Consider the following 72,089-nt stretch of genomic DNA (forward strand, 5'->3'; position numbering starts at 1 on the left):
CCATCCCCGAGCTGATCACAGAGCCCAGCGCCTAGCCGAGACAAGACGATCCCAGAGCCGAACCCCGAGACAAGCCCATAGCCGAGCCCCACGAAGGCCCAAGCCGAGCCCCGAGTTGACCTGAGCCAAGTCCCGAGCCGAGCCCAGAGCTCAGCCTTGAGCCAAAACCCGAGCCGAGACCATAGCCGAGCTGAGCCAAGCACCGAGCCAAGCCCGAGTTGAGCTGAGCCAAGCCCAGAGCCGAGCCCAGAGCCAAGCCCAGAGACAAGCCAAGTCTAGCCAAAGACTGATCCGAGCCACTGGCACAGACCAGAGCCGAGACCCGAGCCTACCCCCGAGCCCAGCCCAGAGCTGAGCTGAGACAAGCCCAGAGACGAGCCCTGAGCCAAGCCTGAAGCCGAGTAGAGGTGACCGCCGAGCCAAGCCGCAAGCCGAGCTCCGAGCCGAGCCGAGCCGATCCTAGCCCTGAGCCTGGCCCGGAGCCAAGCCGAGGCAAGCCCCGAGCTGAGCCCCGAGCCAAGGCCAGCCGACCCCGAGCCTTGACCAGAGCCCAATCCCGAGACAAGCCAAGTGGTGAGCCAATCCCCGAGCCCAGTCCCCAGCCAAGCAAGTCGAACCCAGAGCTGAGACCCAAGCCCGGCCCCGTACTGATCCCCAAGCCCCGCCCCAAACTCATCCTGGAGCTCAGCTCAGAGCCGAGCCGAACCCAGAGCCTAGACCCGAGCCGAGCCCCGAGCCGAGACGCGAGTCGAGCCCAAAGCCCAGCCCCGGGTCGAGCCGAGCCCAGCCCCGAATCAAGCTCCAAGTTGACCTGAGCCAAGCTGTGAGACCAGCCCCAAGACGATCCCCGAGCCGAGCCCCAAGCGGAGGCCAGCCGAACACGAGCACAGACCAGAGCCTAGGCCCGAGACGAGATGAGCCCTGAGCCAAGTCGAGCCGGGCCCAGGGCCGAGCCAAGCCGAGCCCCGAGCTCAGACCCGAGCTGATCCCCGACACAAGCCCCGAGCTGAGCCGCAACACAAGTCCCAAGCTGAGCTCTGAGCCGAGCCCCGAGATGAGGCCAGCTGACCCCGAACCTAGACCAGAGCCCTGCCCCGAGCTGAGCTGAGAACCGAGCCAAGCCCCGAGTTGAGCTGAGCCGAGTCCAGAGCCCAGCCCCTAGCCGAGCTGAGCCTAACCCCGAGTCCAACCTCGAGCGGACCGCCAAGCCGAGACTCGAGCTGAGCCCCTAGCTGAGCCAAGCCGATCCCAGAGCCAAGCCCCTAGCCCAGCCCAGAGCCGAGACGAGCGAAGCCCAGAGTTGAGACGAGAGACTATCCCCGAGCCCAGCCCCGAGCTGATCTCAGAGCCCAGCCCCGAGCCAAGCCAAGCCGAGCAGAGCCCAGAGCCGAAACATGAGCCTAGCTTAGCCCAGTCAAGCCCAGCCCCGAGCCCAACCTTGAGCCTAGCCGAGAGGAGCCCTAGCCGAGACCCGAACCTAGCTGAGCCTAGCCCTGAGCCGATCACGGAGCCGAGCCTCGAGTCGAGCCAAGTCTAGCCCCAAGCCGAGCCAAGAGCCCAGCCCCGAGACGAGCCGAGTCCAGAACCAAGCCCCGAGCCTAGCCTCGAGCCGATACCCGAGCCGAGCCTCGAGCCGATCCAAGCCTCGAGCCAAGCCAAGCCCAGAGCCGAGCCCCGAGCCGAGCCTGGAGCTGAGACTAGAGCCGAGCAGAGCTGAGCACCGAGCCGAGCCCCGATCCAAGCCGAGCCGAGCCTAGCCCTGAGCTGATCCCTGAGCCCAGCACTGAGCCAAGCCAAGTTGAGCCCATAGCCGAACCCCAAGCCGAGCCTCGAGCCGATCCCCGAGCTCAGCCCAAAGCCAAGCCCTGAGCCAAGCCCCGAGCCGAGCCCAGAGCCGAGCCTCAAGCACCCAGCAGAGCCCAGAGCACAGCTTCTAGTCGAGCCCAGCCCTAATCTGAGCCCCGAGCCCAGCCCTGAACCGAGCCGATCCGAACTCAGAGGCAATCCCAGGGCCGAACTGAGCCAATTCCAGACCCGAAACCTGAGCTGAGCAGAAAAGAGCCCCGAACCGAGCCGAGCTCCGAGCGGACTGGAGTTGAAACCCAAGCCGAAACCTGAGCCGAACACTTAATCGAGCCAAGCCCAGAGCCGATATGAGCTGAACCCCAAGCCAAGACGAGCTGAGCCCTGAGCTAAAACCCAAGCCCAAACTCAAGCCGTGACACGAGCTGAGACCCGAGCTGAAACTCGAGCCCAGACTCAAGCCGAGCCGAGCCCCGACCTGAGCTGAGCCAAACACGGAGCCAAGCACCGAGCCGAACATAGCCCAGACCCAAACCCTTAAACGAGCCAAAACCCGAGCCCAGCCTCCAACAGAACCGAGCCGAAACCCGCGCTGACCCCGAGCTGAGCTGAACCGAACCCTGCCCCAAGCTGAGCCCCGAGCCCAGCTCAGAGCCAAGCCTCGACCACTGAGCAGAGCCCAGAGTGCAGCTTCTAGCCGAGCCACGAGCCCAGCCACGAGCCGAGCCAAGCAGAGCAACTAGCCAAGCCCCAAGCCCAGCCCAGAGCGGAGCCAAAACATGAGCCGAGGCCCGAGTCGAGCCCACCCAAATCCCGAGACGAGACGAGATGAAACCCGATCCCACACTCGAGCCAAGCCACAAGCCTGGCCCCGAGGCAAGCCGATCCCCGAGCTGAGCCCAGAGCCAAGCCGAAACCTGAGCCGAGCCTCGAGTCGAGCTATGACACGAGCCCAGCCCAGCCCCGAGCCCAGCTCTGAGCCAAGCCGAGCTGAACCCTGAGCCGAGATGAGCCGAGCAGAGCCGAGCCCTGAAACGAAACCCAAGCCCAGACTCGAGCCAAGCAATGAGCCGAGCTGAGCCCCGAGCCGAGTGCAGCTGAAACTTGACCCGACCCAGAGCCGAACCTAGCTGAATCCTGAGGAGAGACAAGCCGAGCCAAGCCCAGCCCAGAGCCCAGCCCAGAGCCGAGCCTCGAGCACTGAGCAGAGCCTGGAGCGCAGCTTCTAGATGAGCCTGAGCCCAGCTGTTGGAGAACGGCTTGCAGAGAGCAAGGCCATGGGTCTCTGCAGAAGCTGATTGCAGCCATCTGAGGTAAACAAAGGAAAAAACCCAGGGTACAGTTATGCCAAATAACAGACTGTTATGTTAACAAAGAGAGAAACTGAGGTACACAATGGCCTTGATGGTAAAACAACCTTGGGAAAGGAGGCAGGCCAGAAGAGGGAAGATGTTGTGACGTATCTGAAATGCCACAAGGGGCTGGGATATTATAATGTGGCCTTTTACATGTATCCAATAGATTTGTGAGTAGTATGCATGATTATTGTAGAGTGCTTATATAAGGTGTGATTTCTTTCAATAAAGTTGAAGCTTGCTCTATCATTCACATTGAATTGGCTGCTTGCTTCCTCCGCCCGTCGCAAGTGGCGCACTGAACAGGGTTACCCGAACCCTGCTTTTCCACCAGACAGAATCCGGGAAGCGATGGAACGGATTTTCGGAGCAGGAAGGCGAGAAGGTCACTGCCTGGTGCAGGAGATGTGTGCCGTCTCCTGAAGCGCCGGGATTTGTAAGGCTGACATTGGAGCAGCGGATCCACAATATTGCTTCAGGAGATACTGCGGACCGAGAGGGCTAATGAGGAATAGGCCGAAGTGGTATATCCAGGAAAGGCCATAATGAAGGCTGAATTTGGGGAAACCTAGGAAAAGCCAGCACTGGTTGTTAGCTACTGAAGGGATACTGCTGAAGGTCGTCAAGCTACGATACAGGAAAAGGAATCAAAACAAGTCTGCCCGGGCAGGACAATGGAACAAGAGGTAGCCCTCAAGATTTTTGCTTTTTAGAAAAGCGGGGAGTAAGTCCGATAAAAAACTTAGCCGCACTGATTGGTCTGGGCAAGGCTAAGGGACACTTTAAAGAGACAAATTTATTGTTTGAAGAAGCAGTATGGTGTGATAATCTTTTAGACTCTGATGCTGTAAATCCTGAAAAAGAATCTGAACTGTCTGGTCTGTATCCTCCCTTAATTGGGGATGATCTGTAGATAAAAGTGAGGCGAAAAAACCGTAAAAGTGAGGCGAAAAAACTTTGGTGCAAGGGAATATGGACACGGCAAGAAAAATTCTTACTCCTGTAAGCTATGAGCTGAGTCATCAGCCACGTTGGGAAGAACGGCATTTTTCTGTTATTAAAGATTTAAGCATTAATAAGAACGGGCTGCAAAAACTCAGACTACAACAGCTGTACTGGAGGCGATGGCTCAGGGATATCGATTGGCCCCATAAAAACTGGCTAACACTTTTAAGAAAAAACGGCATTCACGCTGGCACAGTACTCTATCTGAAAAACCGAGCGTGTGGATCTCCGTGCTCAGCGTTCGGAGCTGGCGGCGGCGGCCCGGGGCCTCCCTGACCCCCCCGCCGCGGAGCAGCTGCCTGCGGCTGAGCCCGGCACTGCGCGCTCGCCCCCCCCCCCCCGCCAAAAGCGGCAGGGGTATGCGGCACAGGCTTTATATGTTCTTAATGGAATCTTCGTATTTGTAATATTTGTCACTTTATGTTGTGAGTGATAAGTGTCAGGAGCTCCTTTGTGTGTGTGTGTGATTGTGTGTGTGTGTGTGTCTGTGTGTGTGTGTGTGTGAGACGCGGCCCACTGCAGCCGCGGAGTTCTCCGCCCAGGGAAGCGGCCGACCAGGAACTGCAGGGTCCTAATGCCCGCCCGCTGGGGCATCGGTGCTGCAGTTTGTTTAGGCTCAGTGTTCTCAGTGTTACAGGTGAAATACCTCCTCTAGCAGGGGGCAGTCATTCTGTGTTGATTGTTGTTTTGAATTTAGGTGCGTGCTCTGCGGGGAGAGTGCACCTCTGTACCATCTGCCTAATGAAAATACTGTTAAAAAATCATCGGCAACCTTACAGGGGTTGTTTGTTTTACCAGGGGTCATAGATGCTGATTATGAAGAGAAAAATCAAAATTATGGTCTGTACCCCTATGTTCAGTAACAAAAAAAAAGTAAAAAAATGTTCAGCTTGTTAAAGAAGCTGCAATTACTCAGGATTTGGATCAGCAGGTACCCCTTAAATATTTTTGGACTAAAACAGTAACACAAGGTTAACTTCTGGTAAAATGTACTCTCGTTAAAGCTAAAAAATCTGTCGAGCTGACATGCATTTTAGATACTGCTGCAGATGTGACCATAATATCTGTGAGCAGATTGGCTGTTAGCTCTGGTACCTCAAATGCTTTTCAGGGTTGGTGTCATGCTTTAACAATTTAAAGCAAGGATCTCATTCATGTAAGGGGCCCAGAAAGCTGGGTAGCAAATATTCATCCATTTATATTGGAAAACCCCTATTGCATTTTGGGGTCATAACTGTATAACTCAATGAAGAACTCAAATTGGATCAAATTTGTCTTAATCACCACTGTAGCACAACCCACCCTGAAACCCACCCTGACACTAACCTTGTGAACTGAATCACCTGTGTGTATTGTCCTGCAACAACTTAAAACTGTTATTAAGACTTTAAAAGATTTACAGACACTGTTAGGAACCATAAATTGCTTACAGCCATTGTGGGCCTAACTCATGATCATCTGCATAGCATTTTTGATATTTTGTGAAAAGATCCTTCACTGACATCACCCAAAGTACTTACAGAAAAAGCAAAACAAGATCTTCACCATATAGCTAATAAGCATCGCAAGTACACTGCATTCCCCCACAGGACAAACCATCGTAGAAAGAGCGCACCAGACCTTGAAAGTGCTTTTGCAAAAACAAAAGGGGGGAGAGAGCTTGGCTCCAGGTCAACCATTTGCTCTGCTGTAAAACGCATGCATTTTTTCCACCAGAATGCCAGAGCAACACAAAACCAGTCTTCTTTATCAAGGCATCCAGCTAAAAACATCACTGCAACTTGCCCTGAATACGAGAAAGACTCCATCTCTTCAAACCTTTTAAACATCTCCCCTGTGCTACAGGTGTCACCAATATTGTGTCATTTTTCATCACAGATACCAAATCAACAAGAAGTCCAGAGCAAAGCTCAAGTGTTAACAAAAACCTAGAAAGGGGTAACTGGGAAGGACCATTTCCTTTAATAACCTGGGGAAGAGGTTATGCTTTTGTCTCCACAGGTCTCATCTCCAATGGTCACCGACAAGGTGTGTGCAACCACACCTGAGGGTGAGAGGCAGCCAGCACTCAGGATCCAGCTGTGGGTGCTGTGGGTGCCCCTGTGCCAACAGTTTGCGATCACTTTGACTGATCTTTTAAGCAGAATGTCTGAGTAATGTTTGCTACTGCAACAGGACAAACTACACTACAGTTGCCAATTCTGTTAAGAGAAAATGCTAACAGTAATTGTAACTCCTTTATGAAATATATAGGCTCACTAGTCACTTGTGCAAAATGTAGTTTAGATAAAATATAGTTATTAATAAGGATAAGATGCTGTAAGAATGTGTGTATTCCACTTCCTTTGTTTAGTAATATTAAGAATTAAGAGCTCAAGTGTTTAACCTTATTTAGAAACTCCCTTGGTTTTCCCCCTGGAGTACTGGCCAGGCTCTGGGTGGAACCCAACAGGAGGATGAAATCAGATGTTTCCGCTCAAAGAAAGCTGCCAGTTATTTTGGCCTGTTGCTTTAAAGGCTGGACCTGCCTGCAGCGACTTTGGATGCCTCACCTACGGATGGACGCATCACGTAGGGTTTCCAGTTTGTGAGGAAGGGCACTCTAAATTCTCGCTGCATCCAGGGTTCCCTAGCAGTTGCGGATCTGAATGTTAGTACCGTATTTTCCTTACTGTTTATTTTTGTACTATTTAGTCATATCCCTTAAATATGGATAGTGAAATTAGTCTACTATTTTTAATTAGAACTATTCTAAGTATGCTGTGTTTTGAAGTTTGTCTAACCCTTAATTGATACAGCTCTCAAACAAGTCTTGCAGGTGCCGCAGCAAAACAAAGAAAAAGGAGGGCTGGAAGGCATCGGCCTCACACAGCTTCTAACAAACAGCTAAGCTTTAATGAAGAACAGGCCTCGTAAGATAGATAAGAAACTGCAGAGTGTGCCAAGGTGGCAGGGAAAGATCAATCAGGACAGCAGGCATTTTGCCTGGGCTTAGCAACTGCTGCCGACCCATCCCAGACCTGTTTGGTATGCCATTTGTACTGGTCATTATGGTTGGTATAATCAGACAATCTGGCTGAGATGGCAAGATGTGACTCCTTCAGCAGTACCGGTGAATAGCACTAGGTTTTGTAGTGATGTTTATACAATAAATTTACATCTTGAAGAAGGAAGAGGGTTTAATAATGATTTGACTAAAAGGTTACCAATTATTAGATGGTTAAAAAATTTTTGTTTTTACATGGAATAACAGTTTAAATTGTCATTGTAATCCTTTTAATGGTGTTAACCTGTGTGTGGAAGTGTTTTATGAGAATGATGGACTGAACAATAAAAGGGGTCTGGATCACTCAAAAACAAAAAGGGGGATTTGTGGAATGCCTGGGAAACAACGGACATGTTATGAGTGATCCAGACTGAGTGGCATCACTGTAATCAGGCTGTAGCTGTTGGGAAGAACACCGGCAAGGCCGAGAGGATGAGAAACTGCGTGAGTAGCAAAGAAATAAGGATGCTGGACTGTGGGAAATAAGATGTTTGCCTAACAGAAGAACTACGTGTGAACACCATAACGGGACCAACCATAGAGGGCGTGAAGGCTTGTGGACAGTAGTATAGAACCAATCCTAGTTTGTTTGCTTTCATGTGATTGCTCTTCGATAGTATGTGGGATGCTTTGTACTTGATAAGGTACCTTCGACAGTTTAAGGTGCGCTGTATTACAGAGTCGAGCTGCCATACACTTTCTTTTGCTTGCCCAGGGGCATGGATGTAAAGATTTTGATGGGATGTGTTGTTTTAATCTATCCGACCACAGTCAATTAATTCAAAACCAATTACAATGGATGAAGCAACGTTTACAAAAAACACAAGTGGTTGTCAATCCTTGAGACAAATGGTTACAATCTGTGTTTGGTCTGTCCCTATGGCTACAAGGTCTGTTACAAGAAGGATTGCGGTGATTAGGAATAGTACTATTGATTGTAGTAATTATTAAAATAGCATATATTTGTATAATGACAAATATTAGTAAATTTGTGCTTGTGCAGCCTGCACAAAAAGAAGAAGGGGGAATTGTTGGAGAACGGCTTGCAGAGAGCAAGGCCATGGGTCTCTGCAGAAGCTGATTGCAGCCACCTGAGGTAAACAAAGGAAAAAACCCAGGGTACAGTTATGCCAAACAACAGACTGTTATGTTAACAGAGAGAGAAACTGAGGTACACAATGGCCTTGATGGTAAAAACAACCTTGGGAAAGGAGGCAGGCCAGAAGAGGGAAGATGTTGTGACATGTCTGAGATGCCACAGGGGGCTGGGATATTATAATGTAGCCTTTTACATGTATCCAATAGATTTGTGAGTAGTATGCATGATTATTGTAGAGTGCTTATATAAGGTGTGATTTCTTTCAATAAAGTTGAAGCTTGCTCTATCATTCACATTGAATCGGCTGCTTGCTTCCTCCGCCCGTCGCACCCAGCCCCAAGTCGAGCCAGCCGAGCCGAACCTTATTTAGCATTTCTTGCAGTGTAGGTTGGTATCGTACATATAAAATACCTTATTTAGCCTTTCCTGCAGTGTAGGTTGGTATCTTACATAGATAACGCCTTATTTAGCCTTTCGTGCTCTGTAGGTTGGTATTGTACTTTTATAAAACCTCATTTAGGCTTCCGTGCAATGTAGGTTTGTATTGCAAGTATAAATTCCTTATTTAACATTTTGCATGGAATAGATTTGTATCATACGTTTATAGTGCCTTATTTAGCTTTTCGTGCAGTGCAGGTTGGTATCATACATTTATAATGCCTTACTTGGTCTTCTGTTCAGTGTAGGTTGGTATTGTAATTTTATAATGCCTTACTTAGCCTTTTGTGCAGTGCAGGTTGGTATTGTACGTATAAAATGCCTTATTTAGACTTTTGAACAATGTAGGATGGTATCGTATGTATAAAATGCCTTATTTAGCCTTCCGTGCAGTGTAGCTTTTCATCGTGAGTATAAAATGCTTTCTTTAGTCTTTTGTGCTGTGTAGGTTCGTATCGTGTTTATAATATGCATTATTTATTCTTTCGTGCAGTATATGTTGGTATCGTACGTATAAAATGCATTATTTAGCCTTTCATGCGGTGTAGATTGGTATTGTGTGTATAAAATGCCTTATTTATCTTTTTGTGTGGCATAGGTTGTTATCGTATGTTTATAATGCCTTATTTAGCCTTTTGTGCGGTGAAGGTTGGTATCTTGCGTATAAAATTACTTATTTGGTCTTTTGTGCATTGTAGGTTGATATCGTACATATAAAATGCCTTGTTTAGCATTTTCTGTGGTGTAGGTTTTTATCGTGCATATAAAATGCCTTATTTAGCCTTTCGTGATGTGTAGGTTCATATCTTGCATATAAAATGCCTTCTTTAGGCTTTTGTGCGGTGTAGGTGGTTTCTTGCGTATGAAATGCCTTTTTTAGACTTTCGTGTGCTGTAGGTTGGTATCGTACATATAAAATGCCTTATTTACCCTTCCATGCAATGTAGGTTGTTATCATACGTTTATAATGCATTATTTAGCCTTTCGTGCTGTGTAGGTTGGTATCTTGTGTAAAAAATGCCTTATTTAGCCTTTTCTGCATTGTAGGTTGCTATCATACGTATAAAATGCCGTATTTATACTTTCATGCAGTGTAGGTTGGTATTGTACCTATAAAATGCCTTATTTAGCCTTTCATGCTGTGTAGGTTGTTTTCTTATATTATGCCTTATTTAACTTTTTGTGTGGTGTAGGTAGGTATCGTGCGTATAAAATGCCTTATTTAGACTTTCCTGCATTGTAGGTTGGTATCTTGCTTATATAATGCCTTATTTAAACGTTCAAACTTTGTAGATTGGTATTGTACGTTTATAAAACCTTATTTAGCCTTTCGTGGGGTGTAGATTAGTATTGTAAATTTATAGTGCCTTATTTAGATTTTTGTGCGGTGTATTTGGGTATCGTACATATGAAATGCCTTTTTTAGCCTTTCGTGCGCTGTAGGTTGATATCTTGCATATATAATGCCTTATATAGTGTTTTGTGTGGTTTAGGTTGGTATCGTGCGTATAAAATGCCTTATTTAGTCTTTCATGTGGCGTAGGTTGTATCGTACGTATAAAATGCCTTAGTCTTTCGTGCTGTGTAGGTTGGTATCGTTTGTATAAAATGCCTTATTTAGCCTTTCGTGCGTCGTAGGTTTATAATTTACGTATGTAATGCCTTTTTTAGCTTTACGTGCGGTGTAGGCTGATATCTTGCATATAAAATGCCTTATTTAATCTTTCGTGCAGTGTAGGTTGTTATCGTGTGTATATAAGCCTTATTTAGCCTTTCGTGTGGTGTAGGCTGATATCTTGCATATAAAATGCCTTATTTATTCTCTCGTGCAGTGTAGGTTGTTATCGTGTGTATATAAGCCTTATTTAGCCTTTCGTGCGGTGTAGGTTGATATCTTGCATATAAAATGCCTTATTTAGCCTTTCATGCTGTGTAGGTTGGTATCTTGTGTATAAAAGTGACTATTTAGCCTTTCATGCTGTGTAAGTTGGTATTGTGGGTATAAAATGCGTTATTTAGCCTTTTGTGTTGCGTAGGTTGTTGTCGTACATTTATAATGCCTTATTTAGCCTCTCATGCTGTGTAGTTTGGTGTCTTGCGTATAACATTACTTATGTGGTCTTTCGTGCAGTGACGGTTGATATCGTACGTATAAAATGCCTTATTTAGCCTTTCGTAAGTTGTAGTTTGGTATCTGTCCTGGTTCAACTAGGATGGGGTTAAGTTTCCCCAGCAGAGAGGGGGAAGGGATCTCCAGCCGGGTTATTCATACCATGCTGACGTCAGGTCCAGGGGGCAGAAACCTTTTTTACTTTGTCTTTGGCTTTTTGGTGGAGGGGAGCTGTTCCGTCACCATTTTGCGGTACTTCTCTGTATATCTTTTGTCTTGTTTACTGTTAATGCTGTTTATTGTTGTTATAATTGCTACTGTTGTTGTTCAGATTGTTTATCACACTGTTGTATTAAATTTCTTCTTATTTTAGCCCGGGGTTTGTGCCTCACTTCCAGCCCGACCGGCTGCGGGTGGGGTAGGGGCAACAGCAACGTGCTCTCCGGTCCCGGCAGGGTTTAAACCGCCACAGTATCGTACATCTAAAATGCCTTATTTAGCCTTACGTGTGGTGTAGGCTGGTATCTTGCGTATAAAATGCCTTATTTATCTTTTTGTGTGGCGTAGGTTGTTATCGTATGTTTATAATGCCTTATTTAGCCTTTTGTGCTGTGTAGGTACTGGTATCTTGCGTATAAAATTACTTATTTAGTCTTTTGTGCAGCGTAGGTTGATATCGTACCTATAAAATGCCTTATTTAATGTTTCATGAGGTGTAGGTTGGTATTCTGCATATTAAATGCATTATTTAGCCTTTCGTGCCGTGTAAGTTTATATTGTACGTATAAAATGCCTTATTTAGCCTTTCATGTGGTGTAGATTGGTATTGTGCATATAAAATGCCTTATTTAGCCTTTTGTGTGGTGTAGGTTGCTATATTGGGTATGAAATGCCTTATTTAGGCTTTCCAGCAGAGTAGGTTGCTAACATGCGTATGAAATGCCTTATCTAGCTTTTCGTGCAGTTTAGTTTGATATCTTGCCTTTAAAATGCCTTATTTAGCATTTTGTGAGGTGTAGGTTGGTATCGTATGTATAAAATGTCTTATTTAGCCTTTCACCCAGTGTAGATTGTTATCTTGCATATAAAATGCCTTATTTAGCCTTTTGTGCTGTGTAGGTTGGTATCTTGCATATAAAATTATCTATTTATCCTTTCGTGCAGTGGAGGTTGGTATCGTACATATAAAATGCCTTGTTTAGCCTTGTTGTGCTGTGTTAAGGATGGTATCTTGGGTATAAAATCCCTTATTCAGGCTTTTGTTGGTGTAGGTTTGTTTCTTGCGTATTTAATGCCTTAGACTTTCGTGTGTTGTAGGTTGGTATCATATGTATAAAATGCCTTATTAAGCCTTTCCTGTTGTGTAGGTTGGTATCTTGTGTATAAAATGAATATTTAGCATTTTGTGCGTTGTAGGTTGGTACTGTATGTATAAAATGCCTTACTTAGCCTTTCGTGCAGTGTAGGTTGGTATCCTACGTAAAAATGCCTTATTTAACCTTTCATGCAGTGTAGGTTGGTATCGTGTATAAAATGCCTTATTTACCCTTTCTTGCAACGTAGGTTGGTATCGTACGTATAAAATGCCTTTTTTAGGCTTTCGTGTGGTGTAGGTTGATATCTTGCTTATAAAATGCTTAATTTAGCCTTTTGTGCATTGTAGTTTGATATTGTACATTTATAATGCCTTATTTAGCCTTTTGTGTGGTGTAGGTTGGTTTCTGAAACGCTGGGGTTTCAACCCCAAGCCCCAAATCAAGGTTGACACATGGGTGACTCCCACAGCCCTTCCCAAACGGGGGGTGAGTTTCCCTTTAGGCTTCCCCCCAGGGTGGAGCCGGCCTGGCAGACAGAGCCGTTGGGTAAAGGAGCCCCGGGTGTCTGCATTAAGTGACCAAAGGTCAGGTGTCCCACTGAGGGATAACAGCTGGGACCAGTTACTGGAATGGGGGGTGTCTGTCTGTGAGGTGTATGCACTATGCAGAGTTTCCTGTTGGGGAGGCACTTTCTGACTCTCTGGAACTGGACTCCAATTAGGTCTGGTTTTTGTAAACATGGGCTGTATAGAGGTTCAGTTTGTGGCTTCCTTGGTCTTACATGTTTGGTTTGTTGACTCGGTTGTCTCCCGTCCCTTCTATGGGAGACTGCATTTCACCATTTATTCCACCCATTGTTGGTTGTGTGGTGTCATTGTTGGGGTCAGTGGGATTGATGTCGATTGTGTATAATCTGACTTGTTTGTACCCCCAGCACTCACCCATGTACTGACCCTTTTGTGTCAAATACAATTTGATGATTGGTTCATCTTTATGCTGGCTGTGTCCTTTGTGCTAGGCCTGATAATTGACAAAACAATAGTGGGAGGGAATTCTTAGTGAAATTAAATTGGCTTTTTAAATATGTAGATGTGGCAGATTGTGACACTGGCAGACTCTTGTTTTTATGAATATGCCAACTTTTGGAATCTGGCTCCTTGCTGGATGGAGGAAGTGGGAGTGGGGAAGGTAAGGACCTGATCCAGAGAGGAGTGAGGAGGTTAAAAGGGTAGGGCTGACTAGAGGGTGGGCTTTGTTCTGTTAGAAATGGGGAGGATGATGAAGTGCTGCTGAGGGAGGAAGGGTTGAAGGTAAGAAGACGGACTGAGTATGGGTTGGCGTGGAGTTCACTGCAGGTCATGTGAAAAAGGAAGCCATAAAGCGTTGGGAAGGAAAGAAGTTTAAAGGAAATTTGGGGCTAGTGGAGCTCTGAAAGTGAAGAGGGTGGAAAGTAGGTCAGTGGAAGGAGCTGGAAAGATGGGAGAGAGATTTTTCTTTGTAAATCAGGCAGGAGTTAAGGGAGAAGCTGGGAGCTAAACAGGTCAAGAGCTGACAGAACTGATTGCCAAGAAAAATTTGTAACCTTTCTGTTACCTCAGATATTGAGATCCAGGGCTTAGTCTTATTTTCTATGGATATTGGCTCTAAGGGACAGTGTGCAGAGGACAATAAGGCAGCGTGTAAAATCTGCATTGCTGGCAACAACCTGTCAGGCATTTCAGCTGAAAGAGGGACCTAATGCAGTTTTTCTACTGTAAATGCCACAGTGTGGATGGTAGTGTTGAGTCTGTTTGCATTTTCATTAGTCAGTTTAACAGAGTTTTTCCTTTGGATGAAAACAAGAAGTTGTCATTTTTGTCTTTACTCTTTAAGAACAGAAATGCCATGGAAAGCAATTTGATCTTTTTATCAAAGCTATACCTGTTCTTTTGAAACACTTTACCTTCTCTGAGCCTGTAAAAGGGGAAAGAAAAAAAAAAGGAAAGGAGTATTTCTGCATCTAGATTCATAGAGATTGATGCCTATAACTTCTATTCATGTGAGCTCTGATCAAATGTAAATGACAAAGTATCCTTAGCACTGACATCTTCCCGAATTTGATAATTCAAGTCTTTATACAAAATCCATTTGCTCCCTTCTGATGTGACAATGATGTGCTCTTCTTGCAGTAGACGACAATACTTCTTTTTCTGTATCTTTTTCTCCTTTCACCTGGTATTTACCAGGGGCAACTATTTTCACAGCTGTTGTTCAGACATCGCTTTTGTGTTCCTTATTTTGCAAGTATATAATATGGGAAATATTTTTTACTTTGTGTTTAAGGCTTGTGTGATAAATTGTTTTCTTAAATGATTTGGCATTTTTCACATTAAAAGGAATTTATGAACAGTTTCAGAACAAGACTACGGCTGTATTAAGTAGATTTAGATGAAGGGGGGGGGGGGGGGGGAGGGGAAGCAGTCAGTAGAAACCACAGACTCTTCTATGGACAGAATTGTATTCGGGAGAGCATATACCTGCAGATAGAAAGGTAAGCTTCTGAAGTGAATTCTGTGTGTCTACTGTGTTGGTATTTCTGAGGGAATTATTAAAAGATGTGGTGTCACCCATTTATTCATACTGTACTTTCACTGTTTAGCCCTGTGCTTCAGGGGTTCTGCTGGTCAGCAAATTCTGTGGTCAAAAATAACCAAGGCACAGGTGGGTCAGTTAACCCTGGCTTGGGTCCCTGTAGTCATGACACCACGCTGCAGTGTGATGCGGGCGCGGGGGAGTTGTTGGTTGAGGGTGGCAAGCAGAGAAAATGTCTTTTTTGAAGTGGCTGATACCTTAAAGTGCATGTCAAGCTACAGCCTTGTGCTGGGGCTCAGAGACTGGCTGCTGCTGGGATGGGATGTCAGGTTGGGCCTCACAGTGGCGTAAAGATTTCTGAGGTGCTATTTAATATGCCTTGTTCACACCTACACTGATAAACTGATCACCAGAGATACATTTTCAGGACTTTTTTCCCCCCCTATGTCAGACAGAAGGTAACTTTTGGGAGATTTTTGCTTTCCCCATACCTTGGCATGTTGTTCTTTGTATTGCCCATTCCTGTGCCAGAGGAAGGTGCCTGCAATCAGTAAAGGTTGTGCAGAACAAAACATCAATTAAAGAAATGAAGAGAGAGTCATGGCTGGGCTTCAGCTGCTGCTAGCTCCCAGGCACACGTTAAGGATACGTGTTGTGTGTAACACAGTGTCTACTGAATGGAAATTAGTTCTCAGCTACAAAGTCACTTGTTTTTACACTGAATCCCTTCTAAATTTGAATCCTTTCTATTGGAAGAAGAGGTTAAAAAAAGGATTATATTCTATGATTTGATCAAGTGGGAAAATGTTTATGTCTTAAACAAGAATCATCATTGATAAGTGAGAAGTGCCTCGATTTCAGAGACAAGCTGCCAGGCTGCTCCTACTGCCTGTCAAGTTTCTAAGAGCAGAAGGGAAGCAGAAGTAAAGTTAATGCCTCAGGACAGTACGGTTTAGTAACAGGATATGATCAGAGCTGATATATTTACGTGAAATGGAGTGTTCCTGAGGTCTTGTGAATGTATATACTCATAAACATGCATATACTTTATTTTGGTATTTCTAAAGCAAGAAAATAATGAAAAAATAAAATGTCCTCCCTACTTTTCTGTGTCCAGATGCAAAATCAGGAGTGAAACAACCCATTGAGAAGTGAGTAGGAACCTACAAAGCTTATTTGTGCAAACGAAATCCTCACAGCAGACAGACTTAGGGTGGGTGTTGGTGGATGTCAGGTTCTTCATTGCCTGAATTAGGCACTGGTAAGACAAGACATGGAATTCTCAGCATGTTGGTGTCTTTGTGATGTTTTTATTTCAAAGAGGTACAGATACATGAATAAAAATCTTGGGCTTAAGGGAAAGGAATAGTCAGCCATTCAGCCATGGTTCATGAGTGGCAGCAGGATTTGTTTTAATAACTTGAGTTGTGGAACTGGATGCCAAACTATTCTGAACTCAGTGCTTCAATGGAGTCACCTGTCTGCAGGAAGGACCTAGAGGTGGAAGAGAACAGAACTGAAGCAGGGATGCTGTGCTTACTAACAGAAGAAAGGAAGGCACCATTAATGCATAGTTTTTCTCCTGGAGAGCATTCACCTTACATACAGTCTGCATAACAAAGGCATTTGGGACATTATTAAATGCTCTGAAGTGATACACTGATTTTCTGAGGCGCATTTATTGATGCACTGTAGGGGGACTGTAAGGTCTATTAACTGGAGAAGTTCAAAGATACTGTTGTTCAATATTTATTTAAAAAAATATTTCCATGCAGCAGGGTGTCTGATAAATGTTTTAGGATCTTCTGTTGTCCCTGTGATGCACACTTCAGTTTGTTTAACGAATCTCTGCTCTCTGGACCTGACACACGAAGCTGCCAAAAACTAAATTGTTCCTCAGCCTGGGTGGTGGTGGTGTGAGGAAAGAAAAGCCAATGTTCCTATGGGGGAGTAAAACTTTGTCATGATCAGCTGCTTCAATCATTATTGCATGTTTTAAGAGATGGTGAACAAACTCAGGACTTGTTATTCTGTCTCTGTGTTTTCATGGCAAACAGTATTTCTTTACCAAAACCAGAACCAACATTGCAGGTTCTGTCAAGGGCTTTGTTCAAGCTTAGAGTTGTTTGGCAAATAACAAAGGAAATTTCTGGGTTTATTCATTCTACATCTTTCAGAGGTCGAAAGATGCACCTTCAGGCAATGTTTTTGTTACAGATGTATTGCAAGTTGTTTTCACCTTCAGGGTGAGCAGAAGGGATTAGCGGATCCCAATGTGAATTAGAATTTCATTTCAGACCTGAGTTCCATTTGATGTGCTGTTGCTACCTGCTGGGTTTGCACGCTGGTGTTGCAAAAGCCACGTGCTAATAGGCACATGTAGGGAATGGTTATACTTCAGAGTTCAAACAATAGGTAATGCAGGGAAGACTGACATCATAATAGTTTTGACTCTTATGGGCGGCTTCACAGTAAAGATGAGCTTGAATAGGACTGTGTATGTAACGATATTCCTGAGTAGAAATTAGAAGAACATACATCTATGAATAGAAGAAAAACACCCCAAACTGTTACTGCCTGAGATCCCTTCTATTTTAACATTTTTTTTCTTAGACAGACTGTTGGAAACTATTTTTACTAACAGTATTTCTAGACCAAACCCAGACTATTTTGTTCTTTGCTGTATTTGTGTTTCCTAAGGTAAGAGGTGATGCTGTGTCCAAGCAGAAGGCAAGTGCCAATGCATGTGGTGTGGTTTGTCTTTGAGAGTCTGGCTCACTATTAAAGCATTCGACCCAGTTTTGTTGATCTGTTCTCTGGGATGGCAAATCATGTGTGATGTGGATCCGGCCCAATTTTTGAGTGTACCACATGGTTTCCTCTTTCAGCGGATAACGTTTGTTCCCTTGACTCTGTCCTGTTGGATCGGCTGGATTCTCAAGTATCTGCAGGGTGTGTTGGTACCTGTTAGATAAATGAGACAGGTTTTTAACTTCATCTGATCTGACCCAGTTGATACAGCTTGAGGTTCACCTTGAGATTCTGTACACAGTAGTTCCTGTTTTATTAAATGGGAATTGGTTTCATGTAGCTGTTAATGCTCTGCCCCATTTTACAGAGGTCTTTTTCCTCTACATACTGACTGGTGCTGCCAGGGATAATAGAGGTGAGCCAGTATTATTTTTATGCTGCCCTGCTTGGGATCTGTGTTTTCTCTGGAAATGTTTTTTTTATTTGCTAGGAGATTTTGCATCCTACAGTTGTCTTAGTTTTGTTGCTAAATGTTTTCAAAAAGTTAACAAAACTCCTGGCTAAAAGTATATCAGAGGGCATCACAAACAGTTGCAGCAAGCTGGTGAAAATAATTCATTTCAGGTTTTCACTTGATTTGCTGTCCTTAGAGGTCTTGTGGTAGAAGGATGGATTTGGGTGAGGAGATGGAAGACAACTGTATGAAAGAGCAGCTGTCAACACCAGCACTAGGGTGTTATTCATCATTAGCAGACATAGTAGAAGCAGTGTACCGGTTAACTACCAGCACAAATACTGTAAACTGTGGAACAAAACACCAGCTTCCAGCAGTTTTTTCTGGACAATGTTCCTCCCTTTAGTCTGTGATCCTTGAAGTCAGGAGGCCAGGACCCAAAAGTGCATTTGAATTCAGCAATCTAAAACATGTGATGTTGTTGCACACTGACATCCTGCTCATCCCAGCCTCACCCCTCTCAGCCCAGCACAAGCAGCTGCAGTCTGTTATTTATCAGACACAGCAATATTTCATTGCAGACTTGCAAGAAGAAACTATGACTGACTTCTACAACTGTTACTCTGAAATTCATAGATTAGCATTTTTAATAATACTTCAGACTGCATGTCGAGGAGCTTCAGTTGTTCATGTTATCTGAAATAAGGTTCTGTAACCTTGGAAAAAATACACCCTCCTTTTTTTCTTTTCCTTAGGGCATCATAGTATACAGAGCATATAAGTTTTTGTCTTAAGACTGTATTTTTTATTAGAACAGAAATAATGTATTGAGGAACTTCTAATAAAATTAACTGAAGTTTTGCATGAGGAAAGACAGGGTGTAAAGGACTAGATATAGGCAAGGACCATACCATTACTCTTAAGGATATTCAAATATAAGTTGCATTGTCAAATACTGGAAAACACCTACAGTTTAGAGTGCTCATTTTATGCTCCACTTAACCCTCTTTCTCAGTATGGCTTTTTATTTTAAGACCAGAAAAGAAATAGTCCAAATTTAGTCAAAGGCTTCGTTGTAATGAGTTTATCTTTTTTTCCAAGTTCTTACATGAATTGAAGTGATAATGGTGCCCTCTTATTGTATGATCCTGGAATTGAAGCCCTGAGAAATGAGTGAAAGAGCACACTCGATTTTTGTGGTCTGTAAATAGACCTTCACTGTCATCAATTTAGAAATGTCAGTCACTAAGCAAGGAGATTCATTTTGCCTGAAAAAGTAAAAAAATGCATTCAAACCAGTACTTCAAGCCACTTTTATCTCAGCATACTCTAGGAGAAAGGAGTCAGGAAAAAGCAAAAATTAGCATTGCTCTCAAAAATGCCTGCAGTAGTACAAGAATTCTCTTCTCTCATTTTTGCAAAAAGACTGACAAGAGCTTGTTACGGTAAATGCTCCTACTGCTGGAAAAAAAGTCTGATGTGAAAAATGCTTGTTGTGCCATTGGCCCCTCACAGAAGGTTGGAAAAGGGTGCAATAGGAATGTGATTCCTGCAACTGAAGCAGGTATTAAAATATTTTTTTAAGAGAGGATTAATTTTATCTCAATTTAGCCAGTAAGCTGGAAGTACAGGTGGAGGTAAAAAGAGAGTATGGCAATAACAGATAAAGAGATAACGGCTTCATATTTAGTGAGCAGGTATTACTCTTCTATTACCTGCTCCCTTTTGTTGATTTGATGAATTGGGTAATTTGGTTTGTGCTGCCTTTGAGATTTATTTCTAAATACATGTGTGTGATACAGCACTCTATCATGTATGTCCTGTTCACTGCTTCCAGGGTGAAATGTCTTTAGGCTTGGTACATGACATTTCACCCATTGCATTCTCATGGGAGACAAACGATTTTATGTCCTGTCAAGTCAACAACTCATAAACAGGACCTTTAGGAATGAGAGGCTCCTTCCTTCTCTCCTTCCTTGCAAACATATAGGCATTGTGTAAGAAGGGAAGAAGGTGCATTGTAATTACAAATAAAGGTGTTAAAAAAAGGAAAAAAAAAAAGAGCACACTGCATAGTTGGCTGCTCCAGTAATACTGATACCATTGCATACAGTTACAGTTCACCGAGCACATAATGCAGACTTTTAGCTCCTTAACACATACATTATAAATAGGAAGCTAACAAGAAAGTTATAGCCTTGTTATTACATTATTCCATTCCTTTTTGGAAAATTCTGAAATCACTGTGCTCTTAAGTTCTTTTTTTTTAAAAAAAAAATCTTAAAATTTGCATTTTTCTCACTTGAAACTCTCCATCGTGGTCATTAATGGAACGCTGTCAGTCATGCTGACATTTATTTTCCATTTCTGATTTCTGTGTCCAGGACTGATGGAGAGCTGCATTTATCTGTTTAGCTTGCAGAGTCCTTATAGTCTCAGCATTGCCTTTTTATCTGTATAGAGCTTGTGGCATGCTTGGAATGCTGCACGGATTTTTGAAATACTTGTGCTAATTTCGTCTAGATCTCTGGGTAGTACAGGTTTGTCTACCGTAATAGAAAGAAAATCGTTCATAATGACGTTAGTTACTCTCTCTGTACATGTGGTGTCACAGAGCATGAATGTTATTTCCGAGTTACTATGGTGAAGGCATAGTAATCAAACCTGGACGGATGTTTTGAGTTCACATTTCTTGGAGGACTTTGATTTGCTGTGCCTGGAGCTGCAGTTGGTGACCAGATGAGGAGCTGTTAGCTCAAGCTCTCCCTTAACCTCTCCATAGGCTTGCTGCATGAGTAGAGCTAAGTGGTTTAAATGCTGCCTTTTTTTCCCTATCTTGAAAAAAACCCCACAGTCATCTTGCTGGCTGTGAAGATGCTGATGTAACGAGGGATTATCTCCCTAGGATCATAAGGTGATAACAAGATATTCTACTGGATGGTTTTTACTCTCTCTTAATCTGTCCTTTTCAGTTTAGTGACTCAATGTCTGCAGGAGCTGAAGCCTGTACAAGCTTTGCTGTATTTGCTGCTGTAGTGAACAGAACCAGCTGAGTGTACATGCAGGACAAAGGAAAGAGAAACAAAGATTTATGCTTGTAATTCTGAGGCAGCTAATTCATATTATATTCTTCAGTTTATTATTGATCCAGTCCTACAGATTTTGGGTGGTTTTGAAATATATCTGGAAATATATTTTTAAATGTTAATTCAACAAGTAAAGTTACTATTACATTGTTCAGAATTCATTTTCCATTCATTAAAAATGTCATAGCTAATTTATAGGTATCTGTTTGTTTTATGAGGCTATTGACATTTCAGCCCAGTGGTATTTGTCAAGAGGAAAGTTGTTTTGTTTTTTTTTTTCCGTTAGCATTACAAGCAACAAACAGAAATCTCTTTTTTTTTATTTTGGTAAAACTTTATTTCAATATTTTATTAATATTCTCATGGGTGAAGGAGATACTTACGTGATTTAAGAAAAATCTTAACTTCCTTAATGTGGGAAGATAAATGTCTTTGTATATCTTTGCTGTTGCGTTTAAAATACAAACAGCTCTCTACCCAGCCAGTCCTGTTCTAGTTTTTACTGCACTGCAAACCTTCATTAACCTGACTGGCTTTAGTGTGTTGATTTTACTAGAGGTTTGTGGTGTACTGACTGGCCAAGCACTTCCAATCTTAGGTTGAAAACGAAAACTCCGACTCCAGTTACCCTGCAGGCCTGGCTGGGCTGTCACAGTGAACGCTGCGCTGCCTATCTGGAACAGACAATCCCATGGATGCAGAATAAGTTTGATAAAGCAGAGCTGTGAGAAATTTAGCAAGGTACCGGGAACATTAACTAATAATCTCATTTCTCTGGCAATTGAAGGCATTCATGCTGGTGTCAGAGGTACAGTTTGTGAGTGCACTAGTTTTTTTGTTTTAGAATTATCTGCGATCAGGTTTTGTGTTTCTTGTTCTCTGTATAAATACAGTATTAAAATTCACCATTAATCCTGCAGGTGCTCTGTTGAAGCACATGACAGTCACCTTAGAGTATACAACAATTTGCATGTAAAAAATCTCAGCATGAGCCTGAATGTTCTGTTTTGGTGAGAAAACCAAGGCCTTTGCTGGACAGTGTCTCCAGAGAAGCTGTGTGAGGGAGGCATCTGAAACCTCTTTCTTTTTATCCCTCGGGTGGGGTTTGACAGCGAGGCTTGCTGGGACATCAGGGACCAGAATGCTCAGTGCAGACATTGGGGACATTCAATCGAAGTTGTTTAAAGTGTTATCATATGAAATTTTTCTTTTTTCGAATCAGTTTTGCTTTTCTGGAAACCTTGGAGTGTTATTTCAGCTCCATATCACACACGAGTAGGGAAGCAGCTGTGCATGGCAGGGGACCAAAATCCTATGGTTTTATTAATATAACTAAAAAAACAAACACCCCCCCCACTCCCACTTTTGGACTGTTCAGTAGCCTGTGTGAAAAATGCTGGGTTTAGGTTTAATTGATTCTGTCTGATCATAGTGGCAGAGTGATTTTCTCCAGATTACTGGATCAAACTTTTTTTGCATGTGAATTGAGATCAGTAGTGGTGCTGTTGCAAGCAGTACTTCAGTGGCCAGTGCATGTGGTGAGATTGGCTTTTTTCCCTTTGCAATACTCGATTTCATTTGTTTATCTTTAGATAATTTGACCTATGGTCATGAAATAATGGTATCCAAATCGATCTAAAAGGCAGAGAGGCAGAACTGAGCATGGGAATTTCTCACTGCAGTGTATAGATCCACAGTGGTTACTTTTCTTGCTTTTCATGTATTTATAAAAAGAAAGTGAAGAGAATGTTAAAAAAAAAAAAAGGAAAACCCCCTTGAATTTCTCCATCGAGGATGGAGATCAATCTGCTGTTAATTCTGTGTATTCACTGAGAAGTGCAGGACCCGTTATAACTTGCAGTTTTATGTGGTTTTACCTGCTGTTGCGTGCTCTTACACTGTTTTTATCAATCTGGTTGCCCATACTAACAAATTTCAGGTGTGTGAGTGTCTGTGCAAGAGCTGCAACAGGCAGTGATTTAAGATTTTACTTAATGCTTTAATACCACCCTTGATCAAGTTCCTGAAACTCTGTGTCACCAGGAGAGAAATCTTCTGTGGCTGGGCTCTGCTCTCACCTGACAGATCAGCTGCAGAACTGAGATGAGAAACCCAGGTTTGGGGTTGCAGCATTGAGAAGATGTTATACTGTGAGGTAGCTGCTTTTTCACTCACCAGTAGAATAATAAAACAACTTTTATAGATTGAGATACCCATGCAGAGCTCCGCATAGCCTACTGCAGGTAAATAAAGTGCTACAAATATATTGCTGCTTCAGGTGCAAATCCTGAACTAGTGTTTTTAGAACACACTTTTTTATTAAACTTTGTCTAGCAGGAGAAAAAAACCACAGTGCTGGTGGGCAGCATGAGCCTTGGAGGCTGTTTGTTCTGTCTTCCTGCCCTTGCTTATATTTGGGAGAAGAGTGTCTAAATATGAAAAGCCAGGCCCAGTCCTGTGCTGAGAGCAGCAGGGGAAGAGAGCAGTGGCAGTGAGTTCCGCTGCTGGCACATCTTCCCACCCCCTGGTATCTGTATTCCCACACATTAGTATCTGTATGTCCAGGAGCTGCTGAACCGAAAACATTATTTTGGATCTATCTTGGTCTGAATACCCGTATCCTGATGTACAGAGTGTAGGGTATGGCAGTGCTTTAATGTGGGCTTCAAAGGTGCATAACTTGGAATAGCTGTTACTGGAAAACTCTTTGTGTTTGGGAGAGATACTCCCTAATTCTGCGACGCAGAAACATGGACTGTAGGGAGAGGCGCTTGGAGGATCTCGCGATGTATGGGAAGAACAGGGAACTAAAGATCTCGTGATGTGCAGAAAGGCGTATATAAAGCAATTGCGCAGTTAACTGAGCAAATAGCAACCACCATATTGGTGTTTGTGCTTTTGTTTTTTAACCTCCTGCAAGGGTTAGCTGTGGTCTGAGCGCCACATTTCTGTGGATTGGCAGGTAGAAAAAGACAGCCAATACCTTACCACAACAAATGGTGACTCTGGTGTACGGATGGTGGTGGTCGGTGGTAGACGGCAGGAGGTGACGGAGCTCCACGCAGGACGGGAGACTCCACGGCGCGCCATGGAGGCCGCAATCAAGGTATTTAAAATATGGGGAAGACAGCATAAGACTTCTATGAAGTCGAGCGCTTTAAGAGTTATGCTACAAAGATTATTAAAGCTCGGCATTTTAGCCAAGCCGATGGATTGCATGAAGTCAGAGCTCTGGCCTCTAATAAAAGCTGATTTAATAGAGCAGGCAAAATTGGGAAATCCAGAGCACTTGGTGACTTGGGATAAGGCAAATGCATTGATGAAAGCCACCCAAGCCGAACAACATGCATCTAAGGATGCACACAGGGGACTGCAACGCTTCTCAGAGAAAATTGCACAGAGGACCTTGCAGATATTTCCTCTAAGGATGTCCGGGTTTAGCTAAGATAGAGTCAAGGGTTTTTTTGGTTTGTTTGGTTTTGGTTTTTTTTAGCATAGAGAGAGGGGGAAGGGATCTCCAGCCGGGTTATTCATACCATGCTGACGTCAGGTCCCGGGGCGGAGCCTTTTTACTTTCACTTCTGGTTTTGGAGGTTGCGACACACGCGGCGGGCTTGCTCCTTGATCATCTACCGGTATTTCTCTGTATATCTTTTATCTTGTTCAGTGTTATTGCTGTTCATTGTTATTATCACTGCTACTGTTGTTGTTCAGATTGTTCTATCACTCTGTTGTATTAAATTCCTTGTTACTTTAGCCCGGGTCTGTGCCTAACTTCCAGCCCGACTGGCCACGGGTGGGGGAGGGGCAACAGCAACGTGCTCTCCGGTCCCGGCAGGAGCTAAACCTGCACACAGGAGGAAGCTATCAAGCTAGGGGCGGCGTGGCCCATAGAAGGCAAACCCCCTGACAAGAACAAAGCAGGGAGCGGAAATAGCACTAGCCCTTCTGGTCCACCCTCACACACACACACACACCCCGTATACACTCGGGGAACATTACAAAAAGCAGAAGCCGCAACACAACCGGCTGACTTTGAGGATGAATGGCGAAATCAAATGCAACAATGGAAAGAAGAAATGCAGGCAGTTCAAAAACAGCAGGAGAGTGAAAAGGGGCAGCCCCAGCCGGATCCCCTGCTCAACTGGCTTCCAGGTGCACCCCTTCCTTTGGAGGAGATGGCACCCTGTGTCTTGGCAGGAATTTTTGACCCTTGCTGTACAAAAGAATCGAGCAACCAGTTTGCTCATTGGCGAGATCAAAAAACTCAGGCGGAGTCAGATGATGAATCAGACGGCAGCGGTCCGAAATCCAATCAAATGGAAAAGGGAGGAGCGATGCCACAAAGGGAGGAGAAGAAACCAGAGGAGGAGATGATGGAATTGCTAGTGGAACTGGCAGCAGCGGTGCAAACACTGGCAGCCTCCACCCAACAGAACACATGCCTGATTGTGGGCAGGGCTACTTCTTGTTTACAAAAACATCCTACTGATTGGCAGCTCATAGCTAAAGAGTGTGTAATGTCAGGCGTGAAGCTTGAACCTACAACCATACTTGCTTACCCAGTTAGGTTGATCCCAGGAATGGGGGCCAGGCTCCTCCAATACCCCACAGGCAACCCCCACAAATCAGAGACAGCTTTTCCTGTACTCCCCAAGTCACAATCAGATATGCCCGCAATTGTCCACAGGAGGTCCCTCCGAGCCAAGAACCGTGGCTCTTGTTTTAGATTGTAGTGACAAGTCCATGGTCACCGTTTGGATGAGCCAGCCTCGCCCAGGAAGAACAGAAGAAATAGTGCTGCAGGCCATGATTGATTCAGGAGCTGATATAACAGTAGTGCGCGAAAAATTGTGGCCAGGGCAGTGGCAAACTACATTTGGGGGATTTGTGGCAGGTGTCAGAGGAGAAGAAACAGTGTACAAAGCAATTACCAACACAACATTTAAAATCCAAGACCAGGAAAAGGGGGTCTTGATTGCAATACTCAAGCCTATAGTATTAGCAAATCTCCAGAGAGTTTTGTTGGGCTGCGACTGCATGCAACAAAAGAAAATTGGCATTACAAATTTAGATTAGAGGCCACTGCCGAGCACATACCACCCTTAAAACTTACATGGTTAACTTCTTCACTGCTGTGGGTCGAGCAGTGGTCACTGAACTCAGTAAAACTAAGTGCACTTCAACTATTAGTGGAAAGAGAAGTACAGGCAGGTCATCTGGAACCCTCTACAAGCCCTTGGAATACTCCTGTGATAGTTATCTAAAAGAAAGATAAGTCTAAGTGGCGCTTACTTCATGACCTCAGGGCTGTAAATCAACAGATGCAGGCAGTGGTTGTCCTGCAACCTGGATTGCCCTGGGGTTCCACCGTACCGAAAGATAGGTCCATTGTGATTATTGATATCAAAGATTGTTTTTTCAGCATTACTTTACATCCTGCCGACAAAGATTTGCCTTTACCGTGCCTTCTGTGAACCTCGCTCAACCAGCTCAGCGTTGGCAATGGACTGTATTACCTCAAGGTATGAAAAACTCACCTGTCATTTGTCAGCTGTATGTGGCCAAAGCCATCGTGCTCTTGAGAGAAGGTAAGACTGACCATCACGTGGTACACTATAAGGATGACATATTATTAGCAGCACCTACAGAACAGCAAGTGGAACACCTGTTCCAGCATGCCAGAGCCTTGCCGAGGCAAAAATCCAGCGAGGTACGTGATTACAATATCTGGGCATGACTTTAGCTGGGAACCATATAAGTCCACAACCAATAGCTCTTTCTCCACACATTGCCACTCTTCATGATGTTCAGAAATTAGTAGGAGCCTTGCAGTGGCTCTGCAGCTTTATCTGTATTCCTTTGTGACTTACGCAACCCTTTTATGAATTGCTGCAAGAAGAACACTTGTGGGAACCAAAGAAACTCACAAAGGAGTGTCAGGACAATTCAACACTAATACAAGCTATTTTACAGCAACAGAGACCTTTGCAGCAATGGGATCCAAAACAGTCAATCACAGGAGGGTGCTTTATTTCTGACCATGGCACAATAGGCATCCTATTTCAAGGCACAGACAGCAAGCCTGCACCTTTAGCCTGGGCTTACCAAAATACCAACAAGGCCGCCTTTGTTACCATAGTCGCTTATAGGGTGCCTATGTAATATGACCCTTCAACACTTTGGAAAGGAACCTGACACAGTACTCATCCCCTGGAAGCAGCAAGTGTGGGACGACATGGTTAAGCGTTTGGAAGACTTATGTACCATCTTTGACTTTCCAGGCTCCATAGTAACCGGAAAGGGTCTACAATGGGTTTCACACTTGAAAACACTTTAAGCTACAACTCACACTACCTCTAGTCATGCACCCTCTTACTGGCACAACTACCTTTACAGATGCCTCATCACAATCCCAAACAGCTGCAGTCGTATGGAAAGCTGAAGGATGCTGGAAAAAGAAATTGTGGACTCAGACTGACAAATCAGTACAATGGTTGGAAGCCAAAGCGGTCCAGACAGCACTCCAGCAGGAAACAGAGAATCCAATTAATATTGTTACAGACTCTCTATATGTTTATAAACTTGTACACAAAATGACAACAGTAGGATTTGTACAGACAGAAGCGTCAACTTTACTTTATGATGCTCTACAACAACGTGTAGGACAGGCCTTTCTTACACATGTGAACAGTCACCAGTCCCTACCTGGTCCAATCATAGAAGGCAATCATCACGCTGACCAGGCGGCATGGGGTATATGGTCACTAGATGCTGCAAAGCATTTACATGCCTTTCTACACCTCGGAGCAAAAGCCTTAGTGAAAACATGTTGTTTTTTGCTTGTGACAGAGAAATATATAGTGGCACTTTGTCCCTACTGTCACAAGGGCCCACTGTGGGAAGCAGGTGTCAATTCAAGGGGTTTCTCTTCCGATCAGATATGGCAAACTGACATAACAGAATGTGACCTACTAAAACTAAAGAAATACCTCATAGTAACCATTGACATCTTATTAGCCACAATGGCTCGCAAACAAACAGCCAGACACATTATTGTTCATTGGGAGGGTGTCATCGCCTTATTAGGGAAGCCACAAGAAATCAAGACAGATAACGGCCCTTGTTTCATCGCTAAACGTACTAAAGAATGATGTGCATTATGGGACATCAAATTAGTACACGGCCTGCCCTACAACAGTCAAGGACAAGCAATAGTGGAACGTGCGCATCGCACCCTAAAAGCCAAACTACAACAGCTTGGGGAGGAGGAAGGTCATAAGGGGACAATAGCCACAGACCGACAGCAGACTCTTTTGTCCCACGCCCTTTATGCTTTAAATCATTTTGTTAGAGGCGATGAGTCCACACCTCCCCTGTGGAAACACTTTATGCCAACCCAGGCGACAAAAAACTATTCTTTAGTTCAGGTCAAGGAACCGGGAGCGATGGCATGGGAATTGGGCTGGTCGCTGAGAGTGTTTGGGCGTGGGTACGCAGCAGTGGAAAAGGATGGTTTAATTAAATGGATACCTGCACGATGTGTAAAACCTGAAACAACCACTTCTTCTTAAAAGTTTTTGTAGATTTTCTGTGGCCTTTGGCTACTTGGATCTTTCACTAAACGAACCATCTCACCCAGACCTAACGTATGGGTAACTATAGCAAATGAGACGGGAAAAGAACCCTTTTGTCTATCTATGGCAACGCCATCTGATCCGTTCCAAACATGTCTATTAAGAGTTCCATACTTTAATCCATAAGAGTTTATTGAACTGGTATCAAAAGATAGTTGGGCAAAGATGACCTTTTCACAGGTCAACACCACTACCCAAAATATTAATTCTGGCGGCAACCCCACAACCATTTGGCAAGGTCAAATTAGTGGATGGTGGAGGGATGTGGTACAAATAGAACCATTTTCTTTTAATAACCTGGGGAAGAGGTTATGCTTGTATGTTCACAGGTCACAGTCCCTGGTGATTACTGGCAAGGTGTGTGCCACCACACCTGAGGGTGAGAGGCAGCCAGCACTCAGGATCCAGCTGTGGGTCCCCCTGTACCAGCTGTTTGCAATCTCTTCAACTGATCATTTAAGCAGAATGTCTGGGTAATGTTTTCTACTGCAACAGAACAAACTACACTACAGTTGCCTTAATGAAATATTTAGGCTTACTAGTCACTAGTGAAAGATGTAGTTTAGATGGAATGTAGTTATTAATAAGGATGAAATGCTGTAAGAATGTGTGTATTCAACTTTCTTTGTTTAGCAATATTAAGAATTAAGAACTCAAATGTTTAACCTTATTAGAAACTCCCTTGGTTTTCCCCCTGGAGTACTGGCCAGGCTCTGGGTGGAACCCAACAGGAGAATGGAATCAGATGTTTTCGCTCAAAGAAAGTTGCCAGTTATTTTGGCCTGTTGATTTAGAGGCCGGACCTGCTTGCAGCGACGTTGGATGCCTCACCTACGGACGGACACATCGCGTAGGATTTCCAGTTTGTGAGGAAGGGCACTCTAAATTCTCGCTGCATCCAGGGTTCCCTAGCAATTGCTGATCTGAATGTTAGTACTCCTATTAATTAAGTGTGCTACTCTGTATTTTCCTTACTGTTTATTTTTGTAGTATTTAGTCATATCCCTTAATTATAAGTAGTGAAATCAGGTTACCTTTTAACTAGTAATTATAACTGCTGTCTTCTTTTAGCCTTCTGTGGAACTATTCTAAGTATGCTGTGTTTTTGAAGTTTGTCTAACCTTTAATTGATACAGCTCTCAAACAAGTCTTGCAGGTGCCGCTGCAAAACAAAGAAAGGGGAGATCTGGGAGGCATCGGCCTTATACAACTCTGACACATGGTTGGTAAAGCCTGGGGAGGGGGAAGTGTAGGGAGAGGCGCTCGGAAGATCTCTCGATGTACAGGAAGAATAGAGGCGCATGAAAGATCTCACAATGCACAGAGAGAACAGAGAACTAAAGACCTCGCGATGTGCAGAAAGGCGTATATAAAGCAATTGCACTTAATAAATCGAGCAAATAGCAACGACCATATTGGTGTTTGTGCTTTTGTTCCCACAAAGGTTTTAACCTCCTGCAAGGGTTAGCTGTGATCTGAGCACCACATGTCTGTGGATTGGCAGGTAGAAAAAGACAGCCAATACCTTACCACAACACAGTCCTGGGCTTTTTGTGGGGCTGTTATCTTGAAATGGGCTTTGCCTTGGCAAAGCAATGGCAAATCACACATTGCCACTTGAGCACTCTGACTACATCATGAGCCCATGGGACTCTGTTCTGTAGGACTTGGAAAGATTTAGTTGGAATATGAATCCAGCTGAACAGCATCTCCAGGAGACAGATCATGGTCTGAGCACAATACTACACTGTGAGCTTTACTGACCGAACCTCTGCTTTTCTACACAAATGCTAGTGATCTCCATAGAGAGAAGGCTGTTTCAGCCAGTCCTCCCGCAAAGCCCTTACACTGGTTAAATCCAAACAAACAGGAGGGCCCTTCTGCAGATAGCCACAGCAAGCAGAAAGGCAATCGTTTGTTAAAGCCATCTGGAAACCTGTTCCAGCAGAAAACAAAATCCTTAGCAGACTGTTGGCAAAACTTCCCACATCTCCGGGCCAGGGGGCCATCAGCAACATATCCACATCTCTGACATCTGGGCTCCACAACAAAATGGTTTCCAGCCTATCACATCCTCTGAGCTAAAACTATCACCAGGAGCTGACTCATCCCAGGACTCAGCACCAGTCAGGCACACAACCTGCAGTTCAGAAGTACCCCTGAAAAGACCTTGACAGCCTGCATTAAAACACAGGCGTGCATTTGAGATGTAGGCACTGCCCAGTAATCTCTTGTTTGCATCAGAATCAGAGGTGCAAATTCAGCCTTACTTCTACTGAAACTTTCCTTACAGATAACTCATTTTCTGTGTTCATAAACGGCAGTAAGGACCCGGTTAGCAGGTGCCCTGGACACTGCCTACAGTGAAGAAATCATTTAGCCAGGCTGCAGTTTCCTTTCCCCAGTGCTGTCTTGCCTTCCAGAAATCAATCAATATCAAAAGCTCCCTATGAAGACTGCCTGAAAAAGCCAGCTACAAGTGCCTTGACTTGTGCTATTTTTGTCAGACATCAGGCAGTCAGTCTGGCTTCATTCAAGTACATTAGGACAAGTTCAGTTCATATTTACAAGGAATCACAGCAGGCCCCATCTGTTCCTCCAGCCCCCACCATTACTCCTGTGCAGCCTCCCTGGGAGCAAGAAGCACAGAATAAGAAACCTCGCTTAAATAAGATAAGATCCACAGCCTGCGGTTTAAACAAGATGCACAGAGCACTGACAAAATATGGCAACACTATGATCATAGAGTATTGCAAACCAGGGAAACCACATATCGTAGTCCAGCTGATGAATAAGGAGTGAGCGCAGCAATAAAACACTTTATGCTGGTTGTTCTGGTGGTGAGCACGGCTGAAGTCAGTGTGGTGTGGGTTTGTACACAGGCAGTGACAATCCATTGCTGTCTGAGACTTTGGCTGAGGCATCATTCGGACGACTCTCTCCTCTCTCCCTGCTCTGCTCGGGCAGCGAGAGGCCTGTGTGCTGCACGCACGAGGTCCTGCAGCAGTACAATATCTCTGGGTGGATCAGGCTCGCGTGGCTCTGGCTGAAGTCGCCCCTCTGATCCAAGGACAGCTTCTGTCTGAGCACAGATGCTCGTCTGGAGTTGGGAGCTGCAGTGTTTGATCTGCTGCCTTTTCCTAGGAGGAGATGCCAAATAGTTGTTCTGCCGTGACAGCTGAATGCTGCCCTCTTGCCTCTGTAGAGGGTTAGATCCCGAGAGTGCAGGTGTCGGTGTGGGACTGGCACCCACTCTTGGCATGTGTGGAAGTGTCCCGGCCCGTCTGGAGATGAGCTGCTGCCAGCTGATGAGACAGGAGGGCCCACAGCTGTGGGTCAGCTTTGCACGGTCACTGATAGTACAGAACCGCAGTTCAGGGGCCACGTCCCAGGTTTCTGGCTTGATTCTGAAACCTGAACTGATGTCGTTCTCATTCCTGGCCCCTCTATTCCTGTTCCACCGGGCTGATCTGCCTGGCTGCAGTCTGCGCTTCTGGTTCCATGCTCCTGCCAGCAGACAGGGCATGGAGAAAGGGCCCTCAGCCATGACTGGGGTGTGACCTCTCAGCTCCCTCCAAGGGGGGTGTCGTTTCCAGAGGGGTGGCAGGATACAGCTGTGTAAATATTTCCTGAGGGAGCCTGACCTGATGGCTGTCCCTGTCACTAGCTGGCAGAAAGAATGACTTTGTCTTGGTGAATCTTCTGGGGAATGTGCGCGCTGACATGCAACAGGTTTATGCAAACACTTGAATTGTAAAATGACCCGTAGGTGCAGTTCTTTACTAGAATGAAGATAAATGCTGAAGATTTGCTGTGAAGGACCAGGGTGATCTGCATTCATGAAAGTAATTTATCGTGGTCAGACTCTTTCTCCCAGGTGAGAAGATTCAGTTGATTAAACCCAGTGCATCTTGTTTCAAGGCAAACCCTCACTTTAGTGGCTATGAGTTTGTGCCATGAGAATTTTTCTTTTTCAGGTGAGTTTTGTTTTTCCTTTAGCCATTTTTTTTTCTTGGAGAATGTTGAACTGCGTAGAATTAGTCTGACACTTTTGTTTTATACTGATGAGATCTGTTGTCTTGCAGTAATTCCTACCAGCACAGGCAAGTGCTTTGGGTTTCAGTATCTGAACTATCCACATACGAGCTGGCAAGTTTGAGGAAACCTTGTGCATTTCATGGTTATGGCACAGACATTTCTTCCTACACGAGTTACCTGCATTTGAAATGTGCCTGACAGTTTTCAGCACGGATTTGGCAGGTGTCAGTGTAACTCCTTGCATATGGGAGATGGAATAGCAGGTGCTGCCTTGTGCAATAGAGTCGGTTTGAAATGATTTAGGGTCCAGCTGTGATCTCTTTTTCAGGCACATGTTGCCTCTTGTGGGAATCACCAGCAGATGAGACAGATGTGCAGTCACAGGGAGTCACAATTCTTTGTTGTCCTGCCTTTATGGGATGGCAGAGTGAGGCTGTGGAGGTGAGTGTGCCTAATAAATGTTTGCTCCTGTCTCTGCAGGTGATCTTAATTTCATTTTCCATCCATCTCCTGTTGCTTGACCTGATGGAAATCAAGGCTGAGTTTTGTTCTACAGCTTTTTTCCCATATGCTTCTGCTTCCTTGCACTTTACAAAGTCTTGTCAAAGGGCGTGAGACAGGTGCTGGGTTCTTGCTGTCATTAGGATCAGGCAGATGCATTCAGGAGTTCAAGGTGAATGCCAGAACCTCTTCCTGGTAGAGCTATTACACACTCTCCCTTGGAAAAAGGGATGGATTTGTAAAGAGCTGCTGAGGGTCAAGGTACACGGTTCGGGGTGATGGTGGTGCCCTCGGAGCACTGGATCTGAGCACAGGAATTAGCACCAGGTTGGGTGGCAACAGGAAATCATTCAAATAGATGAAAGGATAGGTGATGCAAAGGTAAATTCCACTGTTTGTTACCAAATGTCACACTGTGTGGTGAGGACTACTTCACAGCTGCTAAAATCCAGCCCTTTTTTTTCTGAGTAATTGGACTTTTGGAACTTGCTGCAGCTGCTATAGTTGCAGGTGATGCTTATGAGGGTCCTGAAGTGGAGTCAAACCTTTCTGTGGGTGCAGGTAATGCCTGTGCTTTAGTGGAGGGAACTGCTGGGCATGAAACCCACCAGTGTGTGATACTGTCACGTCCCGCTCCGATGAGGGGGACAAGTGACTCAGATTCGCAAATCCCCAATTGGAGCGGACAACAAGTCTCCAAGTTCAAGCATTTATTAACTACCTACAATGCACTAATTGAACACATGATAATTGGCCAAGTACAGAGCAAGTTGTGGTGAGCAATATAATATGCTTTGCATTTCTTAATAGAAAAAGGAAAAGAGGGAGATAGAGGGAATGGGGGAATACAGATCACCGGTCTGGGTTCCTGCGCTGATCCCGCCGGCGAGGGTTCCAGGAGGCGGCCGTCTTCTCCGCTGGCATTCGTCTTCTTCGCTTCACTGCTTTCTCCAGACGGTCGGGGGGGGCAGGGAGAGGGGCAGAGAGAGAGCGAGCCCTTTCTTCCCCCCTTTGATTTATACCCATTTTCCTTGGGTCCGTCCCCTAGGTCGACCCACATAGCTACGTATCCCATGTACAGGGAGGGGTAAGGTGTTTCATGGGATGATGTCATTAGCATGATCATGACAGCCCTCGTTAGCATATTGAGGGGTGTCAACTTTAATATGCATTTTGTGGATAATGAAGCAAAGTTCATTCACCGGACACATGGCCCTTGAAATTTGCCCAGGTGCCCCAGGGCAGAGCCGTCCTGTCTCCACAGGGCTCTCTCCCCCAGCTACATCGGGCAGCGTTATCAGCTTCGGCCTCCACAGAATGCACCCTGTGACTCATAGTTTTGTCTTGCGAGTGTTTGAGGCATTTCTTCAATCAGCCTCAACTTTTGCTTTCCCAGGTTGTTTGTCTTAGTTTCTCACAGGCCTGGTTTCTCGTCTCTCACAGATACAAGCAGGGTGTGAAGGCGGGCAGGGGAGGTCTGAGGCTGCTTCTCTCAGGTGCCAGATGATCCAAGGCTGTGGGGCCAGGCAGGGCTGGATGATGCACAGCCAGGTGGGTTAGAGTCTGGGTTTTCCCTGCATTTACCCTTCCAGCTGCTTGGTTTTAGGCTGAGAACTTGGGCCTGTTCTGCAGGTTGCTTTTATGCAGCAGCAGAAGGCGATGGTGGTTCCTAGTGGATTTAGTAATTAAGTGGACTTCTGACAGTTGTGGCACACTTTCTCTGTCCTCCAGAGTTACTCCCCTGAAATGTATTTATCAGATAAAATGTGAAATCTAATGGGTATGTTTGTAGCCTGCAAGACTGCTGTTAATCATAGGGACACCATTTCGTAATGTAGATTATCTCCCCCGGCTGGGAGATTGTGATAAACTGGGAGGACAGACCAGACTAGACTTGTTCCCAGGGAATGAAATGGCTTTATTAACCTTTGTATTTATAAACTGCAGGCGTGAGTAACAGTAATAATAATATCCTAAAAGTTTTTGGACGGGTTGGGAAGTAATCAAGTAGGCGTATTTTGTTGACACAATTTTGAGATGAACGTTCTTGTTTTCTAAAACAAAAAGTTTCACGATGCTGATAGTGCCATTTGCAATGTAAATACGGAGGAGGGGTGTGTGTGAGAGAGAGCAAGACAGTCTGAGTTGACAGGAAACAAAATGAACAAAATGTGTCCCGAAGAAGAGCATGTTCAAGACGCTTGTGTCCATTTGCCACAGGAGAGGTTTCCGGGTCCCCTCTGGCACTCTTCCCTAAGAAGTGTCCCTACGTTAGCCGTTGACCTCCACGGGGACTGTAAATGGCCCCACTCGCAATGCTTGCTGAGAGCCCTTTGGGAGCGGGTGACTGCGAGGGAAGAGAGAGGGTGAAAAAACTTTTCATGAACTTGGCTGGAGTTTTATTTGAAATGGGGCAACAAGTGTTAAGGTATAAGGTGTCTAAAATACAAGGTTTACAGACGAAGTGTTACAGGCAGCACTTTTTAGAGTATGCAAGCACTGTTAGCCATACGTTAACCAAACTGAATAGGGCTGGGGTACCTCACTGTCAAATCTAGAATCAACTGAAAATGATGTGCACATTTAGAGCTCTCCAAAAACTTTCTCTAGCTTTGAATGGGTGAAAGATTCCTAAAAGAAAAACATGCTCTTCTCTGCAAGAGCTCAGTGTCTGGGCTAGATTTTGACTTCTGCTACTCTGGTTCAGAATTCTACATTTTAAGATAAGATTTAAGAAATATCCTCTCACTGCTTGGGGGCTACTTCTAGCATTAGAGTCTGGATTTGTCACAGGGACACTTCACCCTTTCCCATGTTCAAATCTTTCTTCTTTAAACCTGGGCTATTGAAAAAAATTACAATTCATAAACAACATGACAAGAGATCTTGAGGCCTTTTCTGTGTAAGACTTGTGAGTGCCCAGCGAAAAAGAGGAAAAAAAGAAAAAATTACTTCAAAGGTAACCTCTGGCTGGACAGTCTGTCTTTGCCATGTGGTACCATACCGGCTTCCTTTGTAAAGCGCTTTGTGATCTCTGAATGAAGACTTATTTTTGCCTTGGGTGGTAGATCCCGCGTCTCTTGCTGTTCTTTAGTCTGTTATGAATTACTCAGTAAATGGGTAGTGAAGCAGAGCTGATAGATGTAGAAAATTCTGGAAGTCTGAGGTCCCCCCGAGTATTGCGCTTCCTCCTTATTTGCAGCCTTCCCCTGACCACATCTGTTGTTGGAGATGATCAGGGCTGAGCCTGCAGCAGTCCAGCCCATCTGCCTGCTATTCCTCACCAGTGTTGTGCTGCATTTCTCGGGGTGTTTCTCCTGTGCATTTTTTGAAGGTTCTTGCCAGGCGAATGACACAGTTGAGCAGAAGTCCACAAACCAGTGCACAGAGTAATGATCTGCTGATGGTAATTCCTGGGAGAAGCGTGGAGGAGGCGGCCTGTTGATGTCATTTCTGTATCCAAGGGGAGAGTAACACCAGGATGTCCCGTGGGAGTGCAGCATCTGTTGCCAAATCAAGATATTGCTTGAACAAGGTGTTTTGGGGTGCAGTAAAGGTGTCCCTGTTCTGCCAGACAAAGAGGATTGGTTGTTCCACACGCGGCTGGCAGTGAGCCTGCCCACACATGGCCCCCACTCACACCTCCCGATCTGCTGTGGCTGCCCAGTGCTCAGTGTGGTTTGTCAGTGGCTCTCAACTGCAGAGCATCCACCCTCGCCTTGGTCGGTGTGCTGTCCCGGGGGGTGAAGGGCAGCACTAGTTATGCACCGTGGGAGCTGCTTTTTCTTTCCTGTTATGAGATGAGCCACAATTTTGCTTTCTTTCCTGATACCTGGGCTGCCAAAGCAGGCAAAGTATCGACCTTTCATTGTTCGTGTCAGAGCTGATATTCTGACATCTCTCTTCTGCTGTTGGTTGCAAAGGCCTGGCACGAGGTGGGGGTGGCGTTTCGCCGGGTGCTGTGGAAAAGCAGAGATGGAGCCTCTCCTAGAAGCTTTCTCAGCAGAAGAGCGTGGCGTAAGAGGATGGAAGGAGCCTTATCTCAGCTCTGCAGAAGGAGCTGGACGCTGTAACATGGCATTAAACTGTTTTTGTATTTCACAGAGTACTTACACCTGTGCCAAACAACACTGCGGGTTTTTCTTGTAATAGCACAGTTCAGCTTTGGCAAGAGGAAATGACGTTCCTTTTGCCACCGGCCTGGCCAGAGCCTCAGTGCCAGCGGCTCATGGCAGGGCGTCTGGGTCTGTGTCTGTGCCCGCAGGTGCTCCCCACGTGGGGGCTCATCCTGACCCGGGTCACTGAGGCTGGGTCCCTGTGAGGGTCAGCACTACCTGAACAACAGTGGGCTGGTGGTTTTTAGGAGGGGTGTTGTTACACATCATCTGCTGTAAACAAGCGTGCGGAAGAGACGCAGGTGTGAAGCGCGAGGCTTTGCTGGAAAAGCAGCTTGTGTGGTTGTGTGTATGGAACTGTGCTTTGTGCCCCTTGAGAAGGTGAAGCACTGAGTCATTTCTGACTCGTCTTTGGCCTGTAATTTTGGGAAGTGGGGCTTTGGGTCTTGAGGGATGTTCTGCAGGACTCTTGGATATCTGTCTCGGTCTGTTTCCCTGAGGGACTGGTTTACATTATCTCACAGTCAGCGAGGATTGATTATGGTAGAAACCAGGCAATTTCCTTTTGACTTTAATAACATATTCTTACGACAATCTCGTGGCCTCTTATCTAATAGTTCTGAAAAGCTGGTTGATGTCTATCACTGAATGGGCTACGGACCAAAACTGTTAATTTGGGTGCTTGGAAGACGTGTGTGTAGCTCCCACTGTGGCCCAAGGCAGGTGGGGAAGGGGCAAACAGGCACTTTCCCACGCAGCTCTGCCCTTAGCACTGACTTCTGCTGGCTATGAGCTTGCACACTGTCTGTGGCAAAACAGTCTTCCTGGGAAGACTCACCCAGGTGGGGAGTTGTTTCCTTGGTTTCTGTGTTCAGCACCTGGAGCACAACAGGGTGAAGATCTTGAGATACAGAAACCTAATCTAAGTGGGTTTGGGAGCGTGGTGCTGGGAAGGCAGTTTCCTTCCAATGTCTTTTTCTGCAAGTCAAACTTCTGGGATTTTCTCTGGCAGAGGGATCTTGGTTTTATTGATGGGCAAACACGTGTACACGCTTGCATTTCCTGTCCTGTTTGTAGCTCAGCAGGGATGTACGGCGTGCCCGAGGGCCTGGCACGGGGCTCTCTGGGATGCCACCAGCCCTCCAAAACGGGCCACATCTCCCCGGGGACACGGGCATAGTGGAGGTGGCCCCGCAGACCCTCCCCAGCCCGCTCCTCTCTGCTGTCTCCTCCAGACCCCCCTGCTTCTGATGGTGAAGACCATGACCGTGTCCTCACCCGGGAAGACATCAAGAAGCAGGGGCTGCTCCTGATCGAAACCAATAAGAAACGTGGCAAGAAGTAGCGATTGCTCCACGCACGAGAGCTCTGGGTGCCCCAACCACCCCTTCTGCTCTGGAGGCCCTCAAGCACCCGTTGTACCCTTTTTCTAAATACAGCAGTTATTCTTAGGCTGAATAGAGCAGGTCTTTGTCATTCCTCCGAAGCCCATAGCAGACCTGGACCAGGAGCTCCTCAGTCACTTCTGTCAGGCAGAAGCAGCGGGCTCAAGCCCTGAGGGGAGCTGAGCTGGGTTTGGAGGCAGCCCCCTCCCCCTGCCCCTCGCCCAGCTGCTCTCCCCGCAGACATGGGGCTGGGCTGGGCTGGGCTGGGCTTTCCCAGGCAGAGCAGAGCTGGGGGCAGGCTGGCTTTCTCCCCCTTGGTCCTTCCTGGGACCTCTGCTCCCCCCGACAGCTCTGGGAGCCCCGTGGGCTGGTGTCTGCCCCAGGCAGCTCTGGGGAACCGTGGGGCAGGGGCTGAGGCCTGGACAGGTATTGGATCTCAGGGGGGTGTCTTCGTGTGCATGTGTGGAAGCAGAAGGGCAGGGGCTGCCTGGGAAAGGGAGAGCCACAGTGGAGGTGAAGCCCCTGGCCCGGGCTGTCTGACCTGGCGTGGAGTCCTCGTGCCTCTTCCCTCCCCTGCCCCCTGCACGCACATTGTGCCACTCGTCCCCCTGAGCTCCGAGCGAGCGTTGGGGACAACCTCTGGGCTGCAGGGAGGTGCCTGGAGAGAAGGGCTGCCCCGAGGTGCCCCAGGCCAGCAGAGGAGGCTGCAGCAAGCCTTTGGCTCCAGGTGGGATCCCCAGCCCTGCCCATGGCTCACAGACACCCGCCCTGCAAAGGCTGAGAACTGGGGGCTGCTGGTCCCCAAGTGCAGCCAAGGCTGGGGGCCGCTGACAGGGCCCCGTGGTCCCCGCTGGAGCCCCTGGAGAGCGGCACCTCCTCCAGCTCCGCGGGGGCCATCAGCACCAGCGCGAGCTTCCCCCGCCCTTCCCACCTGGCCCCTGCGCTTCGTGCTGACGTCACCTGGGACATCACCGCGGGGCAGAACGGCTCTTTCTGCCCGGGCTCTCGGCAGACTGGCAGCGCACCCCAGATGTTCATGGTGGGTTTTGTGTGGCTGCAGGGGTGGGGACCGCAGCGCCCAAACACAGAACAACTTGTGTGTTTTAAAGGAAGCTCCAGAAAGACCGTCACGTGCCAGTGAACGCATCGAGCGGAGCTTCCCCCGTTCGACAGCCGTCTGGGGGGCGCTTGGCAATTAAACAGCACCCCAGAATGACACCCACCCCCCAGCCCTGTCCCCTTCTCCCGTGCCCACCACAGCCACGCCGTGGGTCAGGGAGTCCTCTGCTGCCAGGAGCTGCCCAGCCATGGCAGGGGAAATCTGAACCTCCTCTGCACACCAGGGGCCGAGCAGACAGCGAGGGGCGGTGCTGGACCTCTGACACTGCGCCCGCTCAGCACACCCGGGGTTTGAGGAGCCTCAGCCAGGCTGCGCTGGGCAGGCCGAGCTCAAACAGTGCCGGTGAGAAACCAAACCCCTGCCTAGCGCCCCCCGCCTGCGGCCCAGCCATCGCTGCTGGGGTTGAGGGCAGCGCGGACAGCACGGTCAGGGGCGGGCAGCGCCGCTTCAGCCCCCTGGAGAGCGCCCGGCAGCGGCAGGTGTAGGTGTTTCTAGGCGCCAAGTCCGTGTGGAACTTGCATTTTGGGCAACAGTGAGATTGAACAATGGATTCGTTTTCTCGGTCCTTCTCAGTATAACTGGGCCTGTGGATATTTTAGTGGATTTTGGAAAGATGGAGGTGAGTTGTCTCTAGGGAATGCTGCTGTCAGACTCCCAGCAGGTACCAGGCATTACCCTTCAGACACCATCTGCCAAGGTTCGTAGAGATCTGGTTTAGAGTCTGACCTGGGATGTCTGTGAAACACTTTAATCAAGGGAAGAGTGTAATGGCTTGAGAAACAAGAATTAATGCCCTGGCTGCTGCTGGGGGTAAATAGGAAGGGAATGTATAGAAGTGTCAGAACTCTTTTTGGTGCAGGAGGAACCCCGGGCAGTGGTGCCGGGATCTCTGTGATCGTGTGTGTCTGGGATATACCCACGGTGAAGTGATGCTCCAGACCCTGGGTTTCTGCTCTTGGTAACACATGACCGGCCGCACACGTACCAATAGCAGCCAGGGGTTGTTTTTATGGTGTACTCAGCATTTGGGATTGCTGGTGGACTTTGTATGAAATGCGTAAGTGCAGATGTGAAGGGTTTTGCTTCACAGGCGAGAGCCTGGAGCCTTTGCTGTGAGTTGGCAGCGCTGTGATTTCTCGTGTCCCTGGGCAGAGCCCGGGGTTGAGAAGAGCCCCGCTGCTGTGCGGAGCTGCAGGCGGCCACACAGGGGACAGGGCTCTAGAAACACGGTGTCAGTACATAACACTGGGTTTACTTGTAAAGGTCAAACCCAAGGTTTTTCCCCATTAATTTTTTTTTTGTTTTCGCTTGATTTTTTTTTGTTTGTTTGTGTGTTTCAGTGTACTTAACCTATTTTAAAGCAACAAATGAACTGTTTTATTAGTAGTTGTTTAATTAGTAATAGGTAACTGAACTCTAAAGAACAGGCAGATTTCCTGGCAAACATAACCTTGTTCTTTTGCCACCTCCTCTCAGGAGCTGTGCCCGTAACCTCACAGTTTCACCCAAGATCAGATACCACCCTCCCACCTAGCAGCGTTAAGGCAACTTGGTTGTTTAGCCACGAGCTGCAGAGGAATGCTATGGCTGTGTCAAACCTGATCAGTTTTAGTTTCCAGCACTGTAAAGTAAGTTCAGCTGGGGTCATCTTTTAGCAGACACCTGAAGTATGATTCAGACTTGCATTTTTGGGATATTAAAAAGAACCTTTTAACCGCTCTGCACCCAGTCCTGTCCTGGTGCATCTCACAGCCCTTGGCTTTTCCTGTTGCCTTATTGACAACACAGGCACTTTCAGACTCTTTATCCTGCCTGTGCTTTTTCATTTAACATCTCACAAAGTCCACTACCCTCAATGTCACTTCCAATTGGCATTTGAATTTAAGGTGAAATCTAGACCTTGTGAGAAATAGGTTATTTTGTTCTTCTTCAGATGGTTCTGTCTCCTATGCAGTGTGATTCACTTTGGCTGATTCATTTATGCAACCTGACAAAAATCTCCTGGTTTTTTATGGATGGCTTCTCCGAGTGTCACACTGAATTTGCTCAGTCGAACAACGTGTATCCACCAGTGAACTGGAGAGGAAAGCGCCAAAGCTAGACGGGGAAGCCGTCCTAAGATGATACTTTCTTTCCTACTTTCCTCCTTCAAGATGGAGGCTTTTTTCCTGTTACTTGTGTTTCTGTTGTCCTGTCTGTGTATGTGCCCACATCGCATTGCATTATCCTTACACCTCTGCCTCAGACTGGTACCCCATTGACCTCAGCTATCTGTGTGAGACGGGCCTTCTGTCCCCAGCATGTTAAATTTAGTTACCTGTTTGTGGCCACAAAAAAAAAAAAAAATCAAAAAAGGATTAACTCTTCTGGCTATCAGTGTGAATACTTCTATACATAAAAACTGCCATTGCCTCCGGTGGGAAGAAGCCTCCATGCATCTCAACAGAGCAAAGAGTCAAGTCAGTAATACCAGAATCAGGTTTGGCTCAGGTCAGGTGGTTGTCACAGGGTCTGATGGTCACTGGAATGTCCTCTGATCCCCTCCAAGACATTAGGTATTCACTTAATGCTGGTGGTGGCAGCAAAGGGCAGTGGGTAGAGCATCGGATAGGGGGTCACAAAGACTTGGGTCTGTGTCCCCCTCTGCTGTCAGCGGGTGGATCAGGGCAGTGCCACTTGACCTGAGTGTGCTTACGTGTCAACCCCAGCATCTACAGAACTCATGTCTCTCAGGAGAGGAGGGTGTGGTTGCTGGGAGGAGCACTGTGGTTAATCAGGGCACCCCCGTCTCGGAGCAGTGGGATCCCCAGCTGGGGTTTGACTCACTGGCTCCAGGGGAAGGATTTGATCCTGCCCTTCAGAGTGTTCCCTCTTTGGGGAAGAGGCGGTGGGATGGACAGAGAGGTGTTGGATACCTGCTGTGAGCTGTATTAGGGGTGTGCTGGGTAAGTGAAGACCAGTGTGTCTGCGACTGGAGGAATCTCCCTGCTTTGGCTTACCTCAGCCCAGGCTCTGCAGGGAGCAAGGCTACGTGGAATAGTGGTGTGTCACCACTTTGTAGCCAGCCGCCTCATTTAGTGCAATAAGATCATTTATTTTGATGCATAATTACATGGCTTGATACTTTAGTCAGCAATTAACTAATCCTAATGGGATGTAAATTAATTAAGAACACAGTTTGTCAAATTCAGTTTGCTTTTACCCAATTCCACTCTTCTGGGAGCAAAATGGAAGACATTGGCCCCAACCCAGGATGGCAGTACTGTCAGCATGAGGTCCACAGCCAGTGCTGGCTACAAGGCATAGCAGAGCTCTGGGGGTGGGTGTTACACCTTCTTGTTCTTAAGAAGTTGTTCTTGAGAAGAGGTGTTCTAGGGGAAACTTTCTTACGAGAAGATAGCTGCTTATGAGAGATGGATCGATGACCTAATACTGAGTAAAGAAGGGAATTAAGAGGGGAAGGAGAAAAGTGCAACAATCCCCTTCCATATTTAATCACTGCACAAAAACCCAGCCATTGTAGGTAAAATCTGCCTGGCCAGGAGACATCAGAACAATGTTATGCTTTATTCTTCCATGTATCATTTTGTTATTACAGCAAACCTTTTCTATATTAGTGTTTCCTATGAAGTTCAACTCAGATGATAGTATCATGTCCTAAATGTGGTTCCTATGCAGCAAGAGTAACTACCAGACCACCTCAACTCCAGCAATCTCAAGATTACACTGACAGGGTGTGAAAAAGATAGAGGGGGAAGAAGAATTTTCTGTTTCACCGCCGGGGAAGTGGGAATATAATATGTTCTAAACGACATGCAGCGAGCAGCGTCATGGCATGACAATATTAATTTGTCTAGAGCCAGGGTAGGACGTGTCTTACCAAACTTTACCTCTTTAAATGTTGGGTGTGTTGTCCAGATGAGTAGTGACAGTTAATGGAAAGAGGGAGTGAGGCACATGTTAGGTGGGAATGACTTACCCTCCTGGGAATGCTGATCTCTGGTGATGACGGGAGGAGCCCACAAACCCCACCTAAACTAAACATCCCAGCATTCCGACAGCTAACACGAGGGGAGATGGAGGCCTCCTGCCCACGTACACTTGCTTACCCCTCAGGAAAGAAGGGGTCAAAGTGGGACAATTGAAGCAACAGGATGAATGGAAGAAGAAGCCTGTTTTGGAAGCAAATGCAGATAGGATATTTCTGCTCTACAGCTACTATTCCAGAAATACCTGTGCACTCTCACCCCTGGTAGCTTGTCTGTGTGTCATATATTAAATGATCAAAGCAATGCTCCCACATTTCATGTGGAAAATCGTGAAGGCAATCAGCACACACAGAGCTCAGTGAATCAGATGTGTCCTGGATGCACCAGGCATCCAGCAGGCAGTTGATGTGGGTATGAACAGTGATGTTTTGTACGGGATTTCTGGGCATCAGGCAGCCTGCTTAGGGCTTCTGTTCCAGCTGAGCTGCTGGACACAGAAAATCTCAGACAAAGGTCATATTTCTTTTTCTGTTCCAACAGTTTTGTAAAAGGCTGGCCATATAAGGCATTCTAATGTAGGACAAGATTTTGTAAAATAATTTAATATCCTTGTATGCTAAAGGTCCCTTAATAATTTAGTTTTCAAGGGACTGGTTTCCCTGATTGCAGAGCCCAGCATTAATCTGACCTTTTCTTATTCTTCATTCAATAACTCATCTATGGAGGCTCTTCTTGCAGTGTTTTGTAGGTGTCTCTTCTTATTTAATCTGTCTTCCAGATCAAAGCTCTTCAGAAGGAATTTTCCATGTTAGTTGTGAGATAATAAAAAATAAAGTAAAATAAAACTTTTTATTTTTTTGGTTTTTTTTCTTTTTTTTTTTTGTTTTGGTGAGCTTTTGACTTGGTAAACAGAGAGAAATGCTGTTCATTTAATAATCAACCATTCCACATTGGCTATGTCATGTGTGTTGTTGACTTCGGTCTCTAAAAATAATAGGCTCTTAACAAAAGTCTTTTCATGTTTAGATCATTTAAAAGGGCTCACCTGTGTAGATAGAGTAAGCCTGTCCCACAGGATTTGCCTCTGGTAGGGCTCTCTTTCAACTTCCTTGCTGTCTATTCACATGAAATGTAGGAGTTTCACATATTTAAGGCCACATCTACACTAGAAAATAATGCAATGTGAAAGGAGAGGATCTGAAGAGTAACAGTTGGTGCTAAGGGTACAACATTCATGCTGTAAGTATTCTGGGGGATTTAGCTTTAGCTGGGTCACCTGGACTGAATGCCCATGGGCACCTGGTACTTTTGAGTACATCCTCCAGGGCAGTTTCATCCAAACCCAGCTCATGTGCTCCAGGACCCCTCCACAGTAACATCCCAAGTGTGGTAAGCAAGGAGAGCCAGGAAAACCTCCCTCAACTCTCTTGCAGAGATTTACCCCATCCAGCCAAATGTCCTGCTGAGCAGATACGCATACTTATGAATGCATACACATACATCGTCCCACAGCCTTGTTTCCACAGGGCCCAATCTAAAAACATTCATTTATCAGCTCCACAATGAGGCTGACTAATTCTGCTGTCCCTTAACATCTAGCCTGCACCCAGAGCGATGAATAATTCATCTGCTTCCAAGATCTGGCTGATAGAAAGCACTACTGGCCTTCCAGCTTATTTTAGAATTAATAGGTCCTGTGGATGCTATCTATGTATAGAACATATACAGATAGAAAAGCCTCTGAATGAATATGGAATTTCACTGAAACAATTCTTTGTGTTAAACACAATTGTATTGGGATCTCTGGAGTGCCTCAGATAAAAATCTCCTTTTAGCACAAGTATCCTAATCTTTCGGGACAGCGTACTCTAATATAAGTCCTTCTTACATCTATAGCATCTTAAAAAATAAACCTCCTCAAATTCCAACCAAACAAAAAATTAACCAGAGTGAATTCCATTTGGTCCTACCCCTTCTGAACTGAATTGAGGAAAATTGATGGATCTTGAAAGTAATATACTTTTATTTCTCCTCAGTCCTTTGTGAAACACTTCAGTGCACCCACAGCTTTACAGTCATAACGAGTCATAAAACTCAAGTTTTATGGTTTGGCCTTAACAAAGCATATTTAAGGTTAATTAGCAATAGTCGCCTCCAGCAGACAAAACAAAAATTTGCATGGGCGGAAAATGGATACACAGTCCTTTGTTGGTGGCTTGAAAGCATGCTCACCTGTAACCATTAGCATCAGCTTTGGCTCTTTGCACCCATGGAATAGCCAAGAAAATAATAAAAACACTGCTACATATATTTGATCTCTTGGTAAAAAAAAAAAAGCATATTTAAATAGTTCTCTGCCTAGGGAAAACCTTTTCGTGTTTCTATGTGTTTGTCTTTTTACCTGCACCTGGCCAGGTGTATATTACTGCATGTTTCAAACTCTCATTTGAACACGTGCTGCCCACCAAAGAACTTCCAGATGCTGTGTCACGGCATGTCCTCGATACAACACCGTGTGTTGTGCTAGGTCCTGCAAACACATTTGTCAGTAATAGGAAAGCTCCCTCTCTTTCTCCTCTTCCAGTCTTTCCATAACTCCCAGACATGTGATCTGTGTTAACAAGCTTACGACGCAAAATTGCAACTTTTTCAGTTCAATCTTGTAAACAGGAGGGAGTTGGACTGAGGTCTTAAAACGATCCCCAGACACCCTAATGCATGCTCAGATTTTCAGATTGCCAAGTACCCACCCTCCTAACAAACCCTTCAGCCCCTTGCTCCAGAGTTTCTGCCCAGATTTAGGAACTCAGCTCTAGGCTCTTACTTTGGAAAATTTTCTTAACTCTCCTCATAGACAAGTTGGCTAGGCTCTCTCTTTTATCAACTACAGCAATTCCCTTCTGCCTAATTCTGACCACTTGTATTTGGAATTGTGTTCTGAGTAAGTGTCTTCAGACTTCATTTTGGATGTATTTGTCTGTTCCAGGTATCTGGCCATTGTTCACCCACTGAAACCACGCATGAATTATCAAACAGCAACCTTCATAATCGCCTTGGTCTGGACTGTCTCCATACTTGTAGATATTCCATCTGTGTATTCTGCTACTGAAACGGTGTTATTTATAGTGAAAAACCAGGAGAAAATATTCTGTGGTCAGATTTGGCCAGCTGACCAGCAGATGTACTACAAATCATACTCCCTCTTTATCTTTGGCATTGAATTTGTTGCACCTATCATTGTGATGACCTTGTGTTACGCCAGGATATCACGGGAGCTCTGGTTTAAAACCGTACCAGCATTTCAGACAGAACACATCAGAAAGAGGCTTCGATGCAGAAGAAAAACTGTTATGGTACTGATGTGCATCCTGACTGCCTACGTTCTCTGCTGGGCACCCTTCTACGGCTTTACAATTGTCCATGACTTTTTCCCCACCATCTTCGTGAAAGAGAAGCATTATCTTACTGCTTTTTATATAGTTGAATGCATTGCTATGAGTAACAGCATGATAAACACCATGTGTCTTGTAACTGTAAAAAATAACACCATGAAGTATTTCAAGAAGATCATGTTACCGAGATGGAGATCGACATATAATGGAAGCAAATCTAGCTCTGATTTCGACCTGAGAACAAGTGCAATGCCAGTCACAGAGGAGGTAGACTGCCTAAAACTGAAATAAATTTTCTGCAGTTTGAATCTCACATATTTCGGAGAGGGGCTAAAGAGGAAACAATGCCTTCTCAGAAGCTTCTCTCTTGTCTGTGGGAATACCCACCGTTGGTGAGAGCCCTCTAAAAGCAGCCTACTATGTATTTCCACCAGAACTCTTTTCACTGGACTGCTGTATAACCCCGTAACTCTGACTGATGCTGTGCTTCAGTTCACCCATCTGTAAATCTGGGAGGTAGATACTCATTTTACAGTTGTTTAAAATTTAAGATGAACAAAAAAAAAAAAAATCTATGAATGCATTAAAGCATACTACAATGATGTAAGAGTTGATTGCTGATCCTAGCAATGATGCCTCTTTGTTTCTTCTTAAGAGAAATCTCTTAACCCCTTGGAGCTTATCTTTTGTACCTTTAAGATATTTGGTGTCCTTTTCCTTCTGCTCATAAGAGGAAGGAAGGCAAAAAAAGCCCATTTTGCTTCATGTCACTCTTTATCTTCTCAGTTTACCCCTCATGATTAAGCTCCTCAAAGTCTACAGATCACCAGCTTTCTATGGTCCAATGTGCAGCATGCTCTTATGAAAGGCACATTCTCTACAAAGGTAAATACTGCTTCACAGTCTAGTGAAAACCTCATCTCTTCCTGTGACACCTTGCTTAAAAATATTCTATCAACATTCCACTCTGTAGTTTTATGTAGAGTGCTGACTCTGTTTATTATGTATTTGGAAATGGCACAGCTACATTTTGAAGGGATGTTACCTTCTCTCACCTCCAGGCTATGGCCAACTTCTGCTGCCTTGATTCGCTGAGCTCTTCAAAGAATCAATCACAAAATCACAGAGGTGGAGAACAGCAACTCCAGATTGTCTAGTCCACCCCTCGGCTCAAGCAGGGTCAGCTAGAAGAGGCTGCCCAGGACTGTGTCCAGCTGGGCTTTGACTGACTCCAGGGATGGAGACTCCACAGCCTCCCTGGACCACCTGTGCCAGTGTTCAACAGTCCTTGCAGTAAAGAAGGGTTTTCTTATGTTCAGATGGTATTTCATGGGTTTCAACATGTGTTTCAGCTTGGTTTGCAGAGGGACCCATATAAAACTATAGCATGCTAGTGGGAAGAAAAACACCCTGCTGAACCAGATCTAGACATTTTACCAAGCCTGTGTACAACTTCAAAATAAAGTACAAGTAGGGCCAAAATAGCATAGAGATCTTGAGATGATCTGTCTTTCTGCAACCAATGGAGACAGACTCTAGGCTTCCACAAGCCAGTCAGTGGTTGAGTTGAGTAGCTCATTGTCTGGTCAAAGGTGAGGCAACAACTCAAGATGAATTGTGCATTGCTTCCCCCAGAGCTGTTTTTACTATTCTGATTTTATGCAGCTCCAGGATGGGTGTATCTTAACTGATAACTGTGATAAAGCAGGTGACAGTAGCACTAATACCTACTCATTTAAACTACACATAAGATATCATGGACTTTTGTGTACTGAAATCGAGTCTTTTCTACCGTGATGACAAATGCTTCCTGTTTTAAAGTATGTGGTACCACCTACTTTTGGAGTAAATGGCTTTTGTAAATAATTTGTCTATTTGTGTACTTAAAGTGAGAAACAAATCCTGCTAATAAAAGAGTAAACATGGAGTAAATATCAACATTGTGAACTATGTTTTAGATTTTCCCCTTAGCCACAGTTTTCCTACTCAAGTGACTAATGTCAATTCTCCCATTTCTGCTAAAGAAAAACTACCAGGCCGGCCAATTAAGTTTAATGCAAAAGGATATTCAAATCCATTAAAGTGCTTAAATCCTCTCGTCATTAGCTGCTCTTAAAATATACACGTTGGAAAGGGTATCAAAATTTCCTCTGTTAGGCAAAACAATTACTGAAATCATTCTTCAAAATGACAGATTAGAATAGGGTAAGTACTAAATCCATTTGTTTCCCAGCATGCCAAAGAAATTTAAAGGACCAGAGAGTTGCAGTATTCCATCATCAAGAGGCTTAACCTTGGAGTTTCTCTTGAAATCTCATGGTTTCTTCTGAAACTGCACCCATATTTATCTCCTGAAACCTGCAGTAGTTATTGGGGATTAGCTAGCAATACTACCTGTTATTAGAGTGTCCTGATATTCCTTTCACCTATTTTTCCTAGACTTTTCCTGGTGCGACAAAGCCAAACAAATCACAATTTTCCACACCTGGAAATCTACCTCAGGCTGAGTTATTAAAAAAATAAAAAGCTCATCCCCCACCAAGCAATATAGTGCCAAGCAAAAACCGGGGAAAGAATTGCTTTACATTTCTGGAAATCACTTTGAGAGCTCCAAGAGACCTCTTCTGGTCTGGCCTGCCCAGTGTTCTCAGACATCACCACGTCCCTGTCCCTGAGAAGGGCAGTAAAGCAGCAGCTGCCACAGCCCATTTTGTGGATTTAGGTTTTGGGGTCCGCAACATTGCTGTATTTTGACATTTTGGGGTCTTCTCAGCAGCAAAGCAGTGTTTCAGCCTGAATGACTGGATAGGGCAGGAGAAAAAACTGTGCTTTGCCCTCAACTGCACTTGTGAGCAGCATCCCCAGAAAGAGGGGGATTCCCACCCAGGAAGGGTGGCAGTCTCCTGTTCCCTGATCAGAGTAGCCAAGCAAGTCCTTAGCCTGTGTCTGCACCAACTCCAAACACCAAAAAATGGTCACGGGCTTCACTTTCAGGGACCAATGTCTGCTCCTAAACTGAGCTCCAGCAACCAGGGGCCCAGGCAGCGAGCCCAAGGACCTTGCATGGGAACAGAAACCCCATGGAGGATTTTTGTGCCCACAGAACTGATTTCATCAAGGGAGTAATGGGGTACATTACCTAGGGGTACCTACATTGGCCAGGGCCTGCCTGCCACCCATGACTACAGTTAAATGGAGAATTTAGAAGACTCTTAAAGTCACTTAAAAACTCCCTTTAAGTGCAGAAGTGTGCAGCTGGCCAGGTCCTGACCTGAGTGGCTCCCTCAGGCAGCAGGGAACAGACAGTCCAACCAGAGTAGCTGAGGGAGGGGGCCAGACCCCACGCTCCATATAGTGAGTTGTGCAGGAAAAACTAAAAATAACAGAAAGGCTTTTTTGTACCCACCCACACAACTCAGGCTAGGGAGTGTGGGTGCCAGTGGGTGCTCCAGAGATGGGTGCTCCCTTGGCTCCCTCTCAGGTGGGGGCTACCCTGCTGCCTCCTGCCTGGCTGCTCCCTGCAGAATGCCTTCACACTTACACTGACTGGCAACATTCAGTGAGGGAATTGAATGTGGATCGCACCTAACTGAAGCTTTGCTTGCAAGAGCCATGCTTAAACAGAGAAAGAAAAGCACAAGCTGGAAGGCAGCATCTGTCGCAGAGGAGAAGCAGCCCCTTCCAGCACAAGCTCTTACACGCTGGAAGGCACTAAAAACTGCAGCGAGACCTCCACAGCCATCAGCTGCCTGCTGTTTGCTCCACTGGCACAGCAGCAATAAGGACTTCACCACGCAGGAACTGTGGGATGTGTCAAGGACAAGCAGTAGGTGGGGGTGAGGTATCATCCTCCTGAGAGCTGTTAGCAGGGTTTAGATAACCATGCAGTGAATAACCAAGTCTCAGCTGTGGCTTGCTACAATTTTTATTGCTAAAAGCAAAAATGTAGTGCTATCATGCCTGATTCTAGCTCAGCTGTCCTCCTGTGGCACAGCTCCCAAAACCATAGGCTTGTTTCCTTCTGCAGCAGCTCCTCCAGGGATAACTGAAGGTAAAATCCAGTCCCTGCTCCTTCACACTGGCTCTCTGAAAAATAAAAAAAACCAGGTGTAACTAAAAACTAAAATGGTGACCCTGAACATCTAAGAGAGGATTAAGAAAAAGCAGTTATTCTCAGCAACAGGCACTGAGAAAATAAAGTATGTATTTTAATAAAGCAAGAGCAGGAAAAGAAACTCCAACCATTGCCCCTCTGCCAAAGGAGGATGGCCTGCAAGACCCCAGAGTGGGTCACAGTAGCCAGGCCATGAAATTTCCCTGAAGACTGACTCACTCACTCAGCAGCTCAGACTTAACTGAGCTCCTTCTTTTCTGAGCCTGGCAGCCTTTCCTGTGGCAACAGCACCCTCCAGCTGCTGCCTCTGCAGCACAGCATCATACGCCTACTGCACTGCCCTGGAAACTGCACCACCTCGCACCAGCTACCTTGGTGACAGGGACATACAGATATTCCCAGGATTCCTGGGCCTCCAAAAAGTAGCAACAGATGCTCCAGCTTTTGTCACTCAGGCACCTAGGCACTTACCCATCACTTCTGGTGTCTGAATTCTCCCTCGCTCCCTGTGTCGGCAGGGCTGTGACCCTCACTGGGTGCTTGGGCTACCCCCTTTCAAAACACTGGATATCATCTGCACTGAAAAAACAACACCATTAAGCAGAAGCAAGCAGAATTGAGATAAGACAAGAAACTACTCCCTTGTACTCACCAGAGATCCTCTTCTCTCTTACGCTCTGTTAGGATCCTGTTCTATAGACTCCACCCTAACACACATTGCCAGGAACAGTCCCCAAACCACCAATGAGACGGGCAGCACTGCAGCTTCCAAAGTGACCTTCCTAATACCATCCAGAGCAAGAGAAGGAGGAACAAAACCTGATATAAAGCCACCACAAGAATCCTGAATAATAAGAATCAACACTGAGCACGAAGTTGCTCAAAGCACAAAGTCACCTCCCTCAAAACCAGGACTTGGTAAAACTGACAGAAGAGAAGACACAAAGATGGTCACAGTCCCCAGAAAAAGACACCCCTGAGCTCAAAAGACCACCAAGGAACATAAAAAGCCCATGTAAACTCATCAACCTGCTCACCCGCTGGTTCCAAAAGAAAAACATGGAAGGTAACAGACAGAAAGCATGCATCACAGAAAACATGTTGAGGCACAGCAATAAAATCTGGGGGTGTAGCATCCCGAAAAAGCCAAACGCTGAAGCGCTCCAAAGACACACAGTGAAGTGCTCCAGACAGCAGGGTGATGAAGGGCTACTACAGGGCCACGTGTTGAAGAGCTCCAATAAAAGACAGGTGCGGAAGCGCTCCAAAACAGCGAGGCAGTGAAGCACTGCTCCACGATGGTGCCATTAAGCACTCCAACATACACCAGGCATTGCAGAAATCAAGAAAAAAGCCACAGGGTGAAACACCCCAAAAAGAGCCATGTGGTGGGTGTCTCCAAAAAAGCCCAACAAGGCAGTGTTCCCCAAAAGAACAGGTACTGAAGGACACTCTCCAGGGCTCCCTGGAGAAACACTCCGAAAAATCACAGGTGATGAAGAGAGCAGGAGAGTCAGACAGTGAACAACCCCCTAAAGCAGGGTGGTGAAGGAACCCTCCAGGAGGCTGTGATGAACAAGACCTGGGTGGCGCAGTGAAGGACTCCAGAAAAGCCAGGTCACACAGAGAAAGGCTACTCCAGGGTGGCATGGAGAAGGACTCCCAAGAACAGCTGGGCAGCACAGGAAGGACTCCAAGAAGACTTGGGTGGCACAGTGCAGGACTCCCAAAAAGAGGCAGGCAGCGTCATGCAGGCCTTGTCAGGGGTGGCACAGTGACAAACTCCAAGAAGAGCCAGGAGGGACAGTGAAGAGTTCCTCCAGACTGGCATGATGAAGGACCCCCCCAGTGTGGCCTGACGAAGGACTCCTCCATAAGGGCCTGGGAGGACTCCTCTGGGGGACAATGATGAAGTACTCCAAGAAGAGTCCGGTGCACAATGAAGGACTCCTAACGGGCAGCATGGTGAAGGGCTCCTCCGGGGAGGTGCTATGAGGGGCTCCTTTGACAGAGCACAATGAGGGGCTCCTCTTGGGGCAGCACAGTGTAGGGCTCCTCTGGGGCAGTGTGACAAAGGCTCCAAGAAGAGCTGACAGAACACTGAAGGGCTCCTCCAAGACTGCACATTGAAAAGTTACTCCAAGTGGCATAATGAGGGGGTCCTCTGGGGCGGTGCAAGGAGGGGCTCACCCAGCGTGGTGTGATGAAAGGCTTCTTCAAGACAGCGCAGTGAAGGGCTCCTCGAGTCTGAACAATGAGGAGTTACTCTGTGATGTGGGGCGCCTCCAGGTTGGCATGATGAGGGGCTCCCTATGGATCTGCGTGATGAAGGTGAAGCGCGGAAACAAACTCTACAACTCAGAAAGAGTTATAAAGCAGGCATGTTTATTCCAGCCGGGGTGCAAGGGGATTTCTTCACAAAGCTTGCACACCGTCTCTGGCAAGTAGCCAGATATTTATTACAAAAAACCATACATATTCATTTGGAAGGGCTGGGTTATTACAATTAGTTCGGGGAATAGGTGTGATTCTTAGAATTATTCAAGGAGAGAAGTATGTGGTCCTCTTGCAGTGTCCTGCTGTTAAGCAAAGTCCAGATGTCTCCTTCCTCTTCATTAATTTTTCAACTTGGCTTCCTGTGCATGCTCTCCGGCCCTTCGGTTCCTCTCCAGGTTATAGAGTCGGCCTTTTACCTGTTTGTTTTGTTAATTGGAACTTTTGTGTCTGTTAAGATGTCCCAGAAAGTAAGTCCTTTAGCTGGTATGTCTCCCCCTTTATCTCAAAGACAGGGATTAGTTTACTATCTATCCTGTTTTCTGTAAGAATGTTATCTACTTAACATTGCCTGAGGGCTAGGACTCCTTTAGCTTTTTTTTTTTGCTTTCCTCATATCAATTCCCCCCTTTTCTTTTACCTGTGCAAATTCTTTTGCTATATCATGCCATTCCCTTAAAGGGTTTTGGCCAAGTATGCACCTACAGTCCCTACCCATAATCCAACCATGTTGATAATCAGTGTCCATCCTTTCATTGGAAATATATAATGAGCCGGTTTAATGTTGTGTACAGGCCCATCCAGACCTCGAGCTCTGGTCCCTAGGACCAATTCCCGCAGCTGTTTTTGTAGGCTGATAACATAATTAGTTACTATTTCATTCCCAATCTAAATGGATGCCCCCCGCCTGTATCATATATGGTTTCCTATATACTATTTCAAAAGAACTTAATCCCTCCTCAATTCTGGGTTTGGTCCCGATTTTAAAAAGTGCTAAAGACAATGATCGAGGCCAAGGTAATTCGACCTCCTGACCTAGTTTTGTAATTTACTTAAGTGATTCATCTTCTCTACTTGACCACTTGCTTGTGGACTATATAGAATATGCAACTGCCAGTCTATTTGTATGATCAATGCAAGTAATTGTTTTAACCATTTGAACCTTAGTAACCATGAAGTAAGCTTGTTCCATATTTCTTCAAAGTCTAAAGAAGCATTGTCTTTTCATATCTCCTGCAAAATACTTAATTATTGCAATATTATTCCTAAATCTACATTTATTTTTCCTGTTTCACCTATGTGTGTACAACAACTATAATTCACAACTGTGCTCAATCCCCCATGTGAGGCCAACATCATGTTTCACTGTCAGCACTTCAGATTGAGAAATTATTTCATTCAGTAACACTTATTACTTCTGCATGGGAATGCATCTGGCCAACCTGAGAAGGTATCTGTTAACACTAATAAGTACCAACACCCCCCTTTTCTTGGGAGTTCAGAAAAATCTATTTGCCAGTGTTGTCCTGGACTATTACCTTTCACTATAACTCCATTTTTAATTTTACTTGATGTGTTTGGATTGTGGTTTTTGTTTTGTTTGGGGTTTTTTTAGTAAACAGCATAGTCATCTTACTGGTTTTTCAATTTAACTGCTTGTATAGGGCATCTGCTCCCCAATGTTTTCTTATGTTCACCTAAATGTAACTTCTATTGTATGTTGGAAGGCACTGTTATTTGCCCATCTGGAAAATAAACCCATCCATATTTTTCTTTATTACCCTTTAGATCATTAATCAATTTTTGATCCTCCTTTGAATATTTAGGTTTCAAATCTGAGTTTAAGATTGAAAGTTTTACCATCTGGGACCAAAGCTAATGCTATGGTTGCCATTTCTGCCGCCTGTCTGGCCTTTCAATCTGCCAAATTATTTCCAATTTCCTGTTCAGTGTTACCATTTTGATGCCCTCAACAATGCATGATGGCTACTTTTTCAGGGAGTTTTATGGTTTCTAGCAGCCTTAAAATTTCCTCCGCATGTTTTGTTTTCTTTGTGCTGTGAATAATCCTCGTTCTTTCCATATGGCGCATGAGCATGTACTACTCCAAAAGCATATTTCTAATCTTAACCTTTTTCCCTTTTGCCAGTTCTAAAACTTTGGTCAAGGCAATTATTTCAGCCTTCTGAGCAGAAGTCCCTACTGGCAACGATTTAGTTTCTATTACTTCGTCAGTGGTGATCACAGTGTATCCTGCCTTACGGTTTTCCCTGTTTTATGAAGCTGCTTCCATCCATGAACCAGGTGCCTTCAGCATTCTCAAGTGGTTCTTCTTTTAAGTCAGGTCTACTGGAGAAAATGGCTTCCATGATCTCCAGACAGTCACAGGTTAAAGGCTCTGATATGGTCCCACTGAGAAAAGAGGCTGGATTCACAATGTTCGTGGTTCATAATTGGCACCAACCTGTCATTCCAAGGAAAGTTTGGAGTTCTTTTGCCATTCTGGGTTCACGTGTGCGACAGATGGCCTCTTTCCGTTCTCAGCTCTGTTGTTCTTCAGGAATACCAAATCCTAAGTAGGTCACTTGCTTCTGGACCAGTTGAGCTTTCTGTTGAGATACCCGATATCCACTAAGTCCCAGGAAGTTAAGCAAACTGACAGTCCATAGTACACAGTCTTCCTTCATCCTTGTAGCTATGAAAAGGTCACCTACAGATTGTAGTAAAATTCCTCCTAGTGAGGGCAGAGTCCAGGTTTCAAGTTCTCAGGCCAATTGATTCCCAGAGATAGTGGGGCTGGTTTTAAAACCTTGTGGTAACACTGTCCAGGTTAACCGTTTTGGTTTCGGTTGGGTTTTTTTTCCTCCCTGTATCAGGGTTTCCTCATTCAAAAGCAAATAGCTTCTGGCTTTCTTTTTTGCTTTCCTCATATCAAAGGGGTCCTACGGATCAGCACAGTGAAGGGCTCCTCCAGGATGGTGCGACAAGCTGATCCTCTGGGCTTCTTGTGATGAAAGGCTGAAACGGCACAATGAGGGGCTCTTCTGTGGAGGTGTGATATGGGGCTGATAGGGATCGCTGCAGAATTGGCACGGTGAAAGCCTGCTCCAGGACACTGAAACTGTGAGTTCCTCCAGCACAGCATGATGAAGAGCTGCTCTGGAGTGGTGCAGTGAAGGCCTCCTCTGCAGCAGAGTGATGAAGCGCACTTCCAGGGGACCATGATGAGGGGCTCCTCTGAGGCAGTGTGGTGAACAGCTCCTCCAGGGCGGTGTGAGGAAGGACTCGTCCGGGCAGCACAATGAAGGCCTCCTACTGAGCAGCAAAGGGAAGGGCTCCTCGGGGAGAGTGTGCTGAAGGGCTACAAGAAGACCCAACCAGCGTGGGGAGCAGCCCCTCTGGGTGGGGATGATGACATGCTCCTCTGGCATGACACGGTGAACTGTTCCTCTGGTACAGCGTGGTTGAGGAATCCTTCACTACAATGTGGTGAAGGGCACCTCCAGAGCAAACCAGTAAATGCCTCATCCAGACAGGCATACATGGGGAAACATACGATATGTACGACAAAATACGATACACACGACAGGCAATACAATAAAAACATATATTACATACCTTACCATGCAATGCATAACAGAGAGAAAATAAAATACATACCATACATAAAATGCAACATACACGATATGATAAGTATCAAACCAAACAGTAAAATACAATATATATAATAATTACAAAACGTTCAAGACGAAACAATAAAAAATACAGCAAAATACATACCACACAATATATGACAAACCATAAAATACCAACCAGATAAACATCAGTATAAAAGTAATTACAATCCAAAAAATGATACACAATACATTACACACTACAACAAGCTACATCCCATATTCACAACTAACACAATACACATGATGCACAAAATGACAGATAAAATACAAGATAAAATATCATTAATAAAACACCATAAATACAATGCAATACAAAACAGCATATAAAACACAAAAGATGATCCAATAAAAAATAATATAACAACCACACTCCGAAGAAGGGATGAAAATTGGATCCTCTGGGGCTGCACGGTGAAGGCCGCATATGGAGCAAGACTCGTCCAGGACGGCGTGATCGAGGCCTCCAAGAAGAGCTGGGATGTGCCGTGCAGAGCTCCTCCGGGGCGGGGCGACGATGGCTCCTCCGCGGCGGCGCAGCCAAGGCGAAGGGCTCCTCCGCGGAGGCAGACGTTACAAACCATACCATACAATACCGTACCCACGATACAAGACAGACAATACCCTACAGACCACACCATAACCTACAGACCTTACCCGACGGTGCAAACCACACCTGTCATATAACACTACACACAACCGACAGACAAGGAATCACAAGACAAAATACAAGACAGACAATCCAGCCCCAAATCCATTACAATACACACACAGGTACTACAAAACACAAAACACATTACAATGCCAAGTACATCACAAAATCTACAGTGCCAAAAAACACAGTATGTCCTCTACAAGAAGGAGCACGCCATACCATACAGAAAAATGCACAAAATAATGCTCAAAAATACCACAAAATACATTACAAAGAAAAATAAGTTTCTGTACAAAATACATAAAAAGCAACCCAAAATACAATAAATATTACATTACCAAAGAAAAATTGCCATACACAGTATGTTAGAAAATAAAATACATACAATGCAAGGGAAGATACAAATCCTCCAATACATTCAATGCTGTACAGTACATACCATAAAATACCACACAACCAATAAAACAGACGATACAGTGCAAACTACATGGGATACAATTAATGCCATTCCATACCTACAGTGTGCAATAGGATATAAACCAGAACACAATACATGGAGTATACGAAATGCAACACATACAACACATCAAATATATAACACAAAAATCTGTACAGAGAATACGTACAAACAATACAATACCCACAGTGATACAGAGGATACTTAACCTAGGATACATTCCAGACCATAAACACACACCATACCGTACGTACAAGAACATCGATACCAAACCCCAATCATACAGTACAACAGATACCATGAAGAGCCTACGACACTTACCAAAATACAAAATAGAATACACAGATGACATGAAATCCCATCCCATACCATACACAAGTCAAAATAATACCCAAAGGACTACATATTCTAACACACTGAAACACGATGATCCATACGATGCAGATGATGCATACCATACCGTAATACATCACAACTCATACAATACCGTAAATACCAAAGCAGATGCTACAACACAATGCACCCTGCAGTACAGACCTCTAAATACCGTATGATACAAGACGCAGAGTAAAACATACCCACTAACAATACAAGACAAAGTACCACACGGCCAATGCAGTACGGCAGAAAGGACGCACAGCACCAGACAACAGAAAAACCCAGACCACACTTACCAGACAATACTTACCCCACGGTCTGCAGAGGGGCGCCTGCCTGCCGCTCCGGCGGCACTCACCAAAGCCCAAAACTCTCTCACGAGGCACCACGCTCAAGGGCTCCTCCCCCACAGGGGTGATGAAGAGCTCACCAGGCACAACGGCAGTGAAGGGCTCCTCCAGGGCAGCGTGCTGAAGGGCTGCAAGGAGACCCACCCAGCGTGCGGAACAGCTCCTCTGGGGCCACCGTCATCAAAAGCTCCTCCAATGCCACACGCTCAAGGGCTCCTCCAGAGCGCTCTGACGCTCAAGGGGCTCCTCCAGGGCTTGCATGATGATGGGCTGCTCCGCTGACACGCACAGAAGAGCTCCCTGAGGGCCTCGCAGGAAAGGCTCCTCCGCTGCAACACGGTGAAGGGCTCCTCCAGGGTAGGGATGACCAAGGCCTCCTCCGGGACAGCACAGTGAAGCTCTCCTGCATGGGCGCCACGCAGGGCTCCAAGGACAGACGGGCAGCACCACCAAGCGCTCCGACGGGCAGGTGTAACAGGGAAGGGCTCCTCCAGCTTGGCGCCATGAAGGGCTGCTCCAAGGCGGGGATGATGCTGGGCTCCTCCAAAGACACAGCAATCAAGGGCCCCCTGGCCCAGCACGAGCAAGGAGGGCTCCTGCATGCCCACAGGGCAAAGGGCACCTCTGGGCCAGGCTGGGGAACAGCTCCTGCCGCACAGCACACGGAAGGAAGGGCTCCAACAGCAGCTCGACCATGCAATGAGGACCCCCTGCAGAGCCGCACAACCAGGTGCTCCTCGGGAGTCACGATGAAAACGGCATCCTCTGCCGTGGCAGGATGAAGAGCTCCTCTGGGTACAGCGTCCGGAAGGGCTGCAAGGAGACCCACCAAGCGTGGGGAACAGCTGCTCTCTGGGGCCAGGGTCACCAAGGGCTCCTCCAGTGCCACATGCTCAAGGGCTCCTCCACAGCCCTCCGACGCTGAAGGGCTCCTCTGCGGCTGGCATGATGGTGGGCTGCTCCGCTGCCACCCACAGCACAGCTCCTGAGGGCCTCCCGGGACACTGCTCCTCCGCTGCCACCTGTGACCGCCTCCTCTGGGTCACCACGGCAAAGGTCTCCACGGAAACACGCAACGCGTAACAAAGAGATCCACTGCGGTGGGACCACGGTCAAGGGCTCCTCCAGCACCACGGGATGAAGGGCAGCATCAACACCCAACCAGCGTGGGGCACAGCCCCTCTGGGGCGGGCCTGATCAGGGCCTTCCTCTGCCAGCACACGCTGAACTGCTCCTCCGGGGAGCCACACATTGCAAAACAGACCATACAATACAGACAAATCCATACTGACAGTCCCATATATTATTATTAGACACCTTACCATACTATTACAGACCAGACAGAAAAGGCAATACATACTATAGGAGAGAGTAAACCCAGCACCGACGATACATACAAATCACGGCAATAAAACAGATACAAAAATATGGCAATAAACAAAGATACAAAAATACATGCCACACAATACATGACAAACCATACCATATTAACTCCAGCACAACACAAAGAACAATACAATCCATACCAGACAATACAGGCAGGGCAGTGTCAAACACAATGCAGCACAAGATAGACAAGATGATGCAATACACGGGATTCCACATAGGCCATTCCCTAGATTACACAACACACCGTACAGTACACAACACACCTACCATCCATGAAACACACTACACACAACACAATGCAAAATACGATCCACACTACAAGATGCAATATACAGATGCCAACACACAAAAGGAAATACACTATATATAAAACGCAATATACCAGAAAGCAGACAATTCCAGACAATGCAGAACAGAATACATCCCATAAATCAATCCAAACGCACACAGTACGTACAATAACTAACAGGCCATAACCACCTATATTACGGGAACCATCCCACCATACAAAACACACTACAACACAATTCAAGTCACAAAGGTACACAGCACCAATAATACAAGACATCAGAACACAAGAAATACTATTCCGCAGGGAAAAAGACAACCAACACAAGACATGCAAGGCCGAGCCCCGATGACGAGCGGCTCCTCGGGCAACGTGCAGTGAGCCCAGGGATGCTCCGCGGCGGCGTGATTGAGGCCTCCAAGAAGAGCTGGGATGTGCCGTGCAGAGCTCTCCGGGGCGGGGCGACGATGGCTCCTCCGCGGCGGCGCAGCCAAGGCGAAGGGCTCCTCCGCGGAGGCAGACGTTACAAACCATACCATACAATACCGTACCCACGATACAAGACAGACAATACCCTACAGACCACACCATAACTTACAGACCTTACCCGACGGTGCAAACTACACCTGTCAGATAACACTACACACAACCGACAGACAAGGAATCACAAGACAAAATACAAGACAGACAATCCAGCCCCAAATCCATTACAATACACACACAGGTACTACAAAACACAAAACACATTACAATGCCAAGTACATCACAAAATCTACAGTGCCAAAAAACACAGTATGTCCTCTACAAGAAGGAGCACACCATACCATACAGAAAAATGCACAAAATAATGCTCAAAAAAACCACAAAATACAATACATTACAAAGAAAAATAAGTTTCTCTACAAAATACATAAAAAGCAACCCAAAATACAATAAATATTACATTACCAAAGAAAAATTGCCATACACAGTATGTTAGAAAATAAAATACATACAATGCAAGGGAAGATACAAATCCTCCAATACATTCAATGCTGTACAGTACATACCATAAAATACCACACAACCAATAAAACAGACGATACAGTGCAAACTACATGGGATACAATTAATGCCATTCCATACCTACAGTGTGCAATAGGATATAAACCAGAACACAATACATGGAGTATACGAAATGCAACACATACAACACATCAAATATATAACACAAAAATCTGTACAGAGAATACGTACAAACAATACAATACCCACAGTGATACAGAGGATACTTAACCTAGGATACATTCCAGACCATAAACACACACCATACCGTACGTACAAGAACATCGATACCAAACCCCAATCATACAGTACAACAGATACCATGAAGAGCCTACGACACTTACCAAAATACAAAATAGAATACACAGATGACATGAAATCCCATCCCATACCATACACAAGTCAAAATAATACCCAAAGGACTACATATTCTAACACACAGAAACACGATGATCCATACGATGCAGATGATGCATACCATACCGTAATACATCACAACTCATACAATACCGTAAATACCAAAGCAGATGCTACAACACAATGCACCCTGCAGTACAGACCTCTAAATACCGTATGATACAAGACGCAGAGTAAAACATACCCACTAACAATACAAGACAAAGTACCACACGGCCAATGCAGTACGGCAGAAAGGACGCACAGCACCAGACAACAGAAAAACCCAGACCACACTTACCAGACAATACTTACCCCACGGTCTGCAGAGGGGCGCCTGCCTGCCGCTCCGGCGGCACTCACCAAAGCCCAAAACTCTCTCACGAGGCACCACGCTCAAGGGCTCCTCCCCCACAGGGGTGATGAAGAGCTCACCAGGCACAACGGCAGTGAAGGGCTCCTCCAGGGCAGCGTGCTGAAGGGCTGCAAGGAGACCCACCCAGCGTGCGGAACAGCTCCTCTGGGGCCACCGTCATCAAAAGCTCCTCCAATGCCACACGCTCAAGGGCTCCTCCAGAGCGCTCTGACGCTCAAGGGCTCTTCCAGGGCTTGGATGATGATGGGCTGCTCCTCTTACATCCCTTGAAAGGATTTTTCTTAGTTGTTGTTTCACATCCATGTTCTGGTCTAGATTGTGCTGAGACTATTTCCCACTAATAAAGAAAAGAAAATGCTTTTTTTGTTAAGCAGCAAGCAATCTTTGCCCCAAAATTGCATAAATTATGATTTACTCATTTCCTTGTTACTTTCCTCACACACCCGAACTTTGTTACTGATTTTATTAACAGCTGAAATTAAATTGTGTTTGATTTTAATATAAGTATAGAATTAAGAGACATTTTAGTAAAAATCATTTTACATTTATTGTATTTTGAATCTAGCAACCGACTGCTACTCTAAAATTCCCTGTACAGCCCTGTACCAAGGCCGAAGGGATTGGTCATAATTGTCCAATGGGAACGGTTAGAACCTAGGTAACAAAACACGAGGTGATTTGTAAACTGATTTATAATACATACATAGGACTAGAAGAATGCAAGTAGCTGTCAAGGTCCAGGATTAATGGGAACTGAGGGCAGTAACCGTAACAGCTGGCAGGTACCTGCCAAGAAAACTGTCCTTAAGCAAAAGGTAATTCCGGCAGGGGGAGATCGCATCCACCGACCCATGGACCACCTACTCACATTACACCCCAGAGCCATTTCTAGACATTTCTAACCTTTACTGCACAGAATCGGAAATAGGAGGAGAATATGTTAATGATTTCTTGGAAGTTGTGTGTTTATGTATGAAGACATAATGAATATGTATGAGTAAGTTCTATATAAGCTGTATGATTCTGGTGCCTGGCACGTGTTGTTGGTGAGAGCACTCCCCTACACGTCCGGCCGTCAGTAAAGAAGTGTCTGCTTATCTGCATCACATTGGTGTCAATAAGTTATTTTTATCCCGTATTTCAGGGACAGTTTCTGGCACCCCAGATGGGACCTCGCTGAGAGAGACCGGAGGATTCGGGGACCTCATCGGTTACAGCCGGCACCAAGGGTTTCTCGGGGACACCCATCGATCCCCGATCCATAAGGCTCTTCGCGACGTCCCCTGGATTTGGTAAGACACTTCTCTTTGGTATTGGGAAGTGGGTTAAAGTCCCACTAGTGTAAGTCTGCCTGTCAGACTTGACAAAAGCTGCGCAGGGTTGGACTAAGTGTAATAGTGTAAGTCTGCCTGTCAGACGCAGCGAAAGCTGTTCAGGGTTGGACCAAAGCATCCTAGCGTGAAGTGTAAGCCTAGGCATCTGCCCGTAAGACATAAGCGAAAGCTATTGCAGGGTTGGACAACAGCGTAGACAAGGGAACCTATATGCTATAGAGTTCTCAAAGGTAGTGCCTCTAATGAAAAGTTAGAAGTTTTTATGCACTTTATTGTGGTATTGTTTATTTCCTCGATTGAGTATTGTGTGTAATTAAGAACTGTGTTATATTGTGTGACATACCTTTATTTATGGTAATGATTGTGGAAAGGTGTGAGTGTGTTTGTAAGCGTGAGACGTGCAATTGAGCACAAAGCGAGTGTGGAGTTCGGATCCGTGGTTCTATTATCCTGCGAGGGGTGCAGTCGGAGAAGAACGAAGCGGAAAGCCTAAATGATTGTATATTGTGTTAAAAAGTAACTGAACCGTGGCATCTAAGCTGATTCATTTGTTTAAAAGTATGGGTAATCTTGCTGCAAATGACAAAGTTCCGAAAACTTCTCCGTTAGAATTTCTGTTAGCACACTGGGGAGATTTGCATGATGATTTGCGAAAGAGTCAGATGATTGAATATTGTAATCACTGGTGGCCTCTGTATACTCTGGATGATCAGGGAAAATGGCTCATGAATGGGACACTGTATTATAATACCATTTTGCAGTTAATGCTGTTTTGTAGAAGAGAAGGGAATTGAAGGGCCATATGTTGATTTCTTTTTCTATTTAAGACAAAGGAAGGATTAGCAGAAGGAATGCAAGTTGATTAGTAGGGATAATTTACTAATGGCTATAACTTCTGACGATAAAAAGGTGAAAAAGTGTTGTTTAACATGTGCACTTGGAAAAGATTGTTTAAAGGAAAGAATTGCTTCTACTGAAAAGGATGAAGGGCCGGAATTAGATATATGCCCTCCACAGAGAGAACTATATATCCTATAGAGGATGTGGAGGAAGGGTCGTCTGAGGTTGTAATTCATACCCCGGTTTCTCGAAGAACTCAGCAGCAGGTACAAACAATAGCTCCCCTGTGGCAGGGAGTTGGCAATGATGGGCCAGTGTGTGTGAAAGTGCCTTTTTCAGTGACGGATTTGATGGCTTAGAAGCAGGCAGCAGGAGTGTATAGAGAGGATCCTGAGAGAACAGGCAGAGTAGTAGATACTATAATCAGAACACAGAATCCGGACTGGAGTGATTTACGGGTGATTTTAGCTAATTTGTTAGATGATACAAAAAAACCCCAGATGGTATTAAAGGCTGGCAAAGCACAGGCAGAAGTGACTGTACTGAGTGGGACAACAGGTGGAATATTAGAGCAGCATTTTCCGTCTGGGGATCCACAGTGGGCATCCAAATAATGTGGAGCACAGAGAAAGACTGAGTCGGTATCAGAAATGGATTTTATATGGAGTTAAACATGCCATGCCTAAGTTTCTGAACTGGCGTAAATTGTATGAGGTGAGACAAGATAAGAATGAATCTCCCTCAGCGTTTCTGGAAAGACTAAAAGAAGCTTCCAAAAAAAAAAAACCCCAAAACAAAAAACAAAACGAAAAAAAAAAAATATTTGAAAGTGGAAACTGAGGCAGCTCAGATATAATTGGCTTTGATTTTTATAGGACAATTGGTACCAGATATAAGAAAGAAACTGATTGATAAATTTTTGAAGTATACAATCTTGGAGGAGTGTGAATCTGAGTATAAAACTCTCATTCTACCAGTCAGAAAACCATCGGGTGAATATAGGTTAGTGCAAGACTTAAGAGCAGTGAATCAAATAGTTAAGGGTATATATCCTGTAGCAGCAAATCCCTACACGCTGTTAACAGCTTTAAAGGAGACTTATCAGTGGTTTACAGTGCTTGATTTAAAAGATGCTTTCTTTTGTATTCCTTTGGAAAGGGAAAACAGAAAATAGTTTGCTTTTGAGTAGGAAAATCCACAAACAGAACGAAAGATGCAGCTGACATGGACAAGCCTCCCCCAAGGATTTAAAAATAGCCCGATAATTTTTGGAAATCAGCTGGCAAAGGAGCTTGAAACACGGAAACAGGACAGACCAAAACCTGGGCATTTGCTTTTACAATATGTGGATGACACACTGATTGCTACAGAAGAAAGATTTACCTACATACAGGTAACAATAGATCTTTTTAATTTTCTGGCACTGAATGTCAGACTGTGATATATTTGGACTTTGAGATTTCAGAAGGGCAGCGGCAATTAGGAACAGAATGCTGAGAAGCCATGTGAGCTGAAAAATATTCATGAACTCAGAGCATTCTTAGGAATGACAGGGTGGTGCCGCCTCTGGATCATGAATTATGGTCTAACAGCTAAACTGCTATATGAGGCCCAAAGAACTCTCCTTTGACATGGGGCCCACAGCAACAACGGGCTGTCACAGAATTGAAACGCTTTAATGTCTGCACCTGCCTTAGGACTTCTGGACATAACCAAAGACTTTCAGCTGTTAGTCACGAAAGACAACGCCTGGCACTGGGTGTGCTGACTCAGAAGATGGGAAGCTGGAAACGACCTGTCAGATACTTCTCTAAACAACTGGACACGGTGAGTAAAGGGTGGCCAAACTGCCTTCGAGCTGTGGCTGCAACAGTGATGCTCATACAGGATACTCAGAAATTGACTTTGGGAAGCACAATAACAGTCTGTCCCACACATGGTGATAACTGTTTTAGAACAGAAGGGGGGACATTGGCTATCTCTGAGCTGAATGATGAAGTACCAGGTAGTACTGACTGAACAAGATGACATAATTCTGAAAGCAACTAACCTGGTAAATCCTGCAGTGTTTTTAAGTTCCACACAGGAAGAAGAGCAATTGGAGCAAGACTGCTTGGCTACTATCGAATATGTTTATTCCAGTCGAGAAGATTTGAAGGATGTACCATTGGAGTAACCAGACTGGGAATTGTATACAGATGGCAGCAGCTTTATGGAACGAGGAGTTTGATATGTTGGATATGCAGTAATAACAGACACCTCAGTTATAGAAACAAAGGCACTGACGAGTACCACATCAACTCAGAAAGCAGAACTTATTGCTTTGATTTGAGCCTTAGAACTAAGTGAAAATAAAAAAAAAGTAAATATTTGGACAGACTCAAAGTATGCTTTTAGGGTAGTATATGTCCATGAAGCTTTGTGGAAAGAAAGAGGATTATTGTCCTCTCAGGGATCAAATATTAAGCATCAAAATTAAATTTTACAATTATTACAAGTTCAAAAACCAAATCAGGTAGCAATCATGCACTGTAAAGCACATCAAATTAGGGACACAAAAGAAATTGCTAGAAGTAATTTGGCCAACCAGACAGCAAGAAAACGAGTATTCCAAATGGCATTAATTCCCTCCAAAACAGTAACCCCTCACAGACGAGTAGTAGTTCCACCTAAAAGAAATAATGCAGACCAAACATCAAGAATGTCATTAGGGAGCAGAAGCTTTAGTAACTTCTTTACAAAACCAAGTTATATCTGTCAAGATGATAGACATGGCTAAATTAATAACTGCAAAATGTGATGTATGTTTGAAAAATAATCCAGTAATCAAGAAAAGAGTTCAAATGGGTAGATTAAAATCTGTTACAGAGCCTGGAGATTGTTGGCAAGTAGATTTTTCAGAGTTACCTAGACAAAATGGGTACCGATACATCCTGGTGGGGGTTGATACTTTTACAGGATGGCCAGAAGCTTTTCCCTGTCGCACCACACAAGCCAATGAAGTAGTAAAGTGGTTACTATGAGAAATAATTCCAAGATTTGAAGTTCCTATTGGAATTTCGTCTGACAGAGGTCCACACTTTGTTGAAGAAATAGTCCAAAATGTTAACAAAATTCTGGGTATCACTTGGGATTTGCATACTCCATGGAGGCCACAATCCAGTGGAAAAGCAGAAAGAATAAACCAGACTTTAAAAAGACAAATAAGTAAGATCTGTCAAGAGACCAATTTAAAATGGCCTCAAGCCCTTCCATTAGCATTATTACAAATCAGAGTACAACCAAAGAGTGGAACCTCAGTCAGTCCTTATGAATTACTGTATGGAGAACCTTATGAGTCCCCAGAACCAAATCCAAACATACATGTAAAAGGAAAACAGGATGTATATAACTATTTGCTTTCTTTAGGAAAAAACTTTGACTGCAATTCGGAGTGCAGTGGTGTGGAATAAACCATTATCCCTAGAAACTTGAGCGCATGATTTTCAACCAGGAGATTATGTCTATGTGAAAAAGTGGACTTCCGAACCTTTGCAAGAACGTTGAAAAGGACCTTTGCAAATATGTTAACCACCTTCACGGCTATCAAGATTGCAGAATCAGATGCTTGGATACACTATACCCGAGTGAAGAAAGCACCTACTCCATGGAAAATTATAAGCTGTGACCCAAAGACTTTAAAACATGTTTAGTATTTCATATCAGTTTGTGATTGTTCTCCTTATATTGGCTTGGACGGTGACGCTGGTGGAATCATGGGTTGATCTGGTGGCAAGGAACAGAAGGCAATCAGATACAGAACAATTAATTAACATTCCTAAAGGAATGCTTGAAGAAAATTTGATGTTAGTATTGATTAAGGGATTTGCCAACTTGCAGAACATTACACAAATTACTGCCTGTTTACCAATACCAAAAGCAGTAGGTGAATCTATTCCTTGGGGAATCTTAACTATAAATTTAACCAATTTGGAACATGAAAATAAGACTACTTATTGCAAACAAAAGCCAGTGATTCAATGGTATAAACAAGTGAAGGTTATTAGGAAACAATAGAAATCACCGGGAAAAATCAGACTGTGAGAAACTACTAAATTATGACTTTGTAACAGGGTCTCAACCTAGTGCTTTGGATCGAGTTCCCCTCACAGGAGGCCCAAACCCTAATCTACAATGGTGTTCATACGATGAACAAATTAAAACAATGTGAGCAGGAACATCATGGAATGGCAGTGTAACAAAACTGGGCAAAGTACCCAAACCCAGGCACAGTGGGACTCTGTATGGTCTATGTCCATATTCTCACGATTTCAGTACATGGCCAGAACCCCTTGGTGTTTTACTTGGGACAGTGCCTGGGTTAACAGAGTGTTTGCAATCCTTCCCTCAATAGTAGATAAAGGCACTACCCGACCAGAAAAGGAACATGTAGTACCATGGTGGAAATGTGAAAAGGTGTATGATTGCAACAATGCCGATTTAATAATCAAAGAATTCCTCATTTGGCAGCTGCTTTAAAGTTTGATTGTTATTGTTGAGGTTTTTATAACCTCACCATGACTAGCATCTTTACACCCAGAAGAGGATACTTTTTAGTTTTAAAAAATCTAACATTCAGAGTCCAGGACATTTAGTTTGGGCATTAAGTGATGGCACCTGGACAACCCACTTACCAGTAGATGGTAAGGTAAAAGAAAAAAAAAAAAAAAAAAAATTGCTTAAGGCCTGCCAACATTGTGTCTGATTTGTAAGAAATAAATCACCATTCAAGGGATCCCTGGAAAATTTAAAATTACAATGAATTAAAAGGTCTGAAACAGATGATGACACCTGGAATGAACCATCAACAGGAGTAAAAATTGGCTGGGCTTTAGAGTCTCTTTTGAACCCAATAGCATCATATAGGAATAGAGAATGGCTTTATCACTTAACAGGACAAGTAAAAAATTGGCCAATATTACAAGAAAAAGATTTAAATAATTAAACATCCAGTCACAGATAACTTCCTGAACAACACTTCAAAACTGGATGGCATTAGATATCCTTCTGTTAAAGGAGCATGGAGTGTGTGGATATCATTAGGACAGACTGGATCATTGCTGCATTCATATTCCAAATGTTACACAGGATAGAACATGATTTAGATCTGTTAGGCAAAATAGAAAAAGAAACAGAAACAATTCGAGAAGGTATGTCAGAAGATTGGCTAGGAAAAATTTTTAGTGAATTAGGATAAAACTTAAACTCTGGGCTTAAATCCCTAATCAAAACTCTATTTTTGCTACTTATTGTCCTTTTGATAATTATGTTGGTGTATGCCTGTCTTAAAAGACAGTTTACTAATCAGCTTGCAATACATCATAGAATTGTGAGAGAAGTACCCACTCTGCCACCAGATTACAGCCCACCACCACCATCATCTGGCAAGACAAACTTTGGCTTCAAAGATGAAAATGAATAAAAGTGTGAAAGAATTGAAATGATTTATAACACTTTCAAAGGGGGGAAATGTTACTGATTTTATTAACAACTGAAATTAAATTGTGTTTGGTTTTAATATAAGTATAGAATTAAGAGACATTTTAGTAAAAATCATTTTACATTTATTGTATTTTGAATCTAGCAACCGACTGCTACTCTAAAATTCCCTGTACAGCCCTGTACCAAGGCCGAAGGTATTGGTCATAATTGTCCAATGGGAACGGTTAGAACCTAGGTAACAAAACACGAGGTGATTTGTAAACTGATTTATAATACATACATAGGACTAGAAGAATGCAAGTAGCTGTCAAGGTCCAGGATTAATGGGAACTGAGGGAAGTGACCGTAACAGCTGGCAGGTACCTGCCAAGAAAACTGTCCTTAAGCAAAAGGTAATTCCGGCAGGGGGAGATCGCGACCACCGACTCATGGACCACCTACTCACATTACACCCCAGAGCCATTTCTAGACATTTCTAACCTTTACTGCACAGAATCGGAAATAGGAGGAGAATATGTTAATGATTTCTTGGAAGTTGTGTGTTTATGTATGAAGACATAATGAATATGTATGAGTGAGTTCTACATAAGGTGTGTGATTCTGGTGCCTGGCACCTGTTGTTGGCGAGAGCACTCCCCTACACATCCGGCCGTCAATAAAGAAGTGTCTGCTTATCTGCATCACATTGGTGTCGATATTTTTATCCCAGATTTTGGGGACACTACCATTATAAAGGAGAGAAGCCATGGAAAGAAAGTTCTAACACACAGGCTTCCCATTTCTTCAGCTACCAATTCAATTCAGTTCCTATATTAAGAAATACCAATACTCAGTCAACAGTGGACTCCACACTCCACCAGGCTCTTGTGATGATGCACTCGAGGATAAACTTGGTGAAGAGACCTACAAGGAAGCTCCCCAAACAGCCCAGGTGGGGAATCACTCACCTCAGAGCACCAGGCCGTGAAGGAACCACAAACAGCCAGACAGCAAAGGACTCTAGAACAGCTGGCGCTGAACTGCTCCTCCAGGGCCACGGGGTGATGCGCTCCCCACATGCTTCAAAACTGTCTTGGGTTGTCCTAGAAAACAGCAGTGAAATAGTTATTTGCATTCTCATCCGGAAATTTCCAGACAATACCTGCACAGCATTCCTGTCACTCTTCCAGAGACAGTAATTCCCAGCAAGCTGAATGAAAGCTCTGGAATCCATCCCAAGTCATCGCCTCCCAGGGCTCCCTGAGAAATTCCCCGTTTCTCACTGCTTCCGCTGGGCTAAAGAACCACACGGCACATTCCCACAACGGAAATGCAGCCTGTGTTTAGCCGGACTACACCCGATGGATACACAAATGCCCCACCTGCCCCCAGACCCTGCTGTCGCACAGGGCTCAGTCAACTCTGGGGCCACCCTCTCCTAATGCTTCTCAGAGAGCTGCCATCCCTCACAGGTGGCACCTGCGCAGAGGCACAACCCGCTGCTTGGCCTTTGAACAAACCTGCAGCTCACAAGTTGCCCTTTGTGGCCCAGATACAAGGTGGCCCCCAAAACATTCCCCTCAGTCCCTTCACATGACCCCCCCGCACAGCTCCTATTTCACCCAGGAGACACTTCTCTGCTCCTCTGGTCACTCTCCCCTCACCTTTACTCTTTGCCCACTACACAACAGATACACAAGCAGCACAAATTCCACACCTGCGTCAGCTTGGGAGACTCGTCTGAGCTCCTGGGATGAAGCACAAGGCATTCACACAGCAGAGACTCTGCACACGGACAAAAGGCTTTCGACTGTTTCTCATTCTCCAGCTGTAGGCTGAATAGAACCT

General features: G+C 45.1%; 1 pseudogene; it reads left to right on the forward strand.

Annotated features, from left to right (window-relative positions):
* Nucleotides 1-27,272: 27,272 nt before the first annotated feature.
* LOC141954992 (prokineticin receptor 2 pseudogene) lies at nucleotides 27,273-47,502 on the forward strand (annotated as a pseudogene).
* Nucleotides 47,503-72,089: the final 24,587 nt, after the last annotated feature.

The sequence above is a fragment of the Athene noctua genome, unplaced genomic scaffold, assembly GCF_965140245.1.
Source record: "Athene noctua unplaced genomic scaffold, bAthNoc1.hap1.1 HAP1_HAP1_scaffold_53, whole genome shotgun sequence".
Lineage (NCBI taxonomy): Eukaryota > Metazoa > Chordata > Aves > Strigiformes > Strigidae > Athene > Athene noctua.